The sequence below is a fragment of the Lissotriton vulgaris genome, chromosome 10 (assembly GCF_964263255.1).
Source record: "Lissotriton vulgaris chromosome 10, aLisVul1.2, whole genome shotgun sequence".
NCBI classification, from domain to species: Eukaryota; Metazoa; Chordata; class Amphibia; order Caudata; family Salamandridae; genus Lissotriton; species Lissotriton vulgaris.
Window position 1 is genome coordinate 1,019,661,027 of NC_141698.1, and position 71,581 is coordinate 1,019,732,607.

The 71,581-nt window shown below is 52.6% G+C and overlaps 1 protein-coding gene across 1 annotated transcript; it reads left to right on the forward strand.

The window, feature by feature from the left end:
• The first annotated feature begins 31,641 nt into the window (after positions 1 to 31,641).
• LOC147689231 (uncharacterized) lies at positions 31,642 to 41,652 on the forward strand. Its single transcript, XM_086940044.1, has 10 exons — positions 31,642 to 31,789; positions 31,934 to 33,394; positions 34,168 to 34,260; positions 34,632 to 34,736; positions 35,409 to 35,518; positions 35,677 to 35,871; positions 36,803 to 36,965; positions 38,788 to 38,953; positions 39,482 to 39,576; positions 41,042 to 41,652. The coding sequence occupies exons 1-10, from the start codon at positions 31,642 to 31,644 to the stop codon at positions 41,125 to 41,127; spliced, it is 2,622 nt and encodes an 873-aa protein (XP_086796170.1). The 3' UTR covers positions 41,128 to 41,652.
• The last annotated feature ends 29,929 nt before the right edge of the window (positions 41,653 to 71,581 follow it).

The window sequence follows — 71,581 nt, forward strand, 5'->3', positions numbered from 1 at the left end:
TCTTTGCTCTTGTTTACTGCCCAAAATTTCTTGTTCATAACTGTACATGCTGTGAAGCGCTCTGACATCCTCAGGTCCAGCAAGCGCTATACAAAACTTCAATAAATAAATAAATAAATAAATAAATACTTCAGCATGAAATTTGGATGTCATTTTGTGTTTTTCATTTGCCTCTCATTTTGGGTGTTTCTAATTGCTTCATGTATGACCATCTGGTAGCAGGACATTTAAGGTCAGCAATGTCTATGCAGACTTACATTTGCGATTACCTTAGGTGGGGCAGTGACTTAGGGGCAGATTTATGATGCCCTTGCGCCTCTTTGTGCCGCAATTGCGTCACTTTATTTGACGCAACGGCGGCGTAAACAATGTGCCCTATTTACAATGTGACGCATCTAGGAGATGCGTCACGTTGTAAAGCCCTGTGCCATAAGGAGGCGTTCCTGCCCAGGGGGGGCGTTCCTGAGCAGGAACGCCTCCTGAAAGTGGCTGAGTGAAATCTATGAGATTTCACTCAGTCACTTTCAGGCCAATGATGCATCAAAATCCTGCGCCTGCTTGAAGCAGGCGTAGGTCTTGACGCAGCATTGTGAAGATGGGGCACCCCCGAGCCTTGCTGGAGCTGCGTCGCGCTTGCGACGCAACTCCAGCAATGCATCACCTTTCCGGCACAGATGCGTCACGCATCAGTGCCGTTTTTGCACCATGGTGGCCGCATTTTAAATGCGGCGCACCATGGGTGGCGTAGCTGTGGCGCACTGTGGCGCACATTAACTGGCGCATCCCTGGGGATGCGCCAGTTAACATAAATCTGCCCCTTAGTTCCCTAGCTGCCAATAATTTTTCAGAAGAAAAAAACCTGCAAAACGCAGACGCCATTGCACCATGGTTGGTGCAAGGGTGCCTGTGACCATGGTTGGTGCAAGGGTGCCTGTGACCATGGTTGGTACAAGGGTGCCTGTGACCATGGTTGGTGCAAGGCTGCCTGTGACCATGGCTGGTGCAACGGTGCCTGTGACCATGGTTGGTGCAAGGATGCCTGTGACAATGGTTGGTGCAAGTGTGCCTGTGACCATGGTTGGTGCAAGGGTACCTATGACCATGGTTGGTGCAAGGGTGCCTGTGACCATGGTTGGTGCAAGGGTGCCTGTGACCATGGTTGGTGCAACGTTGCCTGTGACCATGGTTGGTGCAAGGATGCCTGTGACCATGGTTGGTACAAGGGTGCCTGTGACCATGGTTGGTGCAAGGGTGCCTGTGACCATGGTTGGGGCAAGGGTGCCTGTGACCATGGTTGGTGCAAGGGTGCCTGTGACCATGGTTGGTGCAAGGGCGCCTGTGACCATGGTTGGTGCAAGGGTGCCCGTGACCATGGTTGGTGCAAGGGTGCATGTGACCATGGTTGGTGCAAGGGCACCTGTGACCATGGTGGTGCAAGGGCGCCTGTGACCATGGTTGGTGCAAGGGTGCCTGTAACCATGGTTGGTGCAAGTGCGCCTGTGACCATGGTTGGTGCAAGGGTGCCTGTGACCATGGTTGGTGCAAGGGTGCCTGTGACCATGGTTGGTGCAAGTGTGCCTGTGACCATGGTTGGTGCAAGGGTGCCTGTGACCATGGTTGGTGCAAGGGTGCCTGTGACCATGGTTGGTGCAAGGGCGCCTGTGACCATGGTTGGTGCAAGGGTGCCTGTGACCATGGTTGGTGCAAGGGCGCCTGTGACCATGGTTGGTGCAAGGGCGCCTGTGACCATGGTTGGTGCAAGGGTGCCTGTGACCATGGTTGGTGCAAGGGCGCCTGTGACCATGGTTGGTGCAAGGGCGCCTGTGACCATGGTTGGTGCAAGGGCGCCTGTGACCATGGTTGGTGCAAGGGTGCCTGTGACCATGGTTGGTGCAAGGGTGCCTGTGACCATGGTTGGTGCAAGGGTGCCAGGGACCATGGTTGGCGCAAGGGTGCCTGTGACCATGGTTGGTGCAAGGGCGCCTGTGACCATGGTTGGTGCAAGGGTGCCTGTGACCATGTTTGGCGCAAGGGTGCCTGTGACCATGGTTGGTGCAAGGGCGCCTGTGACCATGGTTGGTGCAAGGGTGCATGTGACCATGGTTGGTGCAAGGGCGCCTGTGACCATGGTTGGTGCAAGGGCACCTGTGACCATGGTTGGTGCAAGGGCGCCTGTGACCATGGTTGGTGCAAGGGTGCCTGTGACCATGGTTGGTGCAAGGGTGCCTGTGACCATGGTTGGTGCAAGGGTGTCTGGGACCATGGTTGGTGCAAGGATGCCTGTGACCATTGTTGGTACAAGGGTGCCTGTGACCATGGTTGGGGCAAGGGTGCCTGTGACCATGGTTGGGGCAAGGGTGCCTGTGACCATGGTTGGTGCAAGGGTGCCTGTGACCATGGTTGGTGCAAGGGCGCCTGTGACCATGGTTGGTGCAAGGGTGCCTGTGACCATGGTTGATGCAAGGGTGCAAGTGACCATGGTTGGTGCAAGGGCACCTGTGACCATGGTTGGTGCAAGGGCGCCTGTGACCATGGTTGGTGCAAGTGTGCCTGTGACCATGGTTGGTGCAAGGGTGCCTGTGACCATGGTTGGTGCAAGGGTGCCTGTGACCATGGTTGGTGCAAGTGTGCCTGTGACCATGGTTGGTGCAACGGTGCCTGTGACCATGGTTGGTGCAAGTGTGCCTGTGACCATGGTTGGTGCAAGGGTGCCTGTGACCATGGTTGGTGCAAGGGTGCCTGTGACCATGGTTGGTGCAAGGGCGCCTGTGACCATGGTTGGTGCAAGGGTGCCTGTGACCATGGTTGGTGCAAGGGCGCCTGTGACCATGGTTGGTGCAAGGGCGCCTGTTACCATGGCTGGTGCAAGGGTGCATGTGCCCATGGTTGGTTCAAGGGCGCCTGTGACCATGGTTGGTGCAAGGTTGCCTGTGACCATGGTTGGTGCAAGTGTGCCTGTGACCATGGTTGGTGCAAGGGTGCCTGTGACCATGGTTGGTGCAAGGGTGCATGTGACCATGGTTGGTGCAAGGGCACCTGTGACCATGGTTGGTGCAAGGGTGCCTGTGACCATGGTTGGTGCAAGGGCGCCTGTGACCATGGTTGGTGCAAGGGTGCCTGCGACCATGGTTGGTGCAAGGGCGCCTGTGACCATGGTTGGTGCAAGGGTGCCTGTGACCATGGTTGGTGCAAGGGCGCCTGCGACCATGGTTGGTGCAAGGGCGCCTCTGACCATGGTTGGTGCAAGGGTGCCTGTGACCATGGTTGGTGCAAGGGCTCCTGTGACCATGGTTGGTGCAGGGGTGCCTGTGACCATGGTTGATGCAAGGGTGCAAGTGACCATTTTTGGTGCAAGGGCACCTGTGACCATGGTTGGTGCAAGGGCGCCTGTGACCATGGTTGGTGCAAGGGCGCCTGTGACCATGGTTGGTGCAAGGGTGCCTGTGACCATGGTTGGTGCAAGTGTGCCTGTGACCATGGTTGGTGCAAGGGTGCCTGTGACCATGGTTGGTGCAAGGGTGCCTGTGACCATGGTTGGTGCAAGTATGCCTGTGACCATGGTTGGTGCAACGGTGCCTGTGACCATGGTTGGTGCAAGTGTGCCTGTGACCATGGTTGGTGCAAGGGTGCCTGTGACCATGGTTGGTGCAAGGGCGCCTGTGACCATGGTTGGTGCAAGGGTGCCTGTGACCATGGTTGGTGCAAGGGCGCCTGTGACCATGGTTGGTGCAAGGGCGCCTGTGACCATGGCTGGTGCAAGGGTGCATGTGCCCATGGTTGGTGCAAGGGCGCCTGTGACCATGGTTGGTGCAAGGGCGCCTGTGACCATGGTTGGTGCAAGTGTGCCTGTGACCATGGTTGGTGCAAGTGTGCCTGTGACCATGGTTGGTGCAAGGGTGCCTGTGACCATGGTTGGTGCAAGGGTGCATGTGACCATGGTTGGTGCAAGGGCACCTGTGACGATGGTTGGTGCAAGGGTGCCTGTGACCATGGTTGGTGCAAGGGCGCCTGTGACCATGGTTGGTGCAAGGGTGCCTGCGGCCATGGTTGGTGCAAGGGTGCCTGTGACCATGGTTGGTGCAAGGGTGCCTGTGACCATGGTTGGTGCAAGGGTGCATGTGACCATGGTTGGTGCAAGGGCACCTGTGACCATGGTTGGTGCAAGGGCACCTGTGACCATGGTTGGTGCAAGGGCGCCTGTGACCATGGTTGGTGCAAGGGTGCCTGTGACCATGGTTGGTGCAAGGATGCCTGTGACCATGGTTGGTGCAAGGGTGTCTGGGACCATGGTTGGTGCAAGGATGCCTGTGACCATTGTTGGTACAAGGGTGCCTGTGACCATGGTTGGGGCAAGGGTGCCTGTGACCATGGTTGGTGCAAGGGCGCCTGTGACCATGGTTGGTGCAAGGGTGCCTGTGACCATGGTTGGTGCAAGGGCGCCTGTGACCATGGTTGGTGCAAGGGCGCCTGTGACCATGGTTGGTGCAAGGGTGCCTGTGACCATGGTTGGTGCAAGGGCGCCTGTGACCATGGTTGGTGCAAGGGCGCCTGTGACCATGGTTGGTGCAAGGGCGCCTGTGACCATGGTTGGTGCAAGGGCGCCTGTGACCATGGATGGTGCAAGGGTGCATGTGCCCATGGTTGGTGCAAGGGCGCCTGTGACCATGGTTGGTGCAAGGGTGCCTGTGACCATGGTTGGTGCAAGTGTGCCTGTGACCATGGTTGGTGCAAGTGTGCCTGTGACCATGGTTGGTGCAAGTGTGCCTGTGACCATGGTTGGTGCAAGGGTGCATGTGACCATGGTTGGTGCAAGGGCACCTGTGACCATGGTTGGTGCAAGGGTGCCTGTGACCATGGTTGGTGCAAGGGCGCCTGTGACCATGGTTGGTGCAAGGGTGCCTGCGGCCATGGTTGGTGCAAGGGCGCCTGTGACCATGGTTGGTGCAAGGGTGCCTGTGACCATGGTTGGTGCAAGGGTGCCTGTGACCATGGTTGGTGCAAGGGTGCCTGTGACCATGGTTGGTGCAAGGGTGCCTGTGACCATGGTTGGTGCAAGGGTGCATGTGACCATGGTTGGTGCAAGGGCACCTGTGACCATGGTTTGTGCAAGGGCACCTGTGACCATGGTTGGTGCAAAGGCGCCTGTGACCATGGTTGGTGCAAGGGTGCCTGTGACCATGGTTGGTGCAAGGGTGCCTGTGACCATGGTTGGTGCAAGGGTGTCTGGGACCATGGTTGGTGCAAGGATGCCTGTGACCATTGTTGGTACAAGGGTGCCTGTGACCATGGTTGGGGCAAGGGTGCCTGTGACCATGGTTGGTGCAAGTGTGCCTGTGACCATGGTTGGTGCAAGGGTGCCTGTGACCATGGTTGGTGCAAGGGCGCCTGTGACCATGGTTGGTGCAAGTGTGCCTGTGACCATGGTTGGTGCAAGGGTGCCTGTGACCATGGTTGGTGCAAGGGCGCCTGTGACCATGGTTGATGCAAGGGTGCCTGTGACCATGGTTGGTGCAAGGGTGCCTGTGACCATGGTTGGTGCAAGGGCGCCTGTGACCATGGTTGGTGCAAGGGTGCCTGTGACCATGGTTGGTGCAAGGGCGCCTGTGACCATGGTTGGTGCAAGGGCGCCTGTGACCCTGGCTGGTGCAAGGGTGCATGTGCCCATGGTTGGTGCAAGGGCGCCTGTGACCATGGTTGGTGCAAGGGTGCCTGTGACCATGGTTGGTGCAAGTGTGCCTGTGACCATGGTTGGTGCAAGTGTGCCTGTGACCATGGTTGGTGCAAGGGTGCCTGTGACCATGGTTGGTGCAAGGGTGCATGTGACCATGGTTGGTGCAAGGGCAGCTGTGACCATGGTTGGTGCAAGGGTGCCTGTGACCATGGTTGGTGCAAGGGCGCCTGTGACCATGGTTGGTGCAAGGGTGCCTGCGGCCATGGTTGGTGCAAGGGTGCCTGTGACCATGGTTGGTGCAAGGGTGTCTGGGACCATGGTTGGTGCAAGGATGCCTGTGACCATTGTTGGTACAAGGGTGCCTGTGACCATGGTTGGGGCAAGGGTGCCTGTGACCATGGTTGGGGCAAGGGTGCCTGTGACCATGGTTGGTGCAAGGGTGCCTGTGACCATGGTTGGTGCAAGGGCGCCTGTGACCATGGTTGGTGCAAGGGTGCCTGTGACCATGGTTGGTGCAAGGGTGCAAGTGACCATGGTTGGTGCAAGGGCACCTGTGACCATGGTTGGTGCAAGGGCGCCTGTGACCATGGTTGGTGCAAGTGTGCCTGTGACCATGGTTGGTGCAAGGGTGCCTGTGACCATGGTTGGTGCAAGGGTGCCTGTGACCATGGTTGGTGCAAGTGTGCCTGTGACCATGGTTGGTGCAACGGTGCCTGTGACCATGGTTGGTGCAAGGGTGCCTGTGACCATGGTTGGTGCAAGGGTGCCTGTGACCATGGTTGGTGCAAGGGCGCCTGTGACCATGGTTGGTGCAAGGGTGCCTGTGACCATGGTTGGTGCAAGGGAGCCTGTGACCATGGTTGGTGCAAGGGCGCCTGTTACCATGGCTGGTGCAAGGGTGCATGTGCCCATGGTTGGTTCAAGGGCGCCTGTGACCATGGTTGGTGCAAGGGTGCCTGTGACCATGGTTGGTGCAAGTGTGCCTGTGACCATGGTTGGTGCAAGGGTGCCTGTGACCATGGTTGGTGCAAGGGTGCATGTGACCATGGTTGGTGCAAGGGCACCTGTGACCATGGTTGGTGCAAGGGTGCCTGTGACCATGGTTGGTGCAAGGGTGCCTGCGACCATGGTTGGTGCAAGGGCGCCTGTGACCATGGTTGGTGCAAGGGTGCCTGTGACCATGGTTGGTGCAAGGGCGCCTGCGACCATGGTTGGTGCAAGGGCGCCTCTGACCATGGTTGGTGCAAGGGTGCCTGTGACCATGGTTGGTGCAAGGGCTCCTGTGACCATGGTTGGTGCAGGGGTGCCTGTGACCATGGTTGATGCAAGGGTGCAAGTGACCATTTTTGGTGCAAGGGCACCTGTGACCATGGTTGGTGCAAGGGCGCCTGTGACCATGGTTGGTGCAAGGGCGCCTGTGACCATGGTTGGTGCAAGGGTGCCTGTGACCATGGTTGGTGCAAGTGTGCCTGTGACCATGGTTGGTGCAAGGGTGCCTGTGACCATGGTTGGTGCAAGGGTGCCTGTGACCATGGTTGGTGCAAGTATGCCTGTGACCATGGTTGGTGCAACGGTGCCTGTGACCATGGTTGGTGCAAGTGTGCCTGTGACCATGGTTGGTGCAAGGGTGCCTGTGACCATGGTTGGTGCAAGGGCGCCTGTGACCATGGCTGGTGCAAGGGTGCCTGTGACCATGGTTGGTGCAAGGGCGCCTGTGACCATGGTTGGTGCAAGGGCGCCTGTGACCATGGCTGGTGCAAGGGTGCATGTGCCCATGGTTGGTGCAAGGGCGCCTGTGACCATGGTTGGTGCAAGGGCGCCTGTGACCATGGTTGGTGCAAGTGTGCCTGTGACCATGGTTGGTGCAAGTGTGCCTGTGACCATGGTTGGTGCAAGTGTGCCTGTGACCATGGTTGGTGCAAGGGTGCCTGTGACCATGGTTGGTGCAAGGGTGCATGTGACCATGGTTGGTGCAAGGGCACCTGTGACCATGGTTGGTGCAAGGGTGCCTGTGACCATGGTTGGTGCAAGGGCGCCTGTGACCATGGTTGGTGCAAGGGTGCCTGCGGCCATGGTTGGTGCAAGGGTGCCTGTGACCATGGTTGGTGCAAGGGTGCCTGTGACCATGGTTGGTGCAAGGGTGCCTGTGACCATGGTTGGTGCAAGGGTGCCTGTGACCATGGTTGGTGCAAGGGTGCATGTGACCATGGTTGGTGCAAGGGCACCTGTGACCATGGTTGGTGCAAGGGCACCTGTGACCATGGTTGGTGCAAGGGCGCCTGTGACCATGGTTGGTGCAAGGGTGCCTGTGACCATGGTTGGTGCAAGTGTGCCTGTGACCATGGTTGGTGCAAGGGTGCATGTGACCATGGTTGGTGCAAGGGCACCTGTGACCATGGTTGGTGCAAGGGTGCCTGTGACCATGGTTGGTGCAAGGGCGCCTGTGACCATGGTTGGTGCAAGGGTGCCTGCGGCCATGGTTGGTGCAAGGGCGCCTGTGACCATGGTTGGTGCAAGGGTGCCTGTGACCATGGTTGGTGCAAGGGTGCCTGTGACCATGGTTGGTGCAAGGGTGCCTGTGACCATGGTTGGTGCAAGGGTGCCTGTGACCATGGTTGGTGCAAGGGTGCATGTGACCATGGTTGGTGCAAGGGCACCTGTGACCATGGTTTGTGCAAGGGCACCTGTGACCATGGTTGGTGCAAAGGCGCCTGTGACCATGGTTGGTGCAAGGGTGCCTGTGACCATGGTTGGTGCAAGGGTGCCTGTGACCATGGTTGGTGCAAGGGTGTCTGGGACCATGGTTGGTGCAAGGATGCCTGTGACCATTGTTGGTACAAGGGTGCCTGTGACCATGGTTGGGGCAAGGGTGCCGGTGACCATGGTTGGTGCAAGTGTGCCTGTGACCATGGTTGGTGCAAGGGTGCCTGTGACCATGGTTGGTGCAAGGGCGCCTGTGACCATGGTTGGTGCAAGTGTGCCTGTGACCATGGTTGGTGCAAGGGTGCCTGTGACCATGGTTGGTGCAAGGGCGCCTGTGACCATGGTTGATGCAAGGGTGCCTGTGACCATGGTTGGTGCAAGGGTGCCTGTGACCATGGTTGGTGCAAGGGCGCCTGTGACCATGGTTGGTGCAAGGGTGCCTGTGACCATGGTTGGTGCAAGGGCGCCTGTGACCATGGTTGGTGCAAGGGCGCCTGTGACCCTGGCTGGTGCAAGGGTGCATGTGCCCATGGTTGGTGCAAGGGCGCCTGTGACCATGGTTGGTGCAAGGGTGCCTGTGACCATGGTTGGTGCAAGTGTGCCTGTGACCATGGTTGGTGCAAGTGTGCCTGTGACCATGGTTGGTGCAAGGGTGCCTGTGACCATGGTTGGTGCAAGGGTGCATGTGACCATGGTTGGTGCAAGGGCAGCTGTGACCATGGTTGGTGCAAGGGTGCCTGTGACCATGGTTGGTGCAAGGGCGCCTGTGACCATGGTTGGTGCAAGGGTGCCTGCGGCCATGGTTGGTGCAAGGGTGCCTGTGACCATGGTTGGTGCAAGGGTGTCTGGGACCATGGTTGGTGCAAGGATGCCTGTGACCATTGTTGGTACAAGGGTGCCTGTGACCATGGTTGGGGCAAGGGTGCCTGTGACCATGGTTGGGGCAAGGGTGCCTGTGACCATGGTTGGTGCAAGGGTGCCTGTGACCATGGTTGGTGCAAGGGCGCCTGTGACCATGGTTGGTGCAAGGGTGCCTGTGACCATGGTTGGTGCAAGGGTGCAAGTGACCATGGTTGGTGCAAGGGCACCTGTGACCATGGTTGGTGCAAGGGCGCCTGTGACCATGGTTGGTGCAAGTGTGCCTGTGACCATGGTTGGTGCAAGGGTGCCTGTGACCATGGTTGGTGCAAGGGTGCCTGTGACCATGGTTGGTGCAAGTGTGCCTGTGACCATGGTTGGTGCAACGGTGCCTGTGACCATGGTTGGTGCAAGGGTGCCTGTGACCATGGTTGGTGCAAGGGTGCCTGTGACCATGGTTGGTGCAAGGGCGCCTGTGACCATGGTTGGTGCAAGGGTGCCTGTGACCATGGTTGGTGCAAGGGAGCCTGTGACCATGGTTGGTGCAAGGGCGCCTGTTACCATGGCTGGTGCAAGGGTGCATGTGCCCATGGTTGGTTCAAGGGCGCCTGTGACCATGGTTGGTGCAAGGGTGCCTGTGACCATGGTTGGTGCAAGTGTGCCTGTGACCATGGTTGGTGCAAGGGTGCCTGTGACCATGGTTGGTGCAAGGGTGCATGTGACCATGGTTGGTGCAAGGGCACCTGTGACCATGGTTGGTGCAAGGGTGCCTGTGACCATGGTTGGTGCAAGGGTGCCTGCGACCATGGTTGGTGCAAGGGCGCCTGTGACCATGGTTGGTGCAAGGGTGCCTGTGACCATGGTTGGTGCAAGGGCGCCTGCGACCATGGTTGGTGCAAGGGCGCCTCTGACCATGGTTGGTGCAAGGGTGCCTGTGACCATGGTTGGTGCAAGGGCTCCTGTGACCATGGTTGGTGCAGGGGTGCCTGTGACCATGGTTGATGCAAGGGTGCAAGTGACCATTTTTGGTGCAAGGGCACCTGTGACCATGGTTGGTGCAAGGGCGCCTGTGACCATGGTTGGTGCAAGGGCGCCTGTGACCATGGTTGGTGCAAGGGTGCCTGTGACCATGGTTGGTGCAAGTGTGCCTGTGACCATGGTTGGTGCAAGGGTGCCTGTGACCATGGTTGGTGCAAGGGTGCCTGTGACCATGGTTGGTGCAAGTATGCCTGTGACCATGGTTGGTGCAACGGTGCCTGTGACCATGGTTGGTGCAAGTGTGCCTGTGACCATGGTTGGTGCAAGGGTGCCTGTGACCATGGTTGGTGCAAGGGCGCCTGTGACCATGGCTGGTGCAAGGGTGCCTGTGACCATGGTTGGTGCAAGGGCGCCTGTGACCATGGTTGGTGCAAGGGCGCCTGTGACCATGGCTGGTGCAAGGGTGCATTTGCCCATGGTTGGTGCAAGGGCGCCTGTGACCATGGTTGGTGCAAGGGCGCCTGTGACCATGGTTGGTGCAAGTGTGCCTGTGACCATGGTTGGTGCAAGTGTGCCTGTGACCATGGTTGGTGCAAGTGTGCCTGTGACCATGGTTGGTGCAAGGGTGCCTGTGACCATGGTTGGTGCAAGGGTGCATGTGACCATGGTTGGTGCAAGGGCACCTGTGACCATGGTTGGTGCAAGGGTGCCTGTGACCATGGTTGGTGCAAGGGCGCCTGTGACCATGGTTGGTGCAAGGGTGCCTGCGGCCATGGTTGGTGCAAGGGTGCCTGTGACCATGGTTGGTGCAAGGGTGCCTGTGACCATGGTTGGTGCAAGGGTGCCTGTGACCATGGTTGGTGCAAGGGTGCCTGTGACCATGGTTGGTGCAAGGGTGCATGTGACCATGGTTGGTGCAAGGGCACCTGTGACCATGGTTGGTGCAAGGGCACCTGTGACCATGGTTGGTGCAAGGGCGCCTGTGACCATGGTTGGTGCAAGGGTGCCTGTGACCATGGTTGGTGCAAGGATGCCTGTGACCATGGTTGGTGCAAGGGTGTCTGGGACCATGGTTGGTGCAAGGATGCCTGTGACCATTGTTGGTACAAGGGTGCCTGTGACCATGGTTGGGGCAAGGGTGCCTGTGACCATGGTTGGTGCAAGGGCGCCTGTGACCATGGTTGGTGCAAGGGTGCCTGTGACCATGGTTGGTGCAAGGGCGCCTGTGACCATGGTTGGTGCAAGGGCGCCTGTGACCATGGTTGGTGCAAGGGTGCCTGTGACCATGGTTGATGCAAGGGCGCCTGTGACCATGGTTGGTGCAAGGGCGCCTGTGACCATAGTTGGTGCAAGGGCGCCTGTGACCATGGCTGGTGCAAGGGTGCATGTGCCCATGGTTGGTGCAAGGGCGCCTGTGACCATGGTTGGTGCAAGGGTGCCTGTGACCATGGTTGGTGCAAGTGTGCCTGTGACCATGGTTGGTGCAAGTGTGCCTGTGACCATGGTTGGTGCAAGTGTGCCTGTGACCATGGTTGGTGCAAGGGTGCATGTGACCATGGTTGGTGCAAGGGCACCTGTGACCATGGTTGGTGCAAGGGTGCCTGTGACCATGGTTGGTGCAAGGGCGCCTGTGACCATGGTTGGTGCAAGGGTGCCTGCGGCCATGGTTGGTGCAAGGGCGCCTGTGACCATGGTTGGTGCAAGGGTGCCTGTGACCATGGTTGGTGCAAGGGTGCCTGTGACCATGGTTGGTGCAAGGGTGCCTGTGACCATGGTTGGTGCAAGGGTGCCTGTGACCATGGTTGGTGCAAGGGTGCATGTGACCATGGTTGGTGCAAGGGCACCTGTGACCATGGTTGGTGCAAGGGCACCTGTGACCATGGTTGGTGCAAAGGCGCCTGTGACCATGGTTGGTGCAAGGGTGCCTGTGACCATGGTTGGTGCAAGGGCGCCTGTGACCATGGTTGGTGCAAGGGTGTCTGGGACCATGGTTGGTGCAAGGATGCCTGTGACCATTGTTGGTACAAGGGTGCCTGTGACCATGGTTGGGGCAAGGGTGCCTGTGACCATGGTTGGTGCAAGTGTGCCTGTGACCATGGTTGGTGCAAGGGTGCCTGTGACCATGGTTGGTGCAAGGGCGCCTGTGACCATGGTTGGTGCAAGTGTGCCTGTGACCATGGTTGGTGCAAGGGTGCCTGTGACCATGGTTGGTGCAAGGGCGCCTGTGACCATGGTTGGTGCAAGGGTGCCTGTGACCATGGTTGGTGCAAGGGTGCCTGTGACCATGGTTGGTGCAAGGGCGCCTGTGACCATGGTTGGTGCAAGGGTGCCTGTGACCATGGTTGGTGCAAGGGCGCCTGTGACCATGGTTGGTGCAAGGGCGCCTGTGACCCTGGCTGGTGCAAGGGTGCATGTGCCCATGGTTGGTGCAAGGGCGCCTGTGACCATGGTTGGTGCAAGGGTGCCTGTGACCATGGTTGGTGCAAGTGTGCCTGTGACCATGGTTGGTGCAAGTGTGCCTGTGACCATGGTTGGTGCAAGGGTGCCTGTGACCATGGTTGGTGCAAGGGTGCATGTGACCATGGTTGGTGCAAGGGCACCTGTGACCATGGTTGGTGCAAGGGTGCCTGTGACCATGGTTGGTGCAAGGGCGCCTGTGACCATGGTTGGTGCAAGGGTGCCTGCGGCCATGGTTGGTGCAAGGGTGCCTGTGACCATGGTTGGTGCAAGGGTGTCTTGGACCATGGTTGGTGCAAGGATGCCTGTGACCATTGTTGGTACAAGGGTGCCTGTGACCATGGTTGGGGCAAGGGTGCCTGTGACCATGGTTGGGGCAAGGGTGCCTGTGACCATGGTTGGTGCAAGGGTGCCTGTGACCATGGTTGGTGCAAGGGCGCCTGTGACCATGGTTGGTGCAAGGGTGCCTGTGACCATGGTTGGTGCAAGGGTGCAAGTGACCATGGTTGGTGCAAGGGCACCTGTGACCATGGTTGGTGCAAGGGCGCCTGTGACCATGGTTGGTGCAAGTGTGCCTGTGACCATGGTTGGTGCAAGGGTGCCTGTGACCATGGTTGGTGCAAGGGTGCCTGTGACCATGGTTGGTGCAAGTGTGCCTGTGACCATGGTTGGTGCAACGGTGCCTGTGACCATGGTTGGTGCAAGTGTGCCTGTGACCATGGTTGGTGCAAGGGTGCCTGTGACCATGGTTGGTGCAAGGGTGCCTGTGACCATGGTTGGTGCAAGGGCGCCTGTGACCATGGTTGGTGCAAGGGTGCCTGTGACCATGGTTGGTGCAAGGGCGCCTGTGACCATGGTTGGTGCAAGGGCGCCTGTTACCATGGCTGGTGCAAGGGTGCATGTGCCCATGGTTGGTTCAAGGGCGCCTGTGACCATGGTTGGTGCAAGGGTGCCTGTGACCATGGTTGGTGCAAGGGTGCCTGTGACCATGGTTGGTGCAAGGGTGCATGTGACCATGGTTGGTGCAAGGGCACCTGTGACCATGGTTGGTGCAAGGGTGCCTGTGACCATGGTTGGTGCAAGGGCGCCTGTGACCATGGTTGGTGCAAGGGTGCCTGCGACCATGGTTGGTGCAAGGGCGCCTGTGACCATGGTTGGTGCAAGGGTGCCTGTGACCATGGTTGGTGCAAGGGTGCCTGTGACCATGGTTGGTGCAAGGGTGCCAGTGACCATGGTTGGTGCAAGGGCGCCTGTGACCATGGTTGGTGCAAGGGTGCATGTGACCATGGTTGGTGCAAGGGCACCTGTGACCATGGTTGGTGCAAGGGTGCCTGTGACCATGGTTGGTGCAAGGGCGCCTGTGACCATGGTTGGTGCAAGGGTGCCTGCGACCATGGTTGGTGCAAGGGTGCCTGTGACCATGGTTGGTGCAAGGGGGCCTGTGACCATGGTTGGTGCAACGGTGCCAGTGACCATGGTTGGTGCAAGGGCGCCTGTGACCATGGTTGGTGCAAGGGTGCATGTGACCATGGTTGGTGCAAGGGCACCTGTGACCATGGTTGGTGCAAGGGTGCCTGTGACCATGGTTGGTGCAAGGGCGCCTGTGACCATGGTTGGTGCAAGGGTGCCTGCGACCATGGTTGGTGCAAGGGTGCCTGTGACCATGGTTGGTGCAAGGGTGCCTGTGACCATGGTTGGTGCAAGGGTGCCAGTGACCATGGTTGGTGCAAGGGCGCCTGTGACCATGGTTGGTGCAAGGGCGCCTGTGACCATGGTTGGTGCAAGGGTGCCTGTGCCCATGGTTGGTTCAATGGCGCCTGTGACCATGTTTGGTGCAAGGGTGCCTGTGACCATGGTTGGTGCAAGGGCGCCTGTGACCATGGTTGGTGCAAGGGCGCCTGTGACCATGGTTGGTGCAAGGGTGCATGTGCCCATGGTTGGTGCAAGGGCGCCTGTGACCAGGGTTGGTGCAAGGGTGCCTGTGACCATGGTTGGTGCAAGTGTGCCTGTGACTATGGTTGGTGCAAGGGTGCCTGTGACCATGGTTGGTGCAAGGGTGCCTGTGACCATGGTTGGTGCAAGGGTGCCTGTGACCATGGTTGGTGCAAGGGTGCATGTGACCATGGTTGGTGCAAGGGCACCTGTGACCATGGTTGGTGCAAGGGCACCTGTGACCATGGTTGGTGCAAGGGCGCCTGTGACCATGGTTGGTGCAAGGGTGCCTGTGACCATGGTTGGTGCAAGGGTGACTGTGACCATAGTTGGTGCAAGGGCGTCTGGGACCATGGTTGGTGCAAGGACGCCTGTGACCATTGTTGGTACAAGGGTGCCTGTGACCATGGTTGGGGCAAGGGTGCCTGTGACCATGGTTGGGGCAAGGGTGCCTGTGACCATGGTTGGTGCAAGGGTGCCTGTGACCATGGTTGGTGCAAGGGCGCCTGTGACCATGGTTGGTGCAAGGGTGCCTGTGACCATGGTTGGTGCAAGGGTGCAAGTGACCATGGTTGGTGCAAGGGCACCTGTGACCATGGTTGGTGCAAGGGCGCCTGTGACCATGGTTGGTGCAAGTGTGCCTGTGACCATGGTTGGTGCAAGGGTGCCTGTGACCATGGTTGGTGCAAGGGTGCCCGTGACCATGGTTGGTGCAAGAGTGCCCGTGACCATGGTTGGTGCAACGGTGCCTGTGACCATGGTTGGTGCAAGTGTGCCTGTGACCATGGTTGGTGCAAGGGTGCCTGTGACCATGGTTGGTGCAAGGGTGCCTGTGACCATGGTTGGTGCAAGGGCGCCTGTGACCATGGTTGGTGCAAGGGTGCCTGTGACCATGGTTGGTGCAAGGGCGCCTGTGACCATGGTTGGTGCAAGGGCGCCTGTTACCATGGCTGGTGCAAGGGTGCATGTGCCCATGGTTGGTTCAAGGGCACCTGTGACCATGGTTGGTGCAAGGGTGCCTGTGACCATGGTTGGTGCAAGTGTGCCTGTGACCATGGTTGGTGCAAGGGTGCCTGTGACCATGGTTGGTGCAAGGGTGCATGTGACCATGGTTGGTGCAAGGGCACCTGTGACCATGGTTGGTGCAAGGGCGCCTGTGACCATGGTTGGTGCAAGGGCGCCTGTGACCATGGTTGGTGCAAGGGCGCCTGCGACCATGGTTGGTGCAATGGCGCCTGTGACCATGGTTGGTGCAAGGGTGCCTGTGACCATGGTTGGTGCAAGGGTGCCTGTGACCATGGTTGGTGCAAGGGTGCCAGTGACCATGGTTGGGGCAAGGGTGCCTGTGACCATGGTTGGTGCAAGGGCGCCTGCGACCATGGTTGGTGCAAGGGCGCCTCTGACCATGGTTGGTGCATGGGTGCCTGTGACCATGGTTGGTGCAAGGGCTCCTGTGACCATGGTTGGTGCAGGGGTGCCTGTGACCATGGTTGATGCAAGGGTGCAAGTGACCATTTTTGGTGCAAGGGCACCTGTGACCATGGTTGGTGCAAGGGCGCCTGTGACCATGGTTGGTGCAAGGGCGCCTGTGACCATGGTTGGTGCAAGGGTGCCTGTGACCATGGTTGGTGCAAGTGTGCCTGTGACCATGGTTGGTGCAAGGGTGCCTGTGACCATGGTTGGTGCAAGGGTGCCTGTGACCATGGTTGGTGCAAGTATGCCTGTGACCATGGTTGGTGCAACGGTGCCTGTGACCATGGTTGGTGCAAGTGTGCCTGTGACCATGGTTGGTGCAAGGGTGCCTGTGACCATGGTTGGTGCAAGGGCGCCTGTGACCATGGTTGGTGCAAGGGTGCCTGTGACCATGGTTGGTGCAAGGGCGCCTGTGACCATGGTTGGTGCAAGGGCGCCTGTGACCATGGCTGGTGCAAGGGTGCATGTGCCCATGGTTGGTGCAAGGGCGCCTGTGACCATGGTTGGTGCAAGGGTGCCTGTGACCATGGTTGGTGCAAGTGTGCCTGTGACCATGGTTGGTGCAAGTGTGCCTGTGACCATGGTTGGTGCAAGGGTGCCTGTGACCATGGTTGGTGCAAGGGTGCATGTGACAATGGTTGGTGCAAGGGCACCTGTGACCATGGTTGGTGCAAGGGTGCCTGTGACCATGGTTGGTGCAAGGGCGCCTGTGACCATGGTTGGTGAAAGGGTGCCTGCGGCCATGGTTGGTGCAAGGGCGCCTGTGACCATGGTTGGTGCAAGGGTGCCTGTGACCATGGTTGGTGCAAGGGTGCCTGTGACCATGGTTGGTGCAAGGGTGCCTGTGACCATGGTTGGTGCAAGGGTGCCTGTGACCATGGTTGGTGCAAGGGTGCATGTGACCATGGTTGGTGCAAGGGCACCAGTGACCATGGTTGGTGCAAGGGCACCTGTGACCATGGTTGGTGCAAGGGCGCCTGTGACCATGGTTGGTGCAAGGGTGCCTGTGACCATGGTTGGTGCAAGGATGCCTGTGACCATGGTTGGTGCAAGGGTGTCTGGGACCATGGTTGGTGCAAGGATGCCTGTGACCATGGTTGGGGCAAGGGTGCCTGTGACCATGGTTGGGGCAAGGGTGCCTGTGACCATGGTTGGCGCAAGGGCGCCTGTGACCATGGTTGGTGCAAGGGTGCCTGTGACCATGGTTCGTGCAAGGGCGCCTGTGACCATGGTTGGTGCAAGGGTGCCTGTGACCATGGTTGGTGCAAGGGTGCCTGTGACCATGGTTGGTGCAAGGGCGCCTGTGACCATGGTTGGTGCAAGGGTGCCTGTGACCATGGTTGGTGCAAGGGCGCCTGTGACCATGGTTGGTGCAAGGGCGCCTGTGACCATGGCTGGTGCAAGGGTGCATGTGCCCATGGTTGGTGCAAGGGCTCCTGTGACCATGGTTGGTGCAAGGGTGCCTGTGACCATGGTTGGTGCAAGTGTGCCTGTGACCATGGTTGGTGCAAGTGTGCCTGTGACCATGGTTGGTGCAAGGGTGCCTGTGACCATGGTTGGTGCAAGGGTGCATGTGACCATGGTTGGTGCAAGGGCACCTGTGACCATGGTTGGTGCAAGGGTGCCTGTGACCATGGTTGGTGCAAGGGCGCCTGTGACCATGGTTGGTGCAAGGGTGCCTGCGGCCATGGTTGGTGCAAGGGCGCCTGCGACCATGGTTGGTGCAAGGGTGCCTGTGACCATGGTTGGTGCAAGGGTGCCTGTGACCATGGTTGGTGCAAGGGTGCCTGTGACCATGGTTGGTGCAAGGGTGCATGTGACCATGGTTGGTGCAAGGGCACCTGTGACCATGGTTGGTGCAAGGGCGCCTGTGACCATGGTTGGTGCAAAGGCGCCTGTGACCATGGTTGGTGCAAGGGTGCCTGTGACCATGGTTGGTGCAAGGGTGCCTGTGACCATGGTTGGTGCAAGGGCACCTGTGACCATGGTTGGTGCAAGGGTGCCTGTGACCATGGTTGGTGCAAAGGCGCCTGTGACCATGGTTGGTGCAAGGGTGCCTGTGACCATGGTTGGTGCAAGGGTGCATGTGACCATGGTTGGTGCAAGGGCACCTGTGACCATGGTTGGTGCAAGGGTGCCTGTGACCATGGTTGGTGCAAGGGCGCCTGTGACCATGGTTGGTGCAAGGGTGCCTGCGACCATGGTTGGTGCAAGGGTGCCTGTGACCATGGTTGGTGCAAGGGTGCCTGTGACCATGGTTGGTGCAAGGGTGCCAGTGACCATGGTTGGTGCAAGGGCGCCTGTGACCATGGTTGGTGCAAGGGTGCATGTGACCATGGTTGGTGCAAGGGCACCTGTGACCATGGTTGGTGCAAGGGTGCCTGTGACCATGGTTGGTGCAAGGGCGCCTGTGACCATGGTTGGTGCAAGGGTGCCTGCGACCATGGTTGGTGCAAGGGTGCCTGTGACCATGGTTGGTGCAAGGGTGCCTGTGACCATGGTTGGTGCAAGGGTGCCAGTGACCATGGTTGGTGCAAGGGCGCCTGTGACCATGGTTGGTGCAAGGGCGCCTGTGACCATGGTTGGTGCAAGGGTGCCTGTGCCCATGGTTGGTTCAATGGCGCCTGTGACCATGTTTGGTGCAAGGGTGCCTGTGACCATGGTTGGTGCAAGGGCGCCTGTGACCATGGTTGGTGCAAGGGCGCCTGTGACCATGGTTGGTGCAAGGGTGCCTGTGCCCATGGTTGGTGCAAGGGCGCCTGTGACCAGGGTTGGTGCAAGGGTGCCTGTGACCATGGTTGGTGCAAGTGTGCCTGTGACTATAGTTGGTGCAAGGGTGCCTGTGACCATGGTTGGTGCAAGGGTGCCTGTGACCATGGTTGGTGCAAGGGTGCCTGTGACCATGGTTGGTGCAAGGGTGCATGTGACCATGGTTGGTGCAAGGGCACCTGTGACCATGGTTGGTGCAAGGGCACCTGTGACCATGGTTGGTGCAAGGGCGCCTGTGACCATGGTTGGTGCAAGGGTGCCTGTGACCATGGTTGGTGCAAGGGTGCCTGTGACCATAGTTGGTGCAAGGGCGTCTGGGACCATGGTTGGTGCAAGGACGCCTGTGACCATTGTTGGTACAAGGGTGCCTGTGACCATGGTTGGGGCAAGGGTGCCTGTGACCATGGTTGGGGCAAGGGTGCCTGTGACCATGGTTGGTGCAAGGGCGCCTGTGACCATGGTTGGTGCAAGGGTGCCTGTGACCATGGTTGGTGCAAGGGTGCAAGTGACCATGGTTGGTGCAAGGGCACCTGTGACCATGGTTGGTGCAAGGGCGCCTGTGACCATGGTTGGTGCAAGTGTGCCTGTGACCATGGTTGGTGCAAGGGTGCCTGTGACCATGGTTGGTGCAAGGGTGCCTGTGACCATGGTTGGTGCAAGAGTGCCCGTGACCATGGTTGGTGCAACGGTGCCTGTGACCATGGTTGGTGCAAGTGTGCCTGTGACCATGGTTGGTGCAAGGGTGCCTGTGACCATGGTTGGTGCAAGGGTGCCTGTGACCATGGTTGGTGCAAGGGCGCCTGTGACCATGGTTGGTGCAAGGGTGCCTGTGACCATGGTTGGTGCAAGGGCGCCTGTGACCATGGTTGGTGCAAGGGCGCCTGTTACCATGGCTGGTGCAAGGGTGCATGTGCCCATGGTTGGTTCAAGGGCACCTGTGACCATGGTTGGTGCAAGGGTGCCTGTGACCATGGTTGGTGCAAGTGTGCCTGTGACCATGGTTGGTGCAAGGGTGCCTGTGACCATGGTTGGTGCAAGGGTGCATGTGACCATGGTTGGTGCAAGGGCACCTGTGACCATGGTTGGTGCAAGGGTGCCTGTGACCATGGTTGGTGCAAGGGTGCCTGCGACCATGGTTGGTGCAAGGGCGCCTGTGACCATGGTTGGTGCAAGGGTGCCTGTGACCATGGTTGGTGCAAGGGTGCCTGTGACCATGGTTGGTGCAAGGGTGCCAGTGACCATGGTTGGGGCAAGGGTGCCTGTGACCATGGTTGGTGCAAGGGCGCCTGCGACCATGGTTGGTGCAAGGGCGCCTCTGACCATGGTTGGTGCATGGGTGCCTGTGACCATGGTTGGTGCAAGGGCTCCTGTGACCATGGTTGGTGCAGGGGTGCCTGTGACCATGGTTGATGCAAGGGTGCAAGTGACCATTTTTGGTGCAAGGGCACCTGTGACCATGGTTGGTGCAAGGGCGCCTGTGACCATGGTTGGTGCAAGGGCGCCTGTGACCATGGTTGGTGCAAGGGCTCCTGTGACCATGGTTGGTGCAGGGGTGCCTGTGACCATGGTTGATGCAAGGGTGCAAGTGACCATTTTTGGTGCAAGGGCACCTGTGACCATGGTTGGTGCAAGGGCGCCTGTGACCATGGTTGGTGCAAGGGCGCCTGTGACCATGGTTGGTGCAAGGGTGCCTGTGACCATGGTTGGTGCAAGTGTGCCTGTGACCATGGTTGGTGCAAGGGTGCCTGTGACCATGGTTGGTGCAAGGGTGCCTGTGACCATGGTTGGTGCAAGTATGCCTGTGACCATGGTTGGTGCAACGGTGCCTGTGACCATGGTTGGTGCAAGTGTGCCTGTGACCATGGTTGGTGCAAGGGTGCCTGTGACCATGGTTGGTGCAAGGGCGCCTGTGACCATGGTTGGTGCAAGGGTGCCTGTGACCATGGTTGGTGCAAGGGCGCCTGTGACCATGGTTGGTGCAAGGGCGCCTGTGACCATGGCTGGTGCAAGGGTGCATGTGCCCATGGTTGGTGCAAGGGCGCCTGTGACCATGGTTGGTGCAAGGGTGCCTGTGACCATGGTTGGTGCAAGGGCGCCTGTGACCATGGTTGGTGCAAGGGCGCCTGTGACCATGGCTGGTGCAAGGGTGCATGTGCCCATGGTTGGTGCAAGGGCGCCTGTGACCATGGTTGGTGCAAGGGTGCCTGTGACCATGGTTGGTGCAAGTGTGCCTGTGACCATGGTTGGTGCAAGTGTGCCTGTGACCATGGTTGGTGCAAGGGTGCCTGTGACCATGGTTGGTGCAAGGGTGCATGTGACCATGGTTGGTGCAAGGGCACCTGTGACCATGGTTGGTGCAAGGGTGCCTGTGACCATGGTTGGTGCAAGGGCGCCTGTGACCATGGTTGGTGAAAGGGTGCCTGCGGCCATGGTTGGTGCAAGGGCGCCTGTGACCATGGTTGGTGCAAGGGTGCCTGTGACCATGGTTGGTGCAAGGGTGCCTGTGACCATGGTTGGTGCAAGGGTGCCTGTGACCATGGATGGTGCAAGGGTGCCTGTGACCATGGTTGGTGCAAGGGTGCATGTGACCATGGTTGGTGCAAGGGCACCAGTGACCATGGTTGGTGCAAGGGCGCCTGTGACCATGGTTGGTGCAAGGGTGCCTGTGACCATGGTTGGTGCAAGGATGCCTGTGACCATGGTTGGTGCAAGGGTGTCTGGGACCATGGTTGGTGCAAGGATGCCTGTGACCATGGTTGGGGCAAGGGTGCCTGTGACCATGGTTGGGGCAAGGGTGCCTGTGACCATGGTTGGCGCAAGGGCGCCTGTGACCATGGTTGGTGCAAGGGTGCCTGTGACCATGGTTCGTGCAAGGGCGCCTGTGACCATGGTTGGTGCAAGGGTGCCTGTGACCATGGTTGGTGCAAGGGTGCCTGTGACCATGGTTGGTGCAAGGGCGCCTGTGACCATGGTTGGTGCAAGGGTGCCTGTGACCATGGTTGGTGCAAGGGCGCCTGTGACCATGGTTGGTGCAAGGGCGCCTGTGACCATGGCTGGTGCAAGGGTGCATGTGCCCATGGTTGGTGCAAGGGCGCCTGTGACCATGGTTGGTGCAAGGGTGCCTGTGACCATGGTTGGTGCAAGTGTGCCTGTGACCATGGTTGGTGCAAGTGTGCCTGTGACCATGGTTGGTGCAAGGGTGCCTGTGACCATGGTTGGTGCAAGGGTGCATGTGACCATGGTTGGTGCAAGGGCACCTGTGACCATGGTTGGTGCAAGGGTGCCTGTGACCATGGTTGGTGCAAGGGCGCCTGTGACCATGGTTGGTGCAAGGGTGCCTGCGGCCATGGTTGGTGCAAGGGCGCCTGCGACCATGGTTGGTGCAAGGGTGCCTGTGACCATGGTTGGTGCAAGGGTGCCTGTGACCATGGTTGGTGTAGGGTGCCTGTGACCATGGTTCGTGCAAGGGTGCCTGTGACCATGGTTGGTGCAAGGGTGCATGTGACCATGGTTGGTGCAAGGGCACCTGTGACCATGGTTGGTGCAAGGGCGCCTGTGACCATGGTTGGTGCAAAGGCGCCTGTGACCATGGTTGGTGCAAGGGTGCCTGTGACCATGGTTGGTGCAAGGGTGCCTGTGACCATGGTTGGTGCAAGGGTGTCTGGGACCATGGTTGGTGCAAGGATGCCTGTGACCATTGTTGGTACAAGGGTGCCTGTGACCATGGTTGGGGCAAGGGTGCCTGTGACCATGGTTGGGGCAAGGGTGCCTGTGACCATGGTTGGTGCAAGGGTGCCTGTGACCATGGTTGGTGCAAGGGCGCCTGTGACCATGGTTGGTGCAAGGGTGCCTGTGACCATGGTTGGTGCAAGGGTGCCTGTGACCATGGTTGGTGCAAGGGTGCCTGTGACCATGGTTGGTGCAAGGGCGCCTGTGACCATGGTTGGTGCAAGGGCGCCTGTGACCATGGCTGGTGCAAGGGTGCATGTGCCCATGGTTGGTGCAAGGGCGCCTGTGACCATGGTTGGTGCAAGGGTGCCTGTGACCATGGTTGGTGCAAGTGTGCCTGTGACCATGGTTGGTGCAAGTGTGCCTGTGACCATGGTTGGTGCAAGGGTGCCTGTGACCATGGTTGGTGCAAGGGTGCATGTGACCATGGTTGGTGCAAGGGCACCTGTGACCATGGTTGGTGCAAGGGTGCCTGTGACCATGGTTGGTGCAAGGGCGCCTGTGACCATGGTTGGTGCAAGGGTGCCTGCGGCCATGGTTGGTGCAAGGGCGCCTGTGACCATGGTTGGTGCAAGGGTGCCTGTGACCATGGTTGGTGCAAGGGCGCCTGTGACCATGGTTGGTGCAAGGGTGCATGTGACCATGGTTGGTGCAAGGGCACCTGTGACCATGGTTGGTGCAAGGGTGCCTGTGACCATGGTTGGCGCAAGGGTGCCTGTGACCATGGTTGGGGCAAGGGTGCCTGTGACCATGGTTGGTGCAAGGGTGCCTGTGACCATGGTTGGTGCAAGGGCGCCTGTGACCATGGTTGGTGCAAGGTTGCCTGTGACCATGGTTGGTGCAAGGGCGCCAGTGACCATGGTTGGCGCAAGGGTGCCTGTGACCATGGTTGGTGCAAGGGTGCCTGTGACCATGGTTGGCGCAAGGGTGCCTGTGACCATGGTTGGTGCAAGTGTGCCTGTGACCATGGTTGGCGCAAGGGCGCCTGTGACCATGGTTGGTGCAAGGGTGCCTGTGACCATGGTTGGTGCAAGGGCGCCTGTGACCATGGTTGGTGCAAGGGTGCCTGTGACCATGGTTGGTGCAAGGGCGCCTGTGACCATGGTTGGTGCAAGGGTGCTTGTGTTGGTGCGTGGCAGCCAATTGAGCTCAAGCATAGGGAAAGAGGACAAGAATGCACCGTAGCTGATGGATAGGGTGCATTCCTGTCCTTTTCTTCTGCCCTAAGGCAGTGCAGCAGGAAGGCTTGCAGCGCTGCCCTAAGGAGGCCCACAATGCATTGGTTGGGACATTTGCAGTCTCCATATGACACTTCCGGCTACAGGCTTCAGACACCGAGAGTGACATCAAGGGTTCGTAGATGGACAGGACTTGTAGGTGAAAAACTGCTAAGTTTTCCTCTTTCTGCAAACATTTGACAGTACATACGCTCTGACTCAGCAAATGGCGAGGGGCCCAAGTCGTTTTCAGAAGAAAGCGCAGATCTAAGACATTAGCTATTTATTCACTGTGACCATCGCAGCCCTGGCTCTGATTGTGGCAATGACAAACTACACATGTCATGTATACAGGACACGCATGACACACGGCTCAGCGCTGCAGTCTGTTTAAAAAGTGAAACACCTCCCACCTGTAACCCATGTTAGAGTTTAATTTGTGTACTACTCCTCTGCTCCTGAAGTACTGAGAAGATGTGGCCTAACACCGCCCCAGCTGTCGACTTTGAGACTGGTGAACTAGGTTTGGATCCCAGCGTCTATTCACCACCCTGTGATTCTAGGCAAACCACTTGATCCTCCCGGTCCTAGAAACACAAAAGGGCAAAACGAAACCGACCTTACCAGATATTTAAGCGCACTGACGTCAGCAGTGACGTGTCCGCGCTTTTCAAATAATTAAATGAAGAGGTGTTCTGATAATTGACGGAGTCTTTTCTGTCCCGAAACAAGGGTCTTGAGTAGTGGTCCCCTGCGGGGCCGAGATGTCAGTCCCGTGCTACTTCAACACCCCTCCGCCATCAGAAGAGATGGAACTTCCCAACCGGAGCTGAAAGTTAAGGGGAATTCCCAGAGAGACCCCCCTCTTCCCGTCTGCGCCCCTCTGCTTCGGAGATCTCACCTCACAGGAACCCGAAGAAAGGTGTGGATATTTTTACGGTAAAAATGTATGCATATCTGTGATAAAATCAGGAGCTTCAGAATTGAAAGGAGAAACACCCAGAGTGATCTTGTTGATGGAGACTGTACTAGGCCACGCCCCCTACACTCCAGAGGTCATAACTCTTTGTGAAACACATACCTGGCCGTGGCCTAGTCCCCGCACTCCTGATGTCACTATATCTATCACTGGTGAGACACATGGAGATGCTTGTGAAACACATACCTGGCCATGGCCAGGTCCCCGCACACCTGATGTCACCATATCTAGCTCTGGTGTGACACATGGAGCTCCTTGTGAAACACATACCAGGCCATGGCCAGGTCCCCGCACACCTGATGTCACCATATCTAGCTCTGGTGTGACACATGGAGCTCCTTGTGAAACACACACCTGGCCGTGGCCCAGTCCCAGCACCCCTAATGCCACTATATCTAGCTCTGGTGACACACATAGAGATCCTTGTGAAACACATACCAGGCCATAGGCAGGTCCCCGCACACCTGATACCAACATATCTAGCTCTGGTGTGACACATGGAGCTCCTTGTGAAACACATACCTGTCCATGGCCCGCTCCCGGCACTCCTAATGTCACTATATCTATCTATGGTGTGACACATGGAGCTCCTTGTGAAACACATACCTGTCCATGGCCCGCTCCCGGCACTCCTAATATCACTATATCGAGCTCTGGTGAGACACATGGAGATGCTTGTGAAACACATACCAGGCCATAGCCAGGTCCCCGCACACCTGATGTCACTATATCTAGCTCTGGTGAGACACATGGATATGCTTGTGAAACACATACCAGGCCATGGCCAGGTCCCCGCACACCTGATGCCAACATATCTAGCTCTGGTGAGACACATGGATATGCTTGTGAAACACATACCTGGCCCTGGCCCAGTTCCTGCACTCCTGATGTCACCATATCTAGCTCTGGTGAGACACATGGATATGCTTGTGAAACACATACCTGGCCATAGCCTGGTCCCTGCACTCCTGATGTCACCATATCTAGCTCCGGTGTGACACGTGGAGCTCCCTGTGAAACACATGCCTGGCCGAGGCCCAAGCTCCTGCACTCTTGATGCCACTATATCTAGCTCTGGTGAGACACATGGATATGCTTGTGAAACACATACCAGGCCATGGCCAGGTCCCCGCACACCTGATGCCAACATATCTAGCTCTGGTGTGACACATGGAGCTCTTTGTGAAATACATACCTGGTTGTGGCCCAGTCACTGGACTCTTAATATTACCGTATCTAGCTCTGGTGTGACACACGGAGCTCCTTCTGAAACACATACCTGGCCCTGGCCCAGTTCCTGCACCCCTGATGTCACCATATCTAGCTCTGCTGTGACACATGGAGCTCTTTGTGAAACACATACCTGGCCATAGTCCTGTCTCTGAACTCCTAAGGTCACTATATATATCTCTGTTGTGACACATGGAGCTCCTTGTGAAACACATACCTGACCGTGGAGCAGTCCCCCCACTCCTGATGTCACCATATCTAGCTCTGGTGTGACATGTGGAGCTCCGTGTGAAACACATACCTGGCCCTGGCCCAGTTCCTGCACTCCTGATGTCACCATATCTAGCTCTGGTGAGACACATGGATATGCTTGTGAAACACATACCTGGCCATAGCCTGGTCCCTGCACTCCTGATGTCACCATATCTAGCTCCGGTGTGACACGTGGAGCTCCCTGTGAAACACATGCCTGGCCGAGGCCCAAGCTCCTGCACTCTTGATGCCACTATATCTAGCTCTGGTGAGACACATGGATATGCTTGTGAAACACATACCAGGCCATGGCCAGGTCCCCGCACACCTGATGCCAACATATCTAGCTCTGGTGTGACACATGGAGCTCTTTGTGAAATACATACCTGGTTGTGGCCCAGTCACTGGACTCTTAATATTACCGTATCTAGCTCTGGTGTGACACACGGAGCTCCTTCTGAAACACATACCTGGCCCTGGCCCAGTTCCTGCACCCCTGATGTCACCATATCTAGCTCTGCTGTGACACATGGAGCTCTTTGTGAAACACATACCTGGCCATAGTCCTGTCTCTGAACTCCTAAGGTCACTATATATATCTCTGTTGTGACACATGGAGCTCCTTGTGAAACACATACCTGACCGTGGAGCAGTCCCCCCACTCCTGATGTCACCATATCTAGCTCTGGTGTGACATGTGGAGCTCCGTGTGAAACACATACCTGGCCCTGGCCCAGTTCCTGCACTCCTGATGTCACCATATCTAGCTCTGGTGAGACACATGGATATGCTTGTGAAACACATACCTGGCCATAGCCTGGTCCCTGCACTCCTGATGTCACCATATCTAGCTCCGGTGTGACACATGGAGCTCCCTGTGAAACACATGCCTGGCCGAGGCCCAAGCTCCTGCACTCTTGATGCCACTATATCTAGCTCTGGTGAGACACATGGATATGCTTGTGAAACACATACCAGGCCATGGCCAGGTCCCCGCACACCTGATGCCAACATATCTAGCTCTGGTGTGACACATGGAGCTCTTTGTGAAATACATACCTGGTTGTGGCCCAGTCACTGGACTCTTAATATTACCGTATCTAGCTCTGGTGTGACACACGGAGCTCCTTCTGAAACACATACCTGGCCCTGGCCCAGTTCCTGCACCCCTGATGTCACCATATCTAGCTCTGCTGTGACACATGGAGCTCTTTGTGAAACACATACCTGGCCATAGTCCTGTCTCTGAACTCCTAAGGTCACTATATATATCTCTGTTGTGACACATGGAGCTCCTTGTGAAACACATACCTGGCCATAGCCCGGTCCCTGCACTCCTGATGCCACTATATCTAGCTCGGGTGTGACACATGGAGCTCCTTGTGAAACACATCCCTGGCCGTGGCCAGGTCCCTGCACTCCTGATGCCACTATATCTAGCTCGGGTGTGACACATGGAGCTCCTTGTGAAACACATACCTAGCCGTGGCCAGGTCCCTGCACTCCTGATGCCACTATATCTAGCTCGGGTGTGACACATGGAGCTCTTTGTGAAACACAGACCTGGCCATGATGTCACTGTATCTAGCTCTGGTGTGATACATGGATCTTCTTGTGAAAGACTTTGCTGGTCCCTGCACCACTCCTGTGCTCTCTGTGAAAGACATACCTAAGACCTCCACTACTTCCCTCAACTTGACTGTCACCACATGGAGCTCCTTGTGAAAGACATGTCTAGGATCTGGATCACCTCCTCAACCCCAGTGGAACCACATGAGCTCCTTTGAAAGGCGTACCAAGGCCCTGATCCACTCCCTGCACTCCTGGTGTCACCACAGGGAGCTGAGCTCCTTCTGAAAGGCGTAGCTGGAGCCTGCACCTCTCTCTGCACTCCTAGTTTCACACACAGAGCATTTTGTGAAAGACATATCTGGGCACCACATTCCTCGCTCGTGAGGTCACCACAGTGAGCTTCTTGTGAAAGAGATACCTGGGCACCACATTCCTCGCTCGTGAGGTCACCACAGTGAGCTTCTTGTGAAAGACGTACCTGGGCAACACTTTCCCCATTCGTGAGGTCACCACAGTGAGAGTCTTGTGAAAGACGTACCTGGGCAACACTTTCCCCATTCGTGAGGTCACCACAGTGAGAGTCTTGTGAAAGACATACCTGGGCACCACTTCGCCCACTCGTGAGGTCACCACAGTGAGCTTCTTGTGAAAGAGATACCTGAGCCCCACTTCGCCCACTCGTGAGGTCACCACAGTGAGCGTCTTGTGAAAGACGTACCTGGGCAACACTTTCCCCATTCGTGAGGTCACCACAGTGAGCGTCTTGTGAAAGACATACCTGGGCACCACATTCCTCGCTCGTGAGGTTACCACAGTGAGCTTCTTGTGAAAGACATACCTGAGCACCACTTCGCCCACTCGTGAGGTCACCACAGTGAGCTTCTTGTGAAAGACGTACCTGGGCAACACTTTCCCCATTCGTGAGGTCACCACAGTGAGCGTCTTGTGAAAGACGTACCTGGGCAACACTTTCCCATTCGTGAGGTCACCACTGTGAGCGTCTTGTGAAAGAGATACCTGGGCACCACTTTCCCCATTCGTGAGGTCACCACAGTGAGCGTCTTGTGAAAGAGATACCTGGGCACCACTTTTCCCACTTGTGAGGTCACCACAGTGAGCTTCTTGTGAAAGACTTACCTGGGCCCCACTTCCCACACTCGTTAGGTCACCACAGTGAGCGTCTTGTGAAAGACTTACCTGGGCACCACTTCCCACACTTGTGAGGTCACCACAATGAGCTTCTTGTGAAAGACATAGCTGGGTACCACTTTCCCTACTCGTGGGGTCACCACAGTGAGCTTCTCGTGAAAGACATATATGTGCACCACTTCCCCCCCTTGCGAGGTCACCACAGTGAGCTTCTTGTGAAAGACTTACCTGGGCACCACTTCCCACACTCGTGAGGTCACCACAGTGAGCTTCTTGTGAAAGACTTACCTGGGCACCACTTCCCACACTCGTGAGGTCACCACAGTGAGGTTCTTGTGAAAGACATACCTGGGCATCACTTCCCACACTCCTAATGTCACTACATTGAGCGTCTTGTAAAATGCATACCTGGGCACCACTTCCCACACACATGAAAGCACCACATGAAGCTCCTTGTGAATGTATGACCCAGGCACCGGCCACCCGGACTCCCCGCACTCCTGGTTCAGCCACTGTGATTTCATTGTCCACGGTTGACCCCTTTCACACCCTCTCTCACAATCAGACTCACTTCCTTACGGCTCTGAGTAACTATTCACGAGGAAACCCCGGCTCGCGGCAGCGCCTGCGGGGGACAAACTACGCACAGACGGTGTCCGTGTGGGAACTGCGTCTCGTCGCCCAGACCTGCCTTGAATATAATAATACTAATAACCATCATCATCATTATTACAAAAAACCTTTTAAATATATGTTTCTCAAACTAAATATTAATTCGTCTCTCGAGCTCTACCTTCGTGTGTTTCCTCTGGTTTTATTACAGTCCACTCTGTCTTCGGTGACCTGTGCCCTGGGAATAGAAATCTCTGAATTTTAAACTTTGTTTCAAGATGAATAAAAGATACGGGTCATTCTTGAGGCCCCTGGAGTGGGAGGGGCTCGGAGGACGGACAGGGTGAGGTGACGGGTGGAGGAGGGTTAGCGACGAGGGGGAAATTCCACTCACCTTGCAGGGCTCCCCTCAGCAGCCCCCCCCCCCCCCCACCTCAGATTGTGTATAAAACACCTGCCCGAGCCGAGAACAGGCATAAGAGGAGCAGCTGGCCTGCCCTCAAAGAGACACCCCAGAAATAGGACCGGTCGTCACAGGGCGTCTTTCCAGACCAGACCCTCAAAGAGAGACCCTCGGACACAGGAAGCTAGACGACCCTCACCAGAGCAGCCCTCAGAGGAGAGACAGCACCGACCCTCACCAGAGCAGCCCTCACAGAGGAGAGACAGCAGCGACCCTCACAGACGAGAGACAGCAGCGCTCCTCACCAGAACAGCACTCACAGAGGAGAGACAGCACCGACCCTCACCAGAGCAGCCCTCACAGAGGAGAGACAGCAGCTACCCTCACAGACGAGAGACAGCAGCGCTCCTCACCAGAACAGCACTCACAGAGGAGAGACAGCACCGACCCTCACCAGAGCAGCCCTCAGAGGAGAGACAGCACCGACCCTCACACAAGGGTCCCTCAAAGAAAACGGAGGCGCGGCCCCGTGACGGAAAACAGAGCTCCCCTCCCTCGGTATGTACAAACTTTGCGTCTCTCTGATACTTTCCTCTTGTGAGAAACCTGTCCACGCCTGTACCTTTCAGTGTGAACGGCCTGTCCTTGTCTCTCCACACTGCACAGCCTGTCCCTTCACAGTGCTTTACTCTGATCTGTCCAGCCTGCCCCGCTCTCACTTTACACCTGTCCCATCTCCACCTGCCCGTCTCTCTGTGGCTCTCATCTCTGGTTCACATTTAACTCCTTAACTCGTCTCACCTCGTGAACTTTCACCAAATTTCAGCTCCTGTTCTCACCTCTAAGCTCCATTTTACCCCCTGCCCTAGTCTTAGTTTCACTGCCCACCCCATCTCATCCCCTGCACCCCTTTCACTGGCTGTTCTCATTTTACTACCTGTCCCTGCCCCACCTCCCCCCGGTTCCTATCTCAATTCTGGATCGCATTCTGCCCACTGTCCCACTCTCACAAGTGTCTTCGATCACACTCACTGTCCCACTATCACAAGTGTCTTCGATCACACTCACTGTCCCACTCTCATATATATGTCTTCCATCTCACCCACTGTCCCACTCTCACAAGTGTCATCGATCTCACACACTGTCCCACTCATGTCTCTTACTTCTCACTCACTGACCCACTCTCACGTCTTCCGTCACACTCACTGTCCAACTTTCAAATGTCTCTCATCTCATCCACTGTCCCTCTCTAATCTGCCTTCAATCTCACTCACTTTCCCACTCACATGTGTCTTCCATCTCACTCACTGTCCCACGCTCATACCCTGTTCCCATCTCACCTCTGTCTGATATTAGGCCTTTGCCTCCTGTCTCACCCCTGTTCCCCATCTAACCTTGTGCACCAATTTACCCACCCAGCTACCCGTCTTCCATCTCACTCTTACCCCCTACCCCTCTCACCTCCTGTCGCAATCTCACCTCCTGCCCCTCTCACCTCCTGTCCCAATCTCACCTCTTGTTCCTTCTCATCTCCTGTTCCAATCTCACCTCTTGTTCCCTCTCACCTCCTGTCCCAATCTCACCTCTTATTCCCTCTCAACTGTGGTTAATTTCTTATCTTTTGCCCTCTCTCCCCTCCCCAGGTCTGCCACTCACCATGGAAGGCTTCGCCTCTGTGTACTACAGTGAACCATCCGTCATGGGCTTCCTTGCCAACGTCATCAGCGCCTTCCTGGTGGCCCTACAAAACTTCTTTTCCTTCCACACCAAAGTGAACGCTGAAGGGGTGGAGAACATCCTGGCAGGTGAGTGTGGAAGCCACAGATCACACAAAGAGTTACAGGTGGAGCCGGGATAACATGCATAGGACACTTGGCGGGAGGGGGTACACACTTGCGCACCCACACACAAACACACGTGTTGCTCAATGCCTGTGTTATCTCTTGCAGGGGTCCATCTCATCCTGATTGGAGGACTGACACAGCTCATTGCAGGCTTCCTGTGCTTCCGGAAGTACGATCACCTTGGGAGCACCGCCTTTGTGGCATTCGCCGCCCTCTGGAGCAGCTACGGGGCTACACGTGTCGTCCTGGGCGCGTACCCCACCATCCACAACACCACACAAACGCTGAACATTTCTAGCAGCCAAACCATCATGGCCGCCTCCCCGCTTCCGGTCGCTGAGAGCGCAGTAGCAGGGCTGGTGGCGTACACCGCCGTCGCCTTCATCCTCTCCTTCTGCTCGGCCACCGTTAACTACGTCATGCCCTTCGTGTTTGGCGCCATCACCCTCACGCTGGTCTTCGAGGCGGTGGGGCTCTTCGGACAGTGGGCGCTGGTGGTCTCGGGGACTCTGGAGCTGCTCATCGTGTTGATTGGTTTCTATGGCGCCACTGCCCTGCTCCTGAAGGGCCTGACCCAGAGGTACGTCCTTCCAGGCTTCGGGAACCCCTTGTTCAGCGTCTTGCTTCTGGGCTCGGCCAACAGCACCTCTTCCAGTGGCATCGGGGAAGAGACCAAGAAGAATTCCAAGTACGCGGAGCCCATGGCCTTGGGACACATCGCCGACGCGGTGGCCTCGCTCATCTTTGCCTTTTATTGCTTTGGGTACATGAAGACCTTCTACATTGGCGCCATCTGGGTCAGCATCAATGCGCTGTCCCAGCTCTGCGCCAGCTACTACAGTTACTTGAGAGAAGACGTCTACCACACCAGCAAGCTTGGGCTCCACAGCCTCTTCTGGCTGCTGATGTCCTGGGAAGAGTTCATCCTCACGGTGCTCCTCATGGGGGACAATGTGGACAAGAGCCGAGCGGGCATGGTGGGGGGCTGGTTCTTTCTGGTCGCCGCTTGCATCCTCTGCCTGATGTCCCTCAACAGAGACCTCCTGGAGGTGCTGCAGAATTCATGCTTCCTCCTCCTCACGGTCTCCACCATCCACCAGATTCCACTCCTGGGATCCCATATCTTCTTCGGAGTGGTCTGCAGCATCTACACTGCCACCTCCCTCTACGCCACTTTTGCCAGCCTCATTAACTCCATCGCTGATAAGTCGCTGATCTCTACTGGACCCCAAGTGATGTCATCGGCTACGCTCCAGGACTTGCTGCTGAGCCTGAAGCGCGTCACCAGCAGGTCTAAGGAGGGCCAGGAGGTCAGCTCCACCAGATGCCAGCTCCCTGATGCCCTCTTCTTCTTCTGCAATGGCCTGGCATCACTCTCTGCCATCCAGGGGTCCCTCAGTGACCCCACCAGAGCCCACCTCTCCATCCCTTGGGTGCTGATCCCTGGTGCTCTCTTCCAGTTGTACGTCTGCAGGATCGTGGTCCAGAGAGGGCGAAGATTTGGGTCGGTCCTACCATTCTTTTACGCTGCTGTATGGGCCACATGGGCGTGGCTACGACTCGCAGGTAATTTATGATATCTTAATCTTTACAATGTGTAAAATGTATGCACAAAAGTCCTAGGGATCCAGTGTCATGAAGCTTCTGAGTGGTTTAGATCCTCAGGCACACCAGTAGGGGCAGTGGGGTCATGTATATTTCTGGTTATTGGTTTCATTTGGAGCAGCCATGCATGCAGGTAGTTTCTTGATGACATCACATGCAGTTCTTTCTCTGACTGGGGGGCCCGTGCAACCTGATGAAGTACCTGGGAGGGGTCATATGTGATGGCTGCCAGGTGGGGGGCATATGGTTGAAGAAGAGGTGGCCAGTAGGAGGGGACTAATGACTTATGGAACCATTAATGGGTCTGGATAAACTATTGATAAACTATTGTTGATAATCCAGGTGTGGGAAGAACTAAAAGGCATGAATATTATTGTTCAAATAACTGGTCATTTCTTGTACCCGGGGGCATATTTACCAGAATTTAATTTTCGCTTGTCTTCTGACTCATGCGAGAAAACACCTTATACTGGGATAAGGAGCTCAGGGAAGTGTGTATCAACAAATCGGGGCGCACCTGTTCAGGGTGGGGAGGAAGATACAGTTTTGCACATCATCAAAAGTCAACATCCAGCCCCATGATTGGCTGTTAGATGATCGAGGTGTTGACAGTATATGGTCCTCTCCATCCCTTGTCTCTGCTCCTGGCCCTCTCCTGCCTTTGAAGGAAGAGCTCCTTCCTGTGTTCTGTTTCATCCATGACTAACCCTCTGCCCCCCCTCTTCCCTCTCCAGGTCCCCTGCTGAATATCCACGTCGACAGTTATGGTGCATTCACTGTTGGTGCCGTCACCTTCCTGGTCATCAATGTCTTCCTGATATCCTTGGGTAAGTCTCTCCAGATACCGAGGTCCAGTCATCCCTCTGTTGAATCCTTGCGGCCCAGGTGGCCTAGAGCGTCTGACCGTGCCATTCTGCCATATGAACCGTATAAAGATTGATTCGAGATGTTTAATCACTCTCTCTTCTAAGAGAAGAGGTATAGCCCGGAACAGGTACAACACCTTGGGAAACATAGTCATTTTTAAAACGTTCCGGCTGCAGTGGATATAGGCCGGAGTCTGTCCCTCGATGGTCCATATGGACAGTTCTGGGGCATCGTAGCGTCCTCATCTAAAGACTTAAACTGCGACCCCCGCTGACCTCTGAAATATGTCATTTCCGGCCTCTGACGCCATCTTGTTCTGCTTGTTCCACAGTCGCCTATGCCAACGTGTTGCTGGTGCTGCTCGCGCTGCTGATGGAGGCGGTGATGGTCTGTTTCCTGCTCTTCACCTTGGAATGCCTGCCCCTCGCGCTCGAGAGTAAGTGGACGCCTTCACTGTGGGTTCCTCTTGTGTGTTAATGCATGTCAGTGATCTCTAAAGGGTTAATAAACAGGCAATATCTATCAAGTGCCATCCTGATTCCACCTGCCATGTGGTGGGGGCTAAAGGGAAGTGGTCTGTAGAAAGGACTGGAGTGTGCCTGACAAGCCTGTGCTTCTGAAGGGCTGTGGGGGTGAACAGAGTCAGTTACGTGTCAGACTCTGCTAGAGTTGGTCTTTACAAGGCAAGGTGGGCTGGAATGGAGTCAGTCGCAAACCTGACATGTGTCTAGTTCTCTGCCAGACCTCCACGTGTCTTAGTTTCTGTACCTGTCTCTCCACTGCTGCCTTAACATCACCTTCTTATAATACAAAGAGTTGGGGTGAGCCCAATAACACTAGGAGCCAGGATAATTAAGTATAAACCAAGATAGGAGTTCCTGTACCAGTTTAAATGTTTCACCACACTTAATTTCGTACAGACAGAAGGCGAGTGAAAAGTAATCTGTCTTACGTTTTTATTTTATTGCCTTGGGGTGCATTTCCCTTCTTGAAATCCCTCCTGAAGGGAGCCTCTGTCTTGGTTTAACATTAACTTGATCAGCACACTTGTCTCTTTTGTTGATTTTATGAACTTTGTCTAATTTCCCCCTCTTGGTGTTACTTTCAGTCACTGTATTGTCCGTCTTCAGTGTCGTCTGTATCTACGGAGCGGCGGCATCTCTTGGAAACTGCATTTTCAGCAAGGACCTAATTCCCATGGGACCCTCTTTCTTCAAGGTACAGTGATAAGTACATGCAATATGTTACGATCACTATTCTTTCCGATATGTTCAAATTATCCATCTCTGTCCTCTAACGCTGTGATGTGCATGTGCTGCTCAAAGGCAGCTGTAGGTGGCGCTGTCTCACTCCTTGTCTGCTCTCTGTCTTTTTAGGAAACGAAGTCAGAGGAGAAAGTTGAGGCGTCCGACTCCTGCGTGTGCCCCGATTCCTATCGCACCGGCAGTCTAAGGACCATCGCCGCCCTGCTGGACCAGGGTGGGGTGTGCGGGGTCCCCACAGACACGGTCTACGCCCTGGCGGCCTCCTGCAAACACCCCGAGGCCATCCAGAAGATTTACACCATCAAGGTGAGCACCGAGGAGCGGACTTCCGGCGGAATTTACAGAGTCCGAGACAGATGCTCTGTCATTGAGAATAAGGGGCACCTTTTACCAGAACAGTTAGAAATCACCCTGTGGGCGGAGACATTGTCATGGAAACGTCAGGCTGAAACCATTCTGCAGGGGTGTGATTACCATGGTGATACCAGCCTGGAGTATGTATATATAGAGATATTGTCATGGAGACGTCAGGGTAAAACCATTCAGCAGGTGCGGGGTTACCATGGTAATATCTGCATAGAAAGTTCCAGTGTCAAAACTTAGTTAATTATTGGAAGCAGCCAAGGTACTTGTTATCAGATCATCCTGTGCAGAGAGTGCTGGATGGGGGTGATTAGGGCGCTGATGGCTCAGCCCACACATGGCCTCAGGAGAAAATCCTGCTTCGGGGCCAGAAGTGACCAATGAGAATCTATCACATGCACAAGAAAGATTCTATTGCCCCAGAGCACACAGTGAGTCTGCGTTCTCAGACTCACTAACCTTCTCTAAGGGAGCCGAGGGCTTCAGGCCACACATGGCCTCAGGAGAAAATCCTGCTTCGGGGCCAGAAGTGACCAATGAGAATCCATCACATGCACAAGAAAGATGCTAATGCCCCAGAGCACATAGTGAGTCTGCGTTCTCAGACACAGTAACCTTCTCCGCAGGTGCCATTGCACTGAATTCTTTGTCCAGTGTCTGTCCGCTGTAGGTCATTAAAAGGTCCTACAGGCTTTTAACTTATGCAATCTCTTGGCTAGCACTAGAGACATTTAGTTTATTTTCAGAGGTGGTGTGACTGGGTCTAAGCTCATTTTTAAGTAGCACGTGACCCTGCACAGAATGTCTGAAGGTCATGACCTCCCTCTTCTCTCTCTAAACCAATCATTTCTCCCCTCTCTTACATCCTCTGCAGGACCGACCCCTGGAGAAGCCCATCTGTATCTGCATCTCCCACCTGGACCAGCTGCGGGCCGTGAGACCCCCCTTCAGCCCCCTGCTGTGGGACTTCATGGGGAGCGTCTACCCTGGGGGTGTCAGCTGCATTGTCCAGAAGGGGGAGTGGCTGAAGAGGATGGGTGAGTGTGACCTCTTCTGCATGGTCTGTTTCCTTCTTCAAAGAGGGGTGGGCTGGGGAGGGTAGAGGGGTGAGGGCTACACATGCCAGAAGTTGTGCCTGGGGACATTCAGGGGTGGGCCCACTTCATGTAAGTGCTGCTTGTCTAGATCATGCTTCATTCACCCCCGCCCCCCCAATGTGTACCGACCCCCTCTCAGGCAGGTATTACACCCACCTGTCACTCCATTCACCCCCCCCCCCCAATGTCTATCGACTCCCATCTGTTGTTGGTATTGTTTGAATGAATTACACTCCATTCATGCCCCAATGTCTACAGACCCCTTCTCATGTACCCATTGCATGCACATATCAAAGTCCAGACACCCCTTTAATGTGTGCAGACCCCCACTCATGCAGGTATTACTTGTACATTCTGTGTACAGTCCAACATCTCATGTAGTTAGTCCCATGGCCCGGCGGCCTCACATCAGTGAATAGTACAGCAGGAGCCGGGATGGAAGCCAAGCTACGGCCTGGCCCTCCCTGGCCCAAACCACCAATGGGAGAAACAACAGAGAGTGCCCATGCTTGGGGTGTGGCAGGGTCTGGAAGAGGTCTCTTGTGGCTTAATAATAATCCCTTTTCTGTCGTGATAATGACATTGAAATAACAAGCATTGGCACCATCAATAGGTCCGACATTAATGAACTAATGCAAGCAAGCTGCATTTGTGATTTTACTTTTCTCCATTTATTACCACTTTAAAGCGAGCCCTATTGACTTTACCAGAGCATGCCTGCTTTAAACAGTTGGACTGTCCACCATTATATATTGTGTGCCCGAGAGTGTATGTATGTGTGTTTGTGTAAACATATAAATATATGTGACTCTTGCACAGGTCCTGACTAAAACATTAAATGAACTCTGCAGCAATGACAAATCAAAACAAAGAAGCGTTGTTTTTTGTATTCTGTGCATGCATGAGATACATAATTTATTGTGTGATGAGTCAATGCACTTTGCTGTTGTAAAATAGTCCTTAATGCAGGCAGGCTGATACACTAAACAGCAATAAAATTAGGATGAGATGAGGGATAAATACTTTCTGGTTGGAGACTATTGTAAAGAATTTATAACAATATGTCTTGCCGACAGCTGGACTGTCAAGACAGAACAAACCAATGTGTGCATGTTTCTCATAGTTTGTAATACTTTCGTAGTAGGACAAGTTCTTTCATACTAAATGAACAAATGTCTGTTCACTGCACAACCAGTGAAATCATGTTTCCAAGGACCTCAATTAAGTGTCGGTGTTCTGAAGCGAAACCATTCAAACATCAGCTCAAATTAAGCACTGTCATCTGCAGCCCTGCCAGCTCCAATGGTGCCACCGTGTGACACACAACATCGGCTCCCTTCACACGGTCATCCGGTGAGGAGCCGATATCACACGGTGACAGAGAAACACGCTGGAAACCACTTAAACCGTGGATTTCCAGCTCGCTTTGGAGGCTTTGAACTGCCCCCCGCCATTAAGGAGTGTGAAAACACCACAGGACACCAGCAACAGCCTCAAGCAAGCTTTCTATTGGAGGAGAGGGCTTGGGGCAGGGCGGAGCCAGAAGCACCTCTTAGGCACTTCTAGGCATGAGGCTCCGCCCCTCCAAGGCACTGACATTATGGTGAAAATGCTGCTTTAGTTGTTAGGGCTGCATCTGGTGGAATTGCTATACAGCACCTCAGTTAAGGATGCAGAGTAAATAAATACAGTCAAACACAAATGCTCACTCCCTCACACCTGACATGTTGCTGATTAATTTTGTTATTTTCTCCTCCTGCAGGAGTTGGACCAGCTTATGACATTGTGGGCACCAAAGACTCCATTATGATCCGAGTGCCGGACCACACTATCTCTTCCCACCTGACCGACATGACCGGCCCTCTGGCCATCACCTCCGCCAATCCCAGCGGGGAGTGTGATAGCACCCACCATGACATGGTCATCTCGTGAGTACTCATTCAGAACAGGGGTTCGAATCAGGAAAAGGGTGTGACTGGGCCTTCTGTGGATGAGATGGTACCTGGGGTTTGAGAGTTACTAGATGGCTGCTAGGGGCTGAGGGCAGGGGCAAGGGTTGCTAAGGGCGTGAGCTGAAGATTCTGAAAGGTTAAAGGGAAAGCGTAGGAGTATTGATGGGTGATGCGCTACTTTGAATGAGTTCTGTTTTTATAAGGATTGGGCTAGCGTTGAGCGGTTACTTGGGGTCTTCTGAATGGTGGGTGGTTTACTGGTTCTATTGAAAGGTGAAGGAAGGGGTAACAGTGTTTGTGATATCACAGCCATATGTCAGGGTGTTTGAGATGCTTGGCATAAGCCTATATGTGGGCGCATTAAACACAGGTGTGTTTGACCACTTGAGGTTGAGGTCAGGTAGATGTTTGCCAGCCTGCGGCTTCCCCTCAATCCCCAGCACCTGAGCCTTTGTCGATGATTACTTGAAATTAGTGATTTTGTATTTCCTCTCTGTGTTCCAGGCGTCTTCGACACAAGCTGGAGGGGGTGCTGTGTGATGGCGACTCCTACGAGATGGTGGGCTCCACGGTGGTGAACTGTCTGAGGATAGACGAAGGTGGGTCTCAACCAATGCTTGTTTCTGTTTCATCTCTCCCCCTGCTATTCGCAAAGTAGACTAAGGAGCATCCATGGATGTGAACAGAGGGCTCTGCCCCCCCCCCACACCTCCCCACCCATCAAACACCTGCCATGAGATTTGGGAAACACCAGTCCTGGTCCAGTGCATTCCTGGTGTCCAAGGCAGACAGACCTACAAAGCCCACAATGAATGGACAGCTGAAGCATGGAAGGGGCCAGAATGAATGCGTAACTAAAAGATGCACTTTATCGAGCCCCTGAGGAAAATTTCAAGCGCTTGGTCTAAGTTTGCAGGGATGCCACCTGAGGTTTCCTACCTGTGCCGACTCCTGACCCCACTCTCAAATTAACAAGCCTTTCTCTTTATCATTAGTCTGCACCATTCGTGTAAAATGTTGCATAATTTGTTTCACAAAATTTTGCAAAAATTACATGAACGGTTGGAAAGTGAGGATATGTATGGCTATCTCTTCTTTCTCCATTTATATATATGGATCAAATGTATGAGGATAAAACATTTTTTTTTAAATTACATGAACGGTGTAAAATGTGGCTGCATGAACATTTCATGGTAGTTAGTCCATACTGCACATTAAAAAGTCCAGTTAGATACTGGCAGAAGACTTAGACAAAAATGTTTCTTACGGAGACATTTTATGCTCAAAGCCGTCTGCACTGATGAAGAAATGATGCAAATTTCCTAACGCAAATTTGGCAAATTTAGGAATAGTGATTAAAAATTCACCCAGACTTAGTCAGCACATGGACCCAGAGCCTCCCTCAGTAAGACAATATCCCTCAAGGTGGGATCTTTATATTCCCCCAACTCATCGTTCTTTCTCGGGGACAATCCCACCCTGCCGGAGTTACGCGATACTGAAGGTTCTTACTTTGATCCCATCTGAAAATAGAGACGTCGGAATCGCAGATTTATGAAATATTGACGTACACAAATATACACAAATGTCTCTTTAAAGAGCATTCGACCTGTTAAAAGTTCCTAATTCCAGTGAGACTCACATCCTAATCATAGGAATACAGAGTTAACTTACTATTCCATCTCCTATCTGAGTTTATTGGCCAAGTGCTTGATAGTGAGTTTACTGCTGGTCGACATTTTTGCATGGAGATAGTTGTGTGTGGAAGATATTTTGGCCGTGGAAGTTTTTGTGTCTGTATTTTAGCTGTTTGTTGTTTCCATGATATCCCACCCTGCCCCAGCCATTCAATGTCTCCTTGAGGGCGCAGACCCATGCTTTCTCCTTTCAGTATATACCATGTGAGAGGGCGGCCCCATCTGTACTCCTTCACCCATTGGTTCCTGAGGGGCCAATCCCCACTGTGCTCATTATGCTTGTCTCTTCCCCTCCCTCTGCTGCTCACAGACCTCAGCCCTGTCCAAGCTCTCTCAATCTCATGCTGTTGTGCTTCTTCCTTTCCAGGGATCCTGAGCATCGTGAGGGAGGGCTGCGTCCCCACCACCCACATCATGCAGACGTTCGAGCGCGTGAAGAACGCGCAGGTGTGAGGCTCCCACGTGCTACGACCAGTCTTGTTCTACTGACCACAGCAGCATCCGCACAAGACCTGAGCCAGCTGCCATTTGCACTTTATTAACCGGAAATGGAAGCATCACAATCTGAGGCCGTATATCCTCGTCGAGCCCGGGCCGAAAGGAAGACATTACCAGAACGGACTTACAGACTTCAGTGGAGTCGGACATTCTTATAGACAGCTCACAATACATTTTTGTCATCATACTTCAAGTGGATTGATAGGCAGATGTTTTCTACCCTTCACTCTCCAACAAGGCATTGACCTGAAAGTCAGTGCTTGATGATGTGTACAGCGACAGATCCTCAATTCCACGCCCCTCAGGATGCACGGGCACAGATCCAATGTATATATACTGTTGCATTCTGTTTGCGTTCTTTGCTTGAATATTATATTTTACCCTCTGTCCTTTTAATTTAATTTTAATGTAATGCTGATACCGATATTGATGATACATTCTATTTATTTTGGTACTCTGAGGATGTCTGGTCCTGTCAGATCTCACCAGTCTCGTGTGACAGAATACTGCAGAGACAGAGATCTTATATTGTTACAACCACAACTATTGGCTTCACTGGATGGTGCCGGCCACCAATCGAGAGGAGCTTCAATAATCACTGACAGAAGTTTTTGCGTCCCAGTGACCTACACATAGTATTTAACTTATTTAATATATTGGAGTTTGTATTTATTGAAATAAAATTGCCCTTAAAAAGAAACTGTCTTTTCTCTTTGATGCCAGGGGGACCCATACCATGAATCCTCATGGGATGCAGCTGTGAAATAAAGGTGTCATGTGTGTGACTGTGAGTGTGTGTGTGTGCATTTTTTTTGATGGGCAAATTTTATTGATTTTAAAAACAATTCAGCCAATACAGGGTAATAATCAGTATACATTCATTCACACAAGCACTATACCCCCAATCACGACCCCCATAAAAGAACATAGACGAAATTCGGAATCAGGTTAGTCAAGACCCTCCACAGTCCCCAACCACTTGCTCCACACTTTACAGTATTTCTTGACACACCCCTTGGTGTTTTAAAGGGCCTTTTCTTGGGTTGCACACCAGTCTACCCCTCTTCACCACCGCTCTAGGTTAGGAGGGTCGGGGCTTATCCAGGCCACCGCAATGTCCCTCTTGGCCACCATCATAGCGTTGTTAAAAAACAGCTTGTCATTCCTGGACCCATCCAGCCCATCACGGAGGCTGCCCATGAAATCCGCATACCTGGTTATTGCTTTTTGCAGCTCACGTGGGGTACGGGCCAGGATGACGGCGTCGTCTGCGTAAAGCAGAGTGGGAATAAGGTGTGATTTTACTTGGGGTAGGTCTTGGGCCCCCCTCAGGAGCTCCCTCTCCAAACTGTTTGTATATAAGGAGAATAAGAAGGGTGCCAAGACACAACCCTGCCTTACTTAAGACTGCATTAAAGTCACCCGCAATGACGATGTTGCCTGCGGGCAAGTTATGTAGCAAGGAAGCAGTCTGTGCAAGCGTGGGCGCAAGCATGGAGGGCGGGGCATGTATCGGCATGAGAGTAAGGAGTGTACCAGCCAGCAATCCACAAACTGTCACAGATGAGCCTTGGGGGTCATGTACCACTTGGGAGAGGACAAAAGGCAGTGTACGCCTTAGAAGGATTGCAACCTCTCGCGAGCCTCTGGAAAAGCGGGAGTGCCATAACCTATGGTAGCCATAACGAGCCAAGAAGGGGCAGCAGTTACCCAAAAGGTGCGTTTCTTGAAGCATGAGGATATCTATGCAGAGACGCTGCAGGTACCTTAAAACCGCTGTTCGTTTGTGTCGATCCAGCAGACCATTGAAAATTCACGACAACACATGGAGAGATACCATAGGGGAAGTGTTATCTGTCATAGTAGACGGTTCCTGGTCTAGGCGGGGCGCGCGCTTTGGGTGTACAGATGCGCTTGGGAGCCTATGGTGGTGCATGTGAATGCGTACTGCGGGGACACACCCATCCCTCCCACCGGTAAGTTGCTTCATTCCGTGATAGCTGAAACAAAAACCAACAAAAAGCAGAACAACATACAGGGAAGAACTTTCCCAAACCCCCTCTTACCCCCACCCCCCACCCTACACTTCAAGAACAGAAGCATCTTTTGACCCCCCAGTAAACAATACCCAGTACACAGGGCGAACAACCAAACTAAAACGCCTGGGAATGGGGAAGCGTGGAGGACCCCTCCTTGTGAGCGGATGCGTGTTTACAAAGACCATCGGAAAGTTAGGAACAGATCAGCAACAGTGCGCTGTCTCCGGCCGCGGAGCAAGGCCCAGCGGGCAGAGACCTGTTCAAGCAGGGTCCCTCAACACCATCGGTCTACAGGAGAGGTCTGTGTCCTGAAGATCAATCACGGAGGGCCGAGACGCATCCCCTCCGTCGTCCAGTCGGGCAGGCGAACCTGAACGCCTCCCTTTCGACGCTCCCTCCTCAACCTGGGGTGGCTGTTGTGTGTCATTCGGCGGGGAGTCTGAGTGGGCCCGCCTCCGGTCACGGCACCTGCAGGAGTTATTACACGGAGGCTGAGGAGGGGAGGGAGCGCAGCAACCTACCTCGCCCACGCATCCCCCTGCCCATGACATGACCCTCAGCCCGCAGAGGGCACTCCTCCGTCGCCCAGGTCCAAGCCTCTGCCGGGCTGTCGAAGAACAGTGTCTTGTTTTCAAATACCACCCTCAGACGAGCCGGGAAGAGGAGCCGATATTGAATGTTAAGTACCCTTAACTTTTTTTTTACCTCTCCAAAGGAGCGCCGCTAGCCCTGGACGTCGCAGGTGTAATCTGGGAAGATCACAATGGCGCAATTTTCGTGGAGGAGTCGTTGTTTGCGAGCTTCAGACAGGATAGCGTCTCGGTCTTTGAAATTCAGAACCCGCATTATGATCGGGCAGGGAGGAGCGCCCGGCGTTGGCTTGGGGGGCCAGGGACCGATGAGCCCGCTCAATCGCAAACCATGGGGACAAGGCTCCCTCAGGGACCCACGATCTCAGCCACCTCTCAAGGAAGTCCACTGTACGACCTCGTAGGGGGTAGTGAAGTGGTCCATTTTGGTCTGGCTGGAGGGGACCCTCACGGATCTGTCCGCTCTGCCCATGTTTTGCCCCCAGGGAGGTCTGGGTTCTCAATGACCCCTTGGCCAGACTCCACTCCAGACAACCCCCAGCAACCACAGGGGTAATGTCAGTTCCAATACTGTTGCACATGGCGATCACGGGAGTACGGTACTGTACAGCGCCAGGCTTGGGAAGGAGAGGTCCAGCCAGGTTAGCCCACCTCGGCTGCAGGTCACATGAGGTGCGACAGGAGTGGGGGAGAGGGGGAGGAGACACAGCAAAAGGAAGGAAGCCGAGGTGACCAGGGCCCCACACACCCGCCTTCTGCCCAACCGACGGCCGAGTCCTCCACCCCAACCCAGATGCCTCAGCACCCCCACTCCTTACCTCCACTTCAAGGCACAGGCGCTCGCTGTAGGCCCCCCACCGACCACCGGTGGGGCCCGCAGCATAGACCCCAAGGTCAACAGGGGCAAGCAGGGAGCGAGCAGGTTTCACCACTTGGCCTCCGTAGGTCTGTCACTACCAGGGATGGCCACAACCCCAGCACAACCTACAGCAGGCCGGGCCACCGGGGGTTTCCAGTCCAGGAACCAGCCCAGCAAGTCCACCTCCGGACTGCGATGGGGGTCCGCGGCACCCGGGTTTCCAGTCCAGGCCCCAAGGGGGTCACTTAAGGTAGTCCACAAGTCCAACGACCGCGGTGTGATGGGGCCCAACAGCGCCGCCGCACGCAGTCAGGGACAGCAGGGCCCACCGCTGACGCACTCACAAACCTTGAACAGAGTCCCGCAGCGCCAGGCACACCGTACTAGCACACATGGCAGCGGCAGAGACCTCCACCCCCAGTGGGGTACGTCACAAGCGCCAGCCCCCAGCGGCTGCTGGGCTACAAGCACAACAGGGAGGGCCCCCGTGCCCCCAGGCGCAACACTAAGGCCCCAAAGAGCACTGGTGACAGTCACAAAGGCACCTGCAGAGCCGAGCTCCGACAGGCAGAGCCAGGTCAGCCCCCGGCCAGTAGCCAGGAGGGATCTTCACCCCCAGCGGGGCACACCTCAAGCGTCAGCCCCCAGCGGCCGCCAGGCAGGGCCTCGAGAGCAACAAGGAAAGTCAGCAGCCCCGCAGGTACATTCTCACCACACCGAAGACACCAGTCCAAACAGCAGTTGGCGATGGGGCGGCACTGCCAACAATGGTGCAAGCAGCAGGGCAAGGTCACATGAGCACAAGGGGGATTCCCCCCCCCCCCCGCAGGCCGCTTCCCCGCTAGGCCGTGACAGCAGAACAGTCAGGCAAATTCCAGAGTCAACAGCGGGCCGCCGATATCCCCAGGGCCCACAGCGGGCTACCGATATCCCCAGGGTCCACAGAGGCACATCGGCACCAGCTCACCACTCTGTAGAAGATGTCCCGCTACTCTGTACACCCTAAGATGGTCAGGAGGAAGGATCCAGTGGGGCCCTCAGGAGCATCATAAGTGGCCCGCGAGCACTGAGACCCCTCGCGGAGCCGCAACGTCACTTACTCCCCAGCTCCACCACATGGGAGTTGAGCTGCTCAAGACAGCCACGTCAGGCCCACAGCGTCTCCATGCAGCAGCACTAAGCCCCTGAGTCGGCACCAGCAATTCCCACAGAGGAGGCCACGGTGTGTTCTGGACAGGGAGGGGCCCACGAAGAAAGGAGCTCCCCCCGCGGGCATGTAGGACCACCCGCAGACCATCCAGAGATCTCAAGTCCGCGCTGCCACAGCCGCCATTTTGAGGACATCCGGGACACACAATCCGCCCAAACCGATCCGGATTCAGTGCTCCACGACTAGAAAGGAGCTTTGGGGGGGGGGCCCCCAGGCACCCAGGTACGGGGCACAAGGTGTCAAATGTTCCCGATGGCAGCGGCTGATCGAGCGGATGACGGAGGGGTCGGGAGCATATCTAAGGTGCGACCGACATCTTGACGCTCGTAGCCACGCCCGTGTGTGTGCATTTATTGTGCAAAATTCAGTGGTATAAACTCTATATTTACCATGAAGTTTGGAAATTATTTCATAGTTTCATTGAAATATGGTTTTATCATCATAATCACAGCCCCCAAAAGCACTTTGCAGCAGAGCTTTACCATTGTCTGGGCTACTAGATTTAGGCTCAATGGAAAACAAAAATATGTGTCACGGCTATCAAAACTAAGTGGAAAGAAAAGGTAAATGATGAAACACATTCTCTGAAAATGTTAGTTTTATCCATTTGAGATAGAAACAACATTTTCTATTCAAATTTGCAAATTATGTGTTAAATGTGATAAATTATGCAGTACACTCTGCAGCCACAGAATCACATCAATCCAAAACCCTTCACCGTTGCCCATTATTTTCGCTTTTATGTTTGCCCTTAAGCCCATCCAGTCTGCTCCCATACAAACCACTCATGCACATTCATTGTCTTCCTTATCCTGCAGTTTGCCCTAAGGCTTTCCTGTTAATCTCCCTCCACACTCAATTTCAAAATCATGCTCAATCTCAATTATTCATATAACCTTCTCATGCATATGGTCACTATAGCAGCATATGCTTTTTCATATGATCTAGTTTAATCTGCGGTTCCCACACCCTTTCTTTTCTCGAAACATATGACCTTGTTTCATCTGTTGTTTCCACACCCTTTCATTTCTCAAATCCCCAAGTCACATTAAAGTCTCAAAACTTAAAGTCCCAACCCCTCCATTCATTGCTCAACATGCTACATTTGGTCATCCTCTGTTGCTGTCATTTAGTATTCTAATATCACATCACAAAGTGATGTTTCAGAGACCCTGTTACCACCCTATATTTTAGCACCACCATCCTCATTTAAGAGAACATCAGGGTCTCGCCTTTCTCCCCTCCTTCTCTTACCATCTCATTTGACAGGGTCTTGTAATAAAATCCAATCGCTAGAATAACCTGTGTCTGGTTCAATTATCAGGTTCTATAACTTCTGAACAACGATTTTTTCTAATTTCTCTTCTGGCTGTGGTGCCCCCATTGAGACGAATAACTACGTCACCACCCTGTTCATGGATGGCTCTTCCCCTATTAATATACAATCCCTCTCGGGACAGCGTCTTCTGAGGAAAGATAGATTCGGCTTCATTGTGGTGAAAGACTGCAGTCGAGTTATTTTTCTGGACTCCTTTGAGGAGGTTATTGGTTGATAAGCGGCATTTCTGCGAGAATGGCTCTTCAGTTGAATTGGCACAGAAGAAATATGATCGCCCCCACCCCTCCCCAGCCCGAAGGGGACCATTCACTAAGTGGACACCTCACGATGTTTAATGTGGATACCCCAGGCATCACTTAGTATGCTATTGACCAACACGTCCCCAGTAATGGATGGCATATGAAGTGTTCGGTCACCGCTCTAACAGGTGGAAAGTATTGTGGCGGTGAAAGAGCACCTTTGTATCTGCAGGCCCCTAGAAGTCGTCTCCACTTCCAATAAAAAACTAAATATATCAAACTTTTCCCAATAAATGAACAATAGCGGTTCATGGAGACCTCTGTAGAAGGATGTACGACAGTATTTAGCCCTCCACGCTAGACACTGCCATCTACATTGTTCTCTGGTCACTCAAGAACCTACACTCTCGGGACCTTTTAATAGACTGCAGAAGCATGGTTTGATGGTGAGACTTGTGTCCGAAGCCTGTGGAGGGTATGGAAACATAGTGTAGCATTCGACTTTCCATATTTGATATGCACACAGAGTGATTTCGTTAGCATGGCCGTGTGAGAATATCCTTAATCAAAAGGAGCGCGTTCTGGTTCTCTCTGTTGGCGCCTTTACACAACGTGAATGATGGTGGTCCTTTCCATCGGACGGACCCAAGTATCCCTGAGGCAGTGGCGTCACTAGAGGGGTGCAGGGGTTGCGGACCGCACCGGGTGACACCATCATATGGGGTGACACCAAAATGCATTGTGGAAGTACGGGGCACGGAGGAGTGCGTAGCAGCGCAACAGTTAATAAACCTGAAGTCGTACGCCCGCCCTCGCACTGCCCTGCCCCTTGAAAGATTTCTGTTTCCGGGCAGAGTGCACGATAGCACCTCAGATGGTAATTGTAATGACGCTTCAGCCTGTCCTGGGACAGGAACTTAGGTTGGTTTGGCGAGTGGGGAAACTGTTGATAATGACGTCTGCGCTGAGCTATAGTCTGTAAGAGCCCAGCGGGGCCATTATCTGTTGAAGTTGTGGCATGTTCCTGTTCCAGTGGCTCGCAGCACCGAGCGCGCAGGCAGGTGGTTCCTCAACGCCTCACCAGTGCCAGGGCACATATTGTAAGTGGGATGGGTCATGCGCGCGGAGGCATTTGTTGTTTGTCCCAGTACTCAGCAGCCAGAGCTGGCCTGAAGAGCTGAACTGCTGGTGTCCAAGTGTCAGTGTTTTGCCATATAACCATTACTCACAACTGCTCACTGGTGCGACTTCACAGCAACTTCACAGCAGCCCTGGATCGGTAAGCAGAGGTCTGTGGAGAGGCAGCGAGGGTGGCGTTTGGTGAGGCAGGGAAGCCGGTGGTGAGGATCTGTACGCTGAGCCGGAGCTCGCCAGGCCCTCCGCAAACCGCAACCAGGCCGTTTCCGCAGGGTCCTGGGCTCACTCTCTGCAGCAAGCTGCTACAGCTGCCACACTCAGTCATGCGCTCCACTCACCCCTTGCCACTGTTCTTTTCGCCTTTCGTCCTCTGCTCTCTTCTTGCTCCACTCCTCTCTGACTCTGCTCCTCCGAGATGGCTTCCGAGTGATCCCAGGTGTCCGAGTGTACCTGGTAGCCGGCCACCTCGTCCTCAACCTCGGCAGGCAGGCAGGCAGGAAGGCTTCCTTACAGCCAGACAGGCTCCTTATAACCGGACTGTGACCTTAGCAGCAGGGCACCGCAGCTCCATGAGCAATTACTTCAAACTGTACTTGATCTGGCAATATCAATAAAACATATAGTTTATGCCCTTTAATTATTTCAAATGAAAAAGTGTTCCCAATTTAGAGCTTGTGGTCAGATTTTGAAGCTCTTTGGAACAGACTTTTTCCACCTCGCATCTGCCCCCTTTACAGGTGCTGGTACTGCCTGGCACAGGAAAGGCGGCAGGGCCCAAACAATAGAACAGCCTTCCCCTGACACAGGCTGGAATGGTTAATAAAAAATAAACGCCGGGCCTTTGCCTTCTTAAATTCCAACAAGAAGCATTTTCCCACCTGTTAATTACATGACCGTACCACTTACAATTGCAATTTGCCTATCAGAAAAGGCAAGCAGCTTGAACACTATGCAAAGTCAGACATGGTTTGCACACATTAAGTAATCGGCATTTGTATAGCGCTGCGCATTTCTTCTACTGGTATGAACTTGTAGCGCTGTTGTTACTAGTGGCATCTTTTCCATAATGTCAATCAGCGTCACTGTTGGAAGAAGTCTGATTATTTTACCGGATATTTAAAACAGCACACCGGGTGTTTACACTACGTACTTCAAAGTTCAAACAGGGTATTACTGTGCGTGCGTTGAATTAGATAGAAGGGATTTATTTTAAAGTCTCACTCTGCCAGCCTCCCGCCGCCCTCCGATCTCAATGCTGGGGATAATGTGTGATTTGGACCACTTTAAATATTAACACACAACCTAGTTTATTATCCCAGCGTTAGGGCCGCAGTAAATCACTCACCTGAGCTGAGGTCTGGCGGCGGGGCCTGCCCTGGAGCCTGGCCCACAGTTCTGTTAGCTGGTGTTCAAGGCCGCAAGCGGGACGGGCAGAGAGGCTGCGACCAGCGCAAGGCTAGCTAGCAAGGTAGGGAGCTGGGGTGCAATTTAAATAATTTAAATTACGGCTACAGGGCAGGCCCGGTCGGTGACGCAGTGGACTTGGTCTTCTTCTCTTGTTCGATGCAACACCTTACTCGTCCACACGCTTTGCGCATGTCATGAGTCATGACAAATATAATCAGGGGCCAGGCATTGGTCACCAGCTCTGCCAACCCCACCGCCCCCCACCCCCACCCTAACGCGCGCATACGCGTCCCGGGGAGGCGGAAAGTGAAACCAGCTCACCCACCCCGTAATTTATTAAATATAAAGAGACTTCAATGAGCCTCGCCCTGACTGGACCATGAATAAAGAGCCTCTCCGCCTAAGGCAGGGGCCCCCAGCAGGGGCCCCCGCACCATTACAATTTGAAATAGACTCACGGGGCTCCTGCGGGGGCCCATGCACCATTTAACTAGCCTCCCGGCCGGGGCCCCGCCCGCACCATTTGCAAGAACCAAGAGCCTCAGGGGCCCCGGTGGGGCCCTGCAATTTCTTAAGAGCCTCACGTCATGGGGCCCCGGCCGGGGCCCGCGCACCATTATAACTAGCCTCAGAGTCAGGCCAGGGCCCCGGCCGGGGTGCAACAATCAGTTAAGAGCTCAGAGCAGCGTGCGCACAACGCACCATTAAAATCCAAATGATCTTTCATGTATTGAGGGGCCGGGCCGGGGCCCCTGGAGCGGGGGTGGCCCCCCCGCAATGCGTGGGCTGCGGGGGCCTGTGTTACGCCCCTGCCCACGACAGGTCAAGCCCCAGATCACGAAACCCCATTAGAGCGACTGAGCGCATTCATAATACTGAACAAATTAGCAGCTTTCATTGGTGCAGCAGGTGCTGTGGCCTTGGGGCAATGGCGCGTGAGGGGCCCACAGCACCCCAATCAGGCCTCTTTTACGACCAAAACAGTTGCAGTGGGAGGAATTTTCCTTGCTGTGCCACTGTTTACTGGTAACGCTGAAATAGATGTATATGTGTAGATATCAGCGCTTAGAAGGTACCGGAAGGAGCCACTAGGTGCTTTGCAACACACCTAAAATATGTATGACCGCCGGGAGCTGTTACAATGACTTTTCTATGTTTGCCAATGTTAGTCTGCAATAGGTGAGTGTGTGGAAGGGCGGGGGCTGAGTGAGATAAGATTGGGTGGTTTATATTACGAGAAAGAGCCATTGTATCATACATTAGAAAAGTTTTGAGGTATTAGAAAAAAAAGAGACAAATAGATGGGGCGAAGGGGAGAGGAGGGAAAGCGGAGTAGGGGCTAGAGAAGGGATGGTGGCGGGAGACAGACCTCCTGGGTAGGACATGCAAGAAGCTAAAGTGTAAATGACAGAGAGGGTTGGTAGAGAGACAAAGGTGAAAGAAGTGAATAAGAATTGGAGATGAGAAAGGGGAAAATAGAAGGACGGTGGAGAGGCAACACTGAAGGAAGTTGGAGAAGTGTAGAAAATAGTGATGGGGCAGAGAAAATGAAGCTGGGGAAGAGTTATAGTGGAGGGGTAAGAGGGCATGCAGGATTTGAGGGGAGAGGAAATGATTAGGTGAGGGGTGGGTAGCAAAAGACAAGAAGAGGGGGACTAAAGGGTGGAAATAAGAACAAAAGGAGTGGTGGGGTGGGGGAATGAGAGATGGCGGAGAGAGGTCAAATGAAGGGCGGGTGGAAGACGGATGAAGGCAGGGCGAGAAATGAGAGAAGAAAACGGACACGGGTGGGAACAGGAGGGAGGCGGTATGAGGGTTGAGAGGCAGACCTAAAAAGGTGAAAGCACCATTAGCAAGTCGATATTAAACGTGTATATCACCGATTCAAGCACATAGATGCCACGCACTATATTTAGTTAGGGTAACCACAGTGCCCAGCAGTTGAATTAACGGCTATTCCCAGTAGTGAGCATCGTAGTCAGTGCTCAATCACAAACAGCATATTGTGCATGTAACATTAGTAAAGGCTTCTTATTAAGAGATGCGGCATGATGGAAAAAAGACCCTGCATCTGAATACGGTAAGAATGGTACCCATTAATGGAAATCTTTATGAGGCATACTGTACACACAAACATAGGGGAGGCTAAATCTCAAGAAATGGGGTATGCTAATATGTGTTGCATGATCGCAAATATGAAGCCACTTTATTTGGCGTCACCATAGGTAACCATATGTTAGATAACATACGTTATGTACTACGTATAAACACATACACTGCAGAGTGCCAAAATACCGTAGATCTAATGACCAGTAGCCGCATCCAAATAGGGCCAATCCTTAACTTAGTCAGATGCGTCCATGAGTATTTCCCAAAAAGTCCAATATGGAAATTTAAACCACACGCCATGTTGAAACACATTTAAAGAATAAGCGGCGTGAAAGGGAAAGACGGCTCCAACAAATACAAGCACACGAGTGGTGCATGCGAGCGCCGCAGCAAGACATCTGTTTTGAATTATCGGGCCTGCGTCTGGGCATGACCATTCAAAACAGATGGTGCCTGTGCGGGTAACAGCAAGCAATAGGCTGTGGTAGAGCAAAGGTGGGACATGCACCCGCCTTTGCCGAATTGCGTGCTGCCTTTCTTAGAAATACGCACGCAAAGGCCAATAGCCTTGACCAAAAACAAACCACACCCACAAGCGTGTGGTCAGATTTTGAAGCCCCGTTACAAAAAGTCTTGCAGGTCAGCGCATGCGTGCTGGCTCAGGTGAGACCTAAAAACATATCCCAATGGCTACCTACGGTTGTGATGTGTAGAGGGGATACAAAGATGTAAATGAATTGCAGGTGGCCGGGAACAAGTTCTTGCATAGACTTCTTGCTGTTCCCACCTGCCCCCCCTTCTTTATGATGCACGAAGAGCATGGTCTGGTTTATATTTTTGACCTTATTCCAGTTGCACTACTAATGTGCTGGTTGAGAATTTGGTCAAGTCTTGTTTCTACTATAAACCAAAATGGTTTAGAGGATTGTATTGCACTTAAGGGGGTTTTGAGTATTCTCTGGCTGGACTAAGTCAAAGAACAGCTGAGGAGGATAGGCTGCACCGAGCTGTTCACGAACCCAAGGCCACTATGCCACTGTGATATGAGGGGCATCAAAAACATGTTTTAGCAAGGAACATGGGGGAAAGGGAGGGTACGGAACTTGCCACACCCACAGTGGGACAATATATAATGCTGACTACAGGTCCACTAGGACAGCCTTATTTGTTGTTTATTAATAATGTCCAACACCGATTGCTGCTGACCAGATTCAGATTTAATTTTATACACTGTTTTTTAGTTATTCCTAAAGGATTTTCAAAGCCAATTGTTTTAAAGCCCTGTCCTTGTGATAATTTTTCAGAGCAAGACAACATGCACTTTATATTTTTCTGTGAGTTTTATAGTATTGTACGGAAAAAAAATATCTTTCTGTTGCCAAGGACTTATAATTTTGGACAAGTGAGGACCGCCCTCGTTTGTCTACAAATGCTGTCTCCCCATGATCTGCTTTGAAGTTGCAAGCTTTTTTTTAAGAGCCCTAATACACAGGAAGAAGTTGTTTAAGGAATAAAGAGCTCCTAATTCATTCTGTGTCTAGGGGATTTTTTCACGTATTATTAATTCTGGTATGTATCACAGACTGTTCCCGATTACACCGTTTTCGTGCTTGCACTTTACATGTCCAATTTTTATTCTTCTGATTTTGTGTTTTTGTGTTCTTGTTCTAATGTCTTACTTTTAAGTATGGGCGAATTTTGCGGATATGTGGTCCGTGAAATCGCAAAAAAGTCAGTGAATTCGTGGATTTTACCGCAAAATCGTGGATTTTTTTGCGATTTCCGTCTACTCAACTGGAGTACTTTCTACTGGCTAATAAGTAAGTGCTACCTCGTTGGGTAAATGTATAGTGCTTTTCCTACACTGCAGCTGCAGAAAGGGCCAGAAGATTTGTCTCCACTGACCACGTGTGCCTGTAACTTTGCCACTGTGCCAAAAGGCGCCGAGGTCCCTTGAGTGAGCTGTCCAACATAGTTGGGAAAGGGCGGGAAGATGTTTGATACTGCTAGTGTGTAGTGCGGGGCTTCTATGCGTGTTAACATGCCTCTTGTGTATAAAGGGTCAGCGAGCGAGCGGGGCAGCAGGTGAGGAGAAAGTAGCCTCCTGGTCACAGGAACTACACGGGGAAGGCGCTCAAGAAACTCAGGGATGCAAAGACCTCCCTCTGGTATTACAGCTAATTTTCAACGGCAGATATGGGGTTAAAGCACACTTGCCCAGCCTCGACCGTGCTCACTAATGCTTTTGGGCTGATTAAAATGTTACTGAATTTGAGCTTCAACTCGGGCACCTGCTTTATTTATATCTGTAAGTGCTTCTTGTTGAGGTTTAATTTTTATGACAGGAGCCTCGTGCCAGAATGAATCCTGCCCTGCATAGTTATCCACGAAGATGCCACCGTTTTGTGCAATACCTCTACTCAACTGGAGTACTTTCTACTGGCTAATCCAGTAAGTGCTACCTCGTTGGGTAAATGATAGTGCGTTTCCTACACTGCAGCTGCGTAGGGCCTGAAGATTTGTCTCCACTGACCATGTGTGCATGTAACCTTGCCACAGCGCCAAAAGGGGCTGAGGTCGCTTGAGTGAGCTGTCCATCATAGTTGGGATTGGGAATGGGCAAGAAGATGTTTGATACCGCTATTGTGTGGTGCGGGGCTTCTATGCATGTTCACATGCCTCTTGTGTATAAAGGGTCAGAGAGCGAGCAGGGCAGCAGGTGAGGAGAAAGCAGCCTCCTGGTCACAGGTCACAGGATTGCGCTCGAGAAACTCAGGGATGCAAAGACCCCCCTCTGGTATTACAGCTAATTTTCGACGGCAGATATGGGGTTAAATCACACTTGCCCAGCCTCGACCGTGCTCACTAATTTTTTGGGCTGATTAAAACGTTAGTGAATTTGAGCTTCAACTCGGGCACCTGTTTATTTATGTCTGTAAGTGCTTCCTTTTGAGGTTTAATTTTTGGCCCACAGTAAGCACTTACAGAGTTAAGGCAGGTGCCCGAGTTGAAGCTAACTTTGTAACCATTTTAGAATGGCGCCAGCAAGCACTCTGGCAGCTTGCCGGCGCCATTCTAAATTGGTTACAAAGTTAGCTTCAATACGAGCACCTGCCTTAACTGTGCTTCCTGTGGGCAAAAAAAAAAATCCGCCTGCTCGCGAATTCGCACATTTTTCGGCAATTTCGCGAGATTTGCAGATCGCAAAATTGCCGAAAATGCGCAAATTTCGCGAGCGGAGCGGATTTTGCGACCATACTTACTTATTTTAACTTACCCTCTTACAAAAGGTTTTAGTTGTTTTTTATTCTTATCAAATTGGAAATGAACATGCACTATCGGTCTATTTTTTGAATATCCATGTATAAATCACAAAAAGGATGGGATGAAATGGACAGGATTCAGTTCCATAAAGATAAGGAACAGCAACAATTTACACATGGGGTAATCTCAGATAAATTGACATGGAAATGTAGTTTTGTTTTACACTTTTTCAGATTATTAATTGTTTTCATGAAAAAGATTGTGAAAAAATAACATAAAAATGTATGATATAAAAATTGAAAAAAACGATTTTAATTAATGCAATGCACTGGTTTTTGTATATGTTCAAAATCTTTTTAGGCCCTGATAAATTCCTTATAAGGATGAAACACGTTGGCTCGGTCTCCAAAAAAAAGGAATGTTTTTTAATTGAATAAAGGATCTTAAGATAACATACAACGTTTGATGATTTACTTTAAATTAAAGATAAGAGGCTTGGTATACACGATTGAAAAATGAGTGATTACAGCTACTAAATCAAATGACCAGTAGAAAAGAATAAGAATACATTATTACCCTCCAATGTATGAAAAAACCATTACATGAGAAATGTAGTGTTGTGCAGTGTGTGCACAATGAAAACATTTGCTGGGTGTATGTATGCTTGCGAGAAGTAAAATACATGAAGGGTGAAGTGTTTTGCAGTATGCACACAGGGAATGTGTGTACTGGCAATGGGTGTGTTTGCATGTAGCACTCCATTACACAATACAGAAAGGAAACAGTACTGAGCAGTGCACACAGAGGGAATTAGTGTGCTGAATTTATGTGCGCCTTGGGTAGCACAATACATGGAGGTGACAGTACTGGACTATATCTGTGCTATGTATGTACAATAAGAGCAAGCATGCCTGCAAAGGAAGATTACATGGATGGCCCTGGGTTCCATTTTGGGAAGCTCAGGCCTGCCTGGTGAAGACATGGGGAGTAGAGGAATACCCCAGACATATTGTGTATTGCTGCGTTCCTGTGAGGAGGGCGGGACAAACTGAAGAGTCCCCGTCTATACTTCAAAAGGGCGCTCTTCGATTCAGTGATAGATTACAAGAAAAGGCCTTGGACACATTTCAGGAAGGAGATGGGGCTGAAAAGGGAATTATAAAGAGTAGGGCTGGGAGCCAGGTAATAATCTTTTGTTGATCATACCACTGTGGCTGACATTGAGGTGTGATCTCTAGTCAGCCTCATGGCCGTATCAGCTTCGGAGTCTCCTGCTGTGACAGACAGCCTCCCAAGATGAAGAAAAGAGACAAAGGTGTACACTTCAAAAGAAGCAGAATCCCAAACATAAACCTTCAAAGATCCAGACTCTAAATCACATCTGGAGTCCAGAAATGGACTCTACGAAAGGGAGGATCAGACCTCAAAATGTGTCATCTGCCAAGCAGCCAGATGTGCTGTGTGAGGAGGGGAAGTTCTGCGACCAGGACTGGGAGCCAAGGTCTGCTAGTCTCCTTTCTGATTGAGTAGACCAACACCCCCTGCTGTGGACCCTAGAGCAGCAGCGCCTGCCTGCTTGCCAAGACAAGTGTGCCTGTGAGGAAGAGGAGAGCGTTGGAGGGAGTAAGGTCCAGTGGGGAGCTCAGCCAAATGGACTCCCAGTGCGAGATGTAAGGAGATGACTGCTGCACCGATATGGTCATTGCATATGTGCAAATTCCAGTCAGCAACCCCGTTTGCCAGAAGGGGGCTGCCATTAAGATAACCATGAGAGGAGTGCTGTGTGGGCTAAGTGAAGCCATGTGGTGCTTGTGGAGGTGACACTCTATGCCAGGAGGGGCCACCATGAATGCCAGATTGGAAGGGCCAAAGCATAGAGGCATCCTCAAATCACAGGAGAAGCTTCCGAAATTTAAGTAGTTCAGAGGGTCATGCCATCGCCTAAGAAATCTGAGCCATGATGCATGGCAACATGGATTGACCCAGCACTGCCCCAGTGAAACTGATGAATACGCAGTGTGTGCATCGCTGCATCATCATAACCCCGGCCAGGAGTACAGCAAAACAACCCCTGCCTGTGTGTGGAGCACAAGAGTTATTGTGCAGGAGACGCACTGGTGCACTTCTGACTGCTGTTGCTCTAGCCATCTGTGCGTACTCAGGAGAGAGCTTTGTGCAGCCGACTCTCCACACAGGACTGGAGCAGCATGAGTGCCCCCAGTCAGGGCACTCGCAATCCTCCTTGCTAATGGAGTGAGTAAGACCAGTTACCGGCCTATCAGACCCTGGCTAACTCTGGAGGGCGCTGCAGCATCAACACCCTGTTTATCAAAGTGTCAATTGGTGTCTTGAGTTAAGGCCTATATGAGCATTCCCTTCTTTTATTATAAAAATAGGTATTTGACTGGACAATGATTTATTGACACTGCTGTGCAATCTTTGCGTTATGAGTCGAGTTCTCTGACCTGTATTCATACTTCCCCCTGTGCGGGAGCCTTGGACTGCTGGAACCTAGCTACCACTGGGAGTCAAGGGCCGAAGGAGCACTTAGCCCAGTTGCTCAGGATCCAAGCCTTGGTCTGCTGGAACCTAGCTACCACTGGGAGTCAAGGGCAGAAGGAGCACTTAGCCCAGTTGCTCAGGATCCATAGCGGGATATCAGAAGTGAAAGGATTCAACCCCCATGATTGGTTCAAGTTACCACTGCATGCCAGAGGCCGTTTGAAAGGGGTTCTGAAACTGTCCTTTAAAATACTTCCCAAGTGTTATATGCAAACCCAGCAGACCTGTCAAACAGGGTTTGACACGCTAAGAGGATTTGATATTGTAATGTTAAAAGGATGCTCACAGCACACCTTTCTGCGGTGATGTAGGATAGAACCCCACATGCATTTACCACACATTCCTTTACAACCCAGTTTCTACCCCGACTACAATGTTATCACGTATTCCTTTACCACACATGTCGTTACAACGACTTGCGTTAGGGGGCACTGGACTTTGGAATAGTAGAACTTAACTATTCCAACTCCAGTCAACAGTAGGGAAGGTGTTGGACGGAAAATCCAGCACCAGTCCAACAATGTGCCCCTACAGCAAGTCGTTGTAACGATTTGTGTGGTAAAGGAACACATGGTAACGTTGCATTCGGGGTAGTGACTGAGTTGTAAAAGCAGATTGTGGTAATGACAGCATGAGAAAGGAGTCTTCCCTTTCTGCTGAGCTCAAAGGAGTTATCCTTGCCTATTCTAGAAAAACTATGAATTACACTGACTTATTTTTTTAGCTCCTGGGATTAAATTCACAAACTCATTCCCACCTTTTTAAAAATAGCTGTGCTGGGGCGGCTCCTCCATGTGGGCATAGGAGCATCGCCTCACTGCTTTCTCGTAGTGCGAGAAGCACAAACATAAAATGGTATTGTGAATGCCATTTAATATTTCTGCTACTCACACTGCTAGAAAGCAGAAGGGTTTAGTTGGGGGGGGGGGCAGGTGGGCAGTCCTGCTCCAGGGCAGGGGAGGATTGGCTTGCCCACTTTTGTGGGCGCTGACTTTTTGGTCGGCCCGTTTTCTTCATGTAGGCTGCCTTCAGCCTGAATGGGTGAAAACGGTCTCCCATAGACGCCTGTGTCAGCAGCATCCCAACTAATCACAGCACTGCCATTGCAGCGGTGTGATTGGCTTAGAGGAGGCGAGGGAGACTTCCTGCTTCCTGGGACTCCGAGCAGAGAGAGGACATACAATGTGGGACCGGAGGTGAAGGCAATTTTTTTATTTTTATGGAACCCCTCCCCTTTCCCACGCGACCTCGCGCCCCTCCCCCCCCACCGGGGTATAATGCCGGCCGCGACTGTAGCTGTGTAGTTATTTTGCTTGCTAACCTTATTTCTGAGGTAGAGTATGAGGATTTTGATCTGTATTCTGATTATCTCACGGGTCCTCATGTGAGTAAATCCTTTTCCTCTATTCTTCACGTGTGTTAGTGGTTCCTTCGCGCTCTGCCATTATCTAACCTTCTATATTACTATTGCACTTATGTATCATAACCTCATAGTACATCATTCCACAGAAACTACTGTTTTTCCTATATTACCTACTGGAGGTTGCTAGTAGGTAGTTATAGTTAGGACCGAGTGTCCATAGGAAGAGAATTTTCTTTTTGCTTATAACTATGCCGTCGTTTGATGAATCTTTATGACATTTTCAAAACAAATTATTTGTTTATATCTGCTCCTATGTTGAAAGTCTGGGGATGATTCATCAAGGGGGGGTTGAGAAAAAAGGGGGGTCCCAAAATTTGTTTTCTCCATGTTCATTTCTATGGGAAACTTTAGACAAGGCTACAGGACATACGGGTGAACAGAATTACCCCAAATTTGGCAGGGCGAAGGGTTTTGGTCGACAAAGCACACTTTTGCTTAATTGGTGTAAATCCTTTCAGTGGTTTTTGAGAAATATCGAAATTTACAAATATCAATATTTGGGAATTCTGCCATCTGATTGGCTGAGGCAGATTGTCAAGCCCAAGAATACTAACCAGCCCGGACGATGGATGCCGATGCTACCCTTGCTACCTTGTTGAAATCATCATGGATCATCGAAACCTGTTGTTCCTCAAAACGGCTAAAGCCTTGACTCCACGACAGTTTAGATGGACCTTGTTTTTCTCCGACTTTGATTTCGTAATCAAATACAGACCTGGGTCACGCAATAGAAAAGCGGACGCCTTATCCCGTCTGGGAGAAGAAGAGGCGGTAGAACCTGTGAAATGCAAACTACTCACTCTTATGGGTCTGATGGCACTGGGGGCGTAAGCTGAGCTGCTGACAGACTCGGGGTAAAGCCATTGAACTACTGACCCCTACCGGTCTGAAAGTGCGGGGTACGGAAATTAAGTGAGGTATTGCCTAGAGTGTCATGATGTTAAATTGATCTGCTGCTAGACTCGGGAATGAAACCGTGAGCCTAAACTGTGTGTGCAATGCTGTGAAGTCAAGTGCTCTGGGCGCTGTGCCACACCTGTCCATGTATATGGTGCTTAGGTTGTGTTGTATAGGGAGTGCGAATGTAAAACAATACGGTATTTGTAGAGCACAAACTTTTCACCCCTATAGGTGAGTAGAGCCGGGGGTCAAAGCGTGAGCTCTGTGCTGCAAAGTGAGATGGTGTGGCCGCTGCGCCACAGCTACGTGAAGAATATATTTTGGTGAGGGTCCGGGAGTTGCTGTCATATGGCCCTAAAATAGCGGGCCTAAGTTGTAAGTTATATGGTATATCTAAAAAGAGCCCTTGTGTTCATTAGTTGGGGCTACATGGAAGTGCGGATGCACAGCTTCAGTTATTCAGGAAAACTCGATTTCCCTGATCTATAAAGTGTACTCCATCACTTCTGTAGGTATCCCCCAAATCAAAAAATATGTTGTTGTTGTAGATGGACCCCATTTTGTGGTCTCTGAGTTATGCAGACACAGCTTTGTTGACTTTTTTTCCTAGATTTTCAATCTGAGGACAAAATTGTTTAGACCGTTTCCACTTCTGTCTTTGGCATATATTGGAATATACAAAGAGAGTTTGTGGCAAAAGTAACATCAATTGTCCAAAGGTGTCCTTCATAAGCATGGGCGGATTTTGCGGATCCACGATCCGCGGATTTTGCGGATTTGCGGATCCGCGGATTTGGGGCGGGGCTTCCATGCGAGTGCACATGCCTCTTGTGTGCATAAGGTCAGAGAAAGATCAGTTCAGCAGATGAAGAGAAAGACGCCCCTGGTCACAAGAACAGCACGGGTATTGTGCCCGTGAAAATCAAGGATGCAAAGGCCTCTATACAGCATCACAACTGATTTTCCACGGTAGAGTTGGGGAAAAAAGGCACACCTGTCCAGCCTCGACGACGCTCACGATTGTTTTTGGGCTAATGAATGAGTCACTGAATTTGAGCATCAACTAGTTCGAGCGACCATGTGTGTGTTACTATGCAATCGCCCCGAAGGGCGCAGGGGTCCTTGAGTGAGCTGTCCATCATAGTGGGTGAATGGCGGGAAGACGGTTCAAACCGCGAGTGTGTGCGCGGGGCCAAACGTGCGGGGCTTCCATGCGAGTTCACATGGCTCTTGTGTGCATAAAAGGTCAGAGAAAGATCAGTTCAGCAGATGAAGAGAAAAGAAAAAGCTCCTGGTCACAGGAACAGCACGGGTATTGCGCTTGTGAAAGTCAAGGATGCAAAAGCCTCTATCCAGTATCACAGCTGATTTTCCACGGTACATTTGGGAAAAAAAGCACACCAGCCTGGCCTGTTGTAACTATTTTACGATGGCGCCGGCAAGCTGCCAGCGCCATCCTAAAATAGTTACTAAATTAGCTTCAACAGGAAGCTCTAATAGATAAAATCAAGCACCTGCTTTATTTTATCTATTAGAGCTTCCTGTTGAAGCTAACTTAGTAACTATTTTAGGATGGCGCTGGCAGCTTGCCGGCGCCATCGTAAAATAGTTACAACAGGCCAGGCTTCAACTTTTGCCCCCGGATCCGCCGCTCGCGGATTTGCGAATTCTCGGTAAATTTGCGGGAGTTCGCGGATCGCAAATTTACCGAAAATTCGCAAAATCCGCGAGCGGAACGGATTTTAAGCTAACGCTTAGTCCTTCATAAGCATTTCCAAACCTACCCCAGTCAATGTGCCTAGGTTGTTTCCACCACAGTGCACAATCATGAGGTCAGAGTGTTGGAGATGAAAACAGGTTTTAACCAAAGGCAACAATTGGTGCAACTTCAATCCTCTCTGTCCAAACCATTTAAAGTCCACATTTTGTAAACAGAGGTCTAAGTCAATACATCTCTGTTCTGCATACCTCTTACACCAGAAAAAATAGCTATGCCCTACTATACACACTATTTAGAAAAGGGGGTGGTGATGAACAGAGTGTCTGAGTTAAACAGACCACTCTTACCCAGTCCAAAGATCAGGGCTTGATCCATCACCGTTATTTATCTCACTGCCCCATCCCAGCTCAGAACCTGGCTATATGCAAATCAGTCTGTCCCTGGCCCAGTGCATCATGGGAACAGGGCAGACTAAACTACCAAGCCAATTCTTCACCAGAAAGGAGACAAGCTACCGGGGACCGGTTTCTGGCATTTCAGCCTTCTTCGGCCCGGCTTGCTTGAATCCTGATGGAGCAGTGAGAAAGGGACTCATGTCTGAGTATACCCTGCCACACCTATAGTGGCCAAAAACGATTTAGAAAAGGGGGTGGTGATGAACAGAGTGTCTGAGTTAAACAGACCACTCTTACCCAGTCCAAAGATCAGGGCTTGATCCATCACCGTTATTTATCTCACTGCCCCATCCCAGCTCAGAACCTGGCTATATGCAAATCAGTCTGTCCCTGGCCCAGTGCATCATGGGAACAGGGCAGACTAAACTACCAAGCCAATTCTTCACCAGAAAGGAGACAAGCTACCGGGGACCGGTTTCTGGCATTTCAGCCTTCTTCGGCCCGGCTTGCTTGAATCCTGATGGAGCAGTGAGAAAGGGACTCATGTCTGAGTATACCCTGCCACACCTATAGTGGCCAAAAACGATTTAGAAAAGGGGGTGGTGATGAACAGAGTGTCTGAGTTAAACAGACCACTCTTACCCAGTCCAAAGATCAGGGCTTGATCCATCACCGTTATTTATCTCACTGCCCCATCCCAGCTCAGAACCTGGCTATATGCAAATCAGTCTGTCCCTGGCCCAGTGCATCATGGGAACAGGGCAGACTAAACTACCAAGCCAATTCTTCACCAGAAAGGAGACAAGCTACCGGGGACCGGTTTCTGGCATTTCAGCCTTCTTCGGCCCGGCTTGCTTGAATCCTGATGGAGCAGTGAGAAAGGGACTCATGTCTGAGTATACCCTGCCACACCTATAGTGGCCAAAAACGATTTAGAAAAGGGGGTGGTGATGAACAGAGTGTCTGAGTTAAACAGACCACTCTTACCCAGTCCAAAGATCAGGGCTTGATCCATCACCGTTATTTATCTCACTGCCCCATCCCAGCTCAGAACCTGGCTATATGCAAATCAGTCTGTCCCTGGCCCAGTGCATCATGGGAACAGGGCAGACTAAACTACCAAGCCAATTCTTCACCAGAAAGGAGACAAGCTACCGGGGACCGGTTTCTGGCATTTCAGCCTTCTTCAGCCCGGCTTGCTTGAATCCTGATGGAGCAGTGAGGAAGGGACTCATGTCTGAGTATACCCTGCCACACCTATAGTGGCCAAAAACGATTTAGAAAAGGGGGTGGTGATGAACAGAGTGTCTGAGTTAAACAGACCACTCTTACCCAGTCCAAAGATCAGGGCTTGATCCATCACCGTTATTTATCTCACTGCCCCATCCCAGCTCAGAACCTGGCTATATGCAAATCAGTCTGTCCCTGGCCCAGTGCATCATGGGAACAGGGCAGACTAAACTACCAAGCCAATTCTTCACCAGAAAGGAGACAAGCTACCGGGGACCGGTTTCTGGCATTTCAGCCTTCTTCGGCCCGGCTTGCTTGAATTCTGATGGAGCAGTGAGAAAGGGACTCATGTCTGAGTATACCCTGCCACACCTATAGTGGCCAAAAACGATTTAGAAAAGGGGGTGGTGATGAACAGAGTGTCTGAGTTAAACAGACCACTCTTACCCAGTCCAAAGATCAGGGCTTGATCCATCACCGTTATTTATCTCACTGCCCCATCCCAGCTCAGAACCTGGCTATATGCAAATCAGTCTGTCCCTGGCCCAGTGCATCATGGGAACAGGGCAGACTAAACTACCAAGCCAATTCTTCACCAGAAAGGAGACAAGCTACCGGGGACCGGTTTCTGGCATTTCAGCCTTCTTCGGCCCGGCTTGCTTGAATCCTGATGGAGCAGTGAGAAAGGGACTCATGTCTGAGTATACCCTGCCACACCTATAGTGGCCAAAAACGATTTAGAAAAGGGGGTGGTGATGAACAGAGTGTCTGAGTTAAACAGACCACTCTTACCCAGTCCAAAGATCAGGGCTTGATCCATCACCGTTATTTATCTCACTGCCCCATCCCAGCTCAGAACCTGGCTATATGCAAATCAGTCTGTCCCTGGCCCAGTGCATCATGGGACTAGGGCAGACTAAACTACCAAGCCAATTCTTCACCAGAAAGGAGACAAGCTACCGGGGACCGGTTTCTGGCATTTCAGCCTTCTTCGGCCCGGCTTGCTTGAATCCTGATGGAGCAGTGAGAAAGGGACTCATGTCTGAGTATACCCTGCCACACCTATAGTGGCCAAAAACGATTTAGAAAAGGGGGTGGTGATGAACAGAGTGTCTGAGTTAAACAGACCACTCTTACCCAGTCCAAAGATCAGGGCTTGATCCATCACCGTTATTTATCTCACTGCCCCATCCCAGCTCAGAACCTGGCTATATGCAAATCAGTCTGTCCCTGGCCCAGTGCATCATGGGAACAGGGCAGACTAAACTACCAAGCCAATTCTTCACCAGAAAGGAGACAAGCTACCGGGGACCGGTTTCTGGCATTTCAGCCTTCTTCGGCCCGGCTTGCTTGAATCCTGATGGAGCAGTGAGAAAGGGACTCATGTCTGAGTATACCCTGCCACACCTATAGTGGCCAAAAACGATTTAGAAAAGGGGGTGGTGATGAACAGAGTGTCTGAGTTAAACAGACCACTCTTACCCAGTCCAAAGATCAGGGCTTGATCCATCACCTGTTCCCATCATGCACTGGGACAGGAACAGACTAATTTGCATACAGCCAGGTTCTGAAACTGGGATGGTGCAGTGAGCTAAAAAACGGTGTTGGATCTAGCCCTGATCTCTTGACTGGGTGAGAGCTTTCTGCTTAATTCAGAGACTCTGTCCCTCACCACCCCTTGTTGTAAATATTTTTGTCCACCCTAAGCGTGGAAGGGTATTCTCAGATGTGAAACCCTTGCTCATTGCACCATCCGGATTCAAGCAAACCGGGCCGAAGACGGCTGTAATGCCAGAAACCGGTCCCCGGGAGCTTGTTTCCTTCCCAGTGTAAGAATTGGCTTTTGTAGTTTGGTTTGCCCTGTTCCCATCATGCACTGGGACAGGAACAGACTAATTTGCATACAGCCAGGTTCTGAAACTGGGATGGTGCAGTGAGCTAAAAAACGGTGTTGGATCTAGCCCTGATCTCTTGACTGGGTGAGAGCTTTCTGCTTAATTCAGAGACTCTGTCCCTCACCACCCCTTGTTGTAAATATTTTTGTCCACCCTAAGCGTGGAAGGGTATTCTCAGATGTGAGACCCTTGCTCATTGCACCATCAGGATTCAAGCAAACCGGGCCGAAGACGGCTGTAATGCCAGAAACCGGTCCCCGGGAGCTTGTTTCCTTCCCAGTGTAAGAATTGGCTTTTGTAGTTTGGTTTGCCCTGTTCCCATCATGCACTGGGACAGGAACAGACTAATTTGCATACAGCCAGGTTCTGAAACTGGGATGGTGCAGTGAGCTAAAAAACGGTGTTGGATCTAGCCCTGATCTCTTGACTGGGTGAGAGCTTTCTGCTTAATTCAGAGACTCTGTCCCTCACCACCCCTTGTTGTAAATATTTTTGTCCACCCTAAGCGTGGAAGGGTATTCTCAGATGTGAGACCCTTGCTCATTGCACCATCAGGATTCAAGCAAACCGGGCCGAAGACGGCTGTAATGCCAGAAACCGGTCCCCGGGAGCTTGTTTCCTTCCCAGTGTAAGAATTGGCTTTTGTAGTTTGGTTTGCCCTGTTCCCATCATGCACTGGGACAGGCACAGACTAATTTGCATACAGCCAGGTTCTGAAACTGGGATGGTGCAGTGAGCTAAAAAACGGTGTTGGATCTAGCCCTGATCTCTTGACTGGGTGAGAGCTTTCTGCTTAATTCAGAGACTCTGTCCCTCACCACCCCTTGTTGTAAATATTTTTGTCCACCCTAAGCGTGGAAGGGTATTCTCAGATGTGAGACCCTTGCTCATTGCACCATCAGGATTCAAGCAAACCGGGCCGAAGACGGCTGTAATGCCAGAAACCGGTCCCCGGGAGCTTGTTTCCTTCCCAGTGTAAGAATTGGCTTTTGTAGTTTGGTTTGCCCTGTTCCCATCATGCACTGGGACAGGAACAGACGAATTTGCATACAGCCAGGTTCTGAAACTGGGATGGTGCAGTGAGCTAAAAAACGGTGTTGGATCTAGCCCTGATCTCTTGACTGGGTGAGAGCTTTCTGCTTAATTTAGAGACTCTGTCCCTCACCACCCCTTGTTGTAAATATTTTTGTCCACCCTAAGCGTGGAAGGGTATTCTCAGATGTGAGACCCTTGCTCATTGCACCATCAGGATTCAAGCAAACCGGGCCGAAGACGGCTGTAATGCCAGAAACCGGTCCCCGGGAGCTTGTTTCCTTCCCAGTGTAAGAATTGGCTTTTGTAGTTTGGTTTGCCCTGTTCCCATCATGCACTGGGACAGGAACAGACTAATTTGCATACAGCCAGGTTCTGAAACTGGGATGGTGCAGTGAGCTAAAAAACGGTGTTGGATCTAGCCCTGATCTCTTGACTGGGTGAGAGCTTTCTGCTTAATTCAGAGACTCTGTCCCTCACCACCCCTTGTTGTAAATACTACTATACACACTAGCATTTTGAAGGTATGGCTGGAAGGTATGAAAAGATGTCTGTAGCTCATGCATTTCCTTCGTAGAATAAGAGATATGTTTAAAGATGGGGAACTGGTGTTTTTTTACATACAAAACGATACCTGATTGGGAGATGAAAAGCATTGTTTTTTAAAAGTAGGATGCGCATTCGTTTTGTGGAAAAGCATCTTTGTGATTGGTTAAGAAAAAGCAGTTTGAACGTGGAGTACATATTATAGGATAACATTTGCTCAACTCATCCACACCTGCTGCTTGCATTCGGAATGCACTGTTCGAACTTAAAATAATCGTGAACTTTTAACCTGCACGTGCCGTTAAATGTTCGAGAAAATGTTGCAAAAAAATATTGTTAGGTTTAAACAAATTGTTGAACTTTTAACCTGCACGTGTTGTAGAATGTTCTAGAAGGTGTGTTTATAGAATATGTTGCACTTCTGACTTCTATGTGTCCTTGAATAATAAAAAAACTTTTTATTTGGAAAATTAGAAAGACAGTAATAGAGAGAAGTTTTGAAACGTAAAAGAATCAATGAACTATTCCAATTTGTTCTTTTCATGTATTCATGTGTGGAGGAGCAAAATTATAGAAACAACAGCACCAGGAAGAGGAAGAAGCAGGGAGTGGGGGGACGAGGGAGATGGGCACAATGGCACACATGTACAATCAAGTACAGCACAAGTATAGACAAAAAATGGCCAAAATGAAACACATCAACAAGGAGCATAAGTCACACAACCCGGCAACATCACACCACTGAACGAATATAGAAGTGAAAACCACACTGCATTCATACAGGATGTGTACAAAGGCCGGTCGTGGGTGTTGTGGTATTTGTGCGACCGTGGTCATCATGGATGAGATGCCCAGCACATGGCACATGGGCGGGTTCACTGTGTGTTACGTTGCCAAACAGCTGCTTCTCCCTCCCATGAGCCCCAACACTTTTCGACGATGTGCTGTTGTATCCCGTGCACTGGTACGGCACAGCAATGTAATGCGTATTCCGGCATGTCCTGCGGCATTCGAACTACACCATGAGAGTGCCATTTGGTGGTGGTGTATGCCCCTTTACAACATCGTCTGCCGCGGCCTTTGTGGCAGGCCACACCAGAACACAGAGACATACTTACTTTACTTCCTGCACACGGACATGTTTGAGACACCCCGTTTCACTTAGTGGATAGGCACACCCCTGCGCTGACCTGTGTAGGCCGGACCAGCACACGTGTGTTGTGCTTGCAGGAGGATACTTGCGTAGTTACATGTCCAGGGTCAGTGCCAACGTTGATGTGACATGGTAACGTCTGCTGAAGACAGTACAGTGTGATGTTGGAGGGCATTTGCCTATCATGCTAACACAACACAGACACACTTGCTCAGATGCAGGTTTGGGGGGCATTGGTGGCCCTGGTGTTGTTGAAATTAGTCTTGTGGCCGTCATGGGTATCCCTGTATCATGCTCATTGACTCTATGGCACCTATGGGTGTTCTGGTATGGCTCTTGGCTGTGTTTCCTTTCATGCTGCAGGTAGTCGTCCTACTTAACACCAGCAGAAATTAGGTGTAAAATTCCTGATGGTAACGTGGGTTATCGCCGGAATAAATTTCGCATTGCAGTTGTGAAAGTTGTGATGTCATTTCTTTGTGTGCAGAACAATATACGGACTGGGCAGTGTATCCTCTCAAGATCCAGCACCTGACGCACTATTCCTAATCAATATAAATACAATGAGATTTCATTATTGATTTTGTGTGTACACTGTAAGTGCAGGCCCTACCTCAGTGCAATTCAATACAGGATTTTAGTATTTAGAATAAATCGCACGGGAACTGGTACTCTGCATTTCATTATTAGCACTTTAATGCAACTAAAGTTGAGATAAATCTAACACAGTATTCAGAAGTTGGTGCAAACTACAGAGATCAACAGTATTCCCACGATAAGTACTCCAAAATGTAACCACGAGGTGGATACCAGCAAATAATAGTAATATGGCTGAGATACCCGCCACCCCCTCTCAACACAATCCCCAAGAATTGGGAAACCGGAAACAGTTCTTGAACTTTTGGAAGGCGGGAAGGGAGTCACCCTTCCCGGCCGTATTTATTAAAATATGAAACAAAATAAAACATTAAAATAACAGTTTCATATTACGTACAATTTCATTTCCACATTACGATGTTTGGCTAACCTTAACAGATCTCTAATACAAAGGTTCTCCTAGCCGAACTAACATCCTACAAAACATTTCACTTGAAATTGTACATCCTAACGTTAAGGGCCAACGGCAAGGTCGTAACCGGTGTCAGATCCCTAAACCAGAAATACCCCCCTCACTTGTGAGAGGAGCGACCGCACAGAGGCGTACCTCAAGTGCATCTACCAATTTCCCTTTGTACTTGACGGGGGCCCCAATAAACTCGACGCCATTTAACGGTCGTTCGAGGACTCGTGTGAGGTGTCTAAAAGGTAGCGTAAACCCCCTCCCGCACCCCACACAACTTACCCATCTGCCGTCGCAGATGTCCTGGCCCCGGGAAATTCCCCAGGAGGGGCCGTAGCCCCTCCTATCCAGGAAGGGGCCTTGACCACCTTTCCTTTCCTTCCGGCGGCCTCTCCTTAGACAGGACCGCCTCCCCGTTGAGGGGCCAATTGGCCACCTCCCCCGCGCGCTCCCATCCGTAATGGGTGACGCCCCCTCATAGGGATCTTCGAATTACTGCTCACCGATCATGACCTTACCGCCCGACCAAAAATAAATACGACAATTCTACCTAAGTTACTAAGATTACAAAGCAAACATCACTTATTACCAAGCGTAAATACTGATCAATCCTTGTTCCAAATTACTTTATTTGCAAAATATACTGAAAATAACCAATCTTTATTGCATCTTAAGAAATTTCACGATAATCATCACAACCTGTAAGAAAACAGAGAAAACAAACAAGATACTATATCAACTGTATTCACAACGAATCGCTGTCCTCAGGGGCTGGTGGGTGGGTCAAAATTGGCTCTTCGTTCCGTCTCGAGCTCACGTGCAGCGGGGAGGTGCAGCTTCAGAGCACAGGAACAAGAGGATGCTTTCTTGGCTTCCGCTCCTTTTATCCGTCTTCAGGGTGGGCGTAAACCCGCCCCCGCCTGCCTCCGAGGGCGTGGCCGGCCGCGTCGGTGTCTAGGCCAGCCCACTCTAGGGCGGGAAAAAGGCGCGCCCCGGCTACGCCGCTTCGGGCATACCAGCCGAGACTCGCCTCCCGCCCAAGATGGCTTCCCGGGGGGATCGTGGTACTCCACCATACGTTCGGGGGGACCGAATGGTCGCCCCTTTCCATATGGCTGAGATACCCGCCACCCCCTCTCAACACAATCCCCAAGAATTGGGAAACCGGAAACAGTTCTTGAACTTTTGGAAGGCGGGAAGGGAGTCACCCTTCCCGGCCGTATTTATTAAAATATGAAACAAAATAAAACATTAAAATAACAGTTTCATATTATGTACAATTTCATTTCCACATTACGATGTTTGGCTAACCTTAACAGATCTCTAATACAAAGGTTCTCCTAGCCGAACTAACATCCTACAAAACATTTGACTTGAAATTGTACATCCTAACGTTAAGGGCCAACGGCAAGGTCGTAACCGGTGTCAGATCCCTAAACCAGAAATACCCCCCTCACTTGTGAGAGGAGCGACCGCACAGAGGCGTACCTCAAGTGCATCTACCAATTTCCCTTTGTACTTGACGGGGGCCCCAATAAACTCGACGCCATTTAACGGTCGTTCGAGGACTCGTGTGAGGTGTCTAAAAGGTAGCGTAAACCCCCTCCCGCACCCCACACAACTTACCCATCTGCCGTCGCAGATGTCCTGGCCCCGGGAAATTCCCCAGGAGGGGCCGTAGCCCCTCCTATCCAGGAAGGGGCCTTGACCACCTTTCCTTTCCTTCCGGCGGCCTCTCCTTAGACAGGACCGCCTCCCCGTTGAGGGGCCAATTGGCCACCTCCCCCGCGCGCTCCCATCCGTAATGGGTGACGCCCCCTCATAGGGATCTTCCAATTACTGCTCACCGATCATGACCTTACCGCCCGACCAGAATAAATACGACAGTTCTACCTAAGTTACTAAGATTTACAAAGCAAAACAACCTTTATTATCAGGCGTAAATACTGATCAATCCTTGTTCAAATTACTTTATTTGCAAAACATACTGAAAATAACCAATCTTTATTGCATCGTTAAGAACTTTCACGACAATCATCACAACCTGTAAGAAAACAGATAAGACCAAAGATACTATATCAACTGCATTTACAACGAATCGCTGTCCTCAGGGGCTGGTGGGTGGGTCAAAATTGCTCTTCGTTCCGTCTCGAGCTCACGTGCAGCGGGGAGGTGCAGCTTCAGAGCACAGGAACAAGAGGATGCTTTCTTGGCTTCCGCTCCTTTTATCCGTCTTCAGGGTGGGCGTGAACCCGCCCCCGCCTGCCTCCGAGGGCGTGGCCGGCCGCGTTGGTGTCTAG

What these genes read in the sequence shown, in the direction of transcription:
- LOC147689231 (XM_086940044.1), top strand. Translation starts at nt 31,642, where the DNA reads ATGGAAGGCTTCGCCTCTGTGTACTACAGTGAACCATCCGTCATGGGC. An exon ending in CCTGCCCCTCGCGCTCGAGA is followed by an intron (nt 34,737 to 35,408) that starts GTAAGTGGACGC and finishes TGTTACTTTCAG; the next exon opens with TCACTGTATTGTCCGTCTTC. An exon ending in CACCATGACATGGTCATCTC is followed by an intron (nt 38,954 to 39,481) that starts GTGAGTACTCAT and finishes TCTGTGTTCCAG; the next exon opens with GCGTCTTCGACACAAGCTGG.